At 42.5% G+C, this 59,504-nt stretch overlaps 3 protein-coding genes across 3 annotated transcripts; 1 reads left to right on the top strand and 2 right to left on the bottom strand.

The window, feature by feature from the left end:
- Nucleotides 1-1,180: 1,180 nt before the first annotated feature.
- On the bottom strand, nt 1,181-20,713 carry LOC139472313 (all-trans-retinol 13,14-reductase-like). The gene is made up of 12 exons (XM_071254759.1): nt 20,419-20,713; nt 17,155-17,337; nt 14,630-14,739; nt 12,753-12,884; nt 10,178-10,382; nt 9,367-9,564; nt 7,787-7,909; nt 7,060-7,180; nt 5,999-6,129; nt 5,679-5,845; nt 4,596-4,755; nt 1,181-1,986 (listed from the first exon to the last, which is right to left on the bottom strand). Exons 1-12 carry the CDS (start codon nt 20,630-20,632, stop codon nt 1,841-1,843), a joined length of 1,890 nt encoding a protein of 629 aa, XP_071110860.1. The 5' UTR covers nt 20,633-20,713; the 3' UTR covers nt 1,181-1,840.
- Nucleotides 20,714-20,841: 128 nt separating this feature from the next.
- LOC139472312 (F-box/WD repeat-containing protein 8-like) lies at nt 20,842-38,009 on the top strand. The gene is made up of 11 exons (XM_071254758.1): nt 20,842-21,433; nt 23,102-23,206; nt 24,532-24,696; nt 27,191-27,279; nt 28,145-28,317; nt 29,451-29,653; nt 31,194-31,418; nt 31,801-31,928; nt 33,194-33,370; nt 34,809-34,916; nt 36,723-38,009. Exons 1-11 carry the CDS (start codon nt 20,918-20,920, stop codon nt 36,862-36,864), a joined length of 2,031 nt encoding a protein of 676 aa, XP_071110859.1. The 5' UTR covers nt 20,842-20,917; the 3' UTR covers nt 36,865-38,009.
- Nucleotides 38,010-43,935: 5,926 nt separating this feature from the next.
- LOC139472273 (NADH-ubiquinone oxidoreductase subunit 8-like) lies at nt 43,936-51,284 on the bottom strand. Its single transcript, XM_071254684.1, has 6 exons — nt 51,236-51,284; nt 49,927-49,989; nt 49,504-49,593; nt 48,954-49,126; nt 48,367-48,495; nt 43,936-44,528 (listed from the first exon to the last, which is right to left on the bottom strand). Exons 1-6 carry the CDS (start codon nt 51,270-51,272, stop codon nt 44,397-44,399), a joined length of 624 nt encoding a protein of 207 aa, XP_071110785.1. The 5' UTR covers nt 51,273-51,284; the 3' UTR covers nt 43,936-44,396.
- Between the last annotated feature and the right edge of the window lie 8,220 nt (nt 51,285-59,504).

Raw genomic sequence — 59,504 nt, forward strand, 5'->3', positions numbered from 1 at the left:
ACATAATAAAAAAATATATTTTTATGTTTAATTTATTTCTTTTCCACCTGCTTTTTAGTAGGTGCAGCGGCCGTGAAACGAAACATAAAAAAGGTATGGCCTTACGGGACTAAGTAGGGCTTTCCAATCTTTAAAAGGGGAAGTGAATGGCAGCGTCTCGCATCACCGAACAGTCTTTCAGTACATTGAAACCCGCAGTGATGCAGGTCGTATACATTTACCAGTTTGGTAAAATCACAAGCACATCTGTGGGCAGATCAAGATTCATAATCAGGGGGAAATACAGGACAGAAACCAACTAAGGGAGACAACTCTGCAACTAAATTTGGGGGAAATATGCCATCCTTATGAAGAAACTAAATTGTATGGATGGAATGTGAAACACAATTCATACTGACCTGTACAACGTCCCAACACTGCTGACATCGTAGCCTGGTGTTATGGGCAGACAACTCTTGGTGGGTTCATGGACACCAATGGACACGCTACTACTATGTCTTAACACAATTTTATGAATTGCAGCGTTCGAAGTTAAGGGGGGCCTAGAATGCTTGGGGGAATTTGAATCCAGTTTAATCTTAAATTTTAACATCCGAGGGAGACAGGGAAACTAGACTTTCCTGCCTGACTTCCAACACTGAAATGGATCCTTCATCAATTCACGGCAGGTTCATTGGAACACAGATGCTTGATTCATTACGTCACAGAAACATCTGGGATTCCTATGAAGTGCATGGCTAGATCTAGACACAGTGGGAATTGTTGTTTTTTAATTGAAAAATGGGATACGGTATTTAATTTTTTTTAATTATCTAAAAGTGTTTATTTAAACATTGTATCTTAACACTGCATTAAGTGCAATAATGTTAAACCAAACATCAATGCTTCTTCCTCCATAGCAGTCCTGTTACTGTAAACCACGGTTATAACGAACACGCTTATAACGAACTGACGGATATAACGAACTTACTTTTTAATTCCGGACTATTTGCTGTAGTTATGCTTTGTATATGTTTATAACGAACTACTGTTATAACAAACTAAAATTACAAGATTGACACAATTTTATGGATAACAACTTCTTTAATACTGTAAAAAGCGACGTTTCGGTATAGATCCTTATACCGTTGTCAAGCAAGACTTCGTTATAAGGATCTATACCGAAACGTTGCTTTTTACAGTATTAAAGAAGTTGTTATCCATAAAATTGTGTCAATCTTGTCATCCGCCAACTTCTAAGTAATGCCTATCAAACAAGTTAAACTACAATTAGTAGTCCGTTTGAGTTATAACCGTAGTTTACTGTATTAGTGAAACACAAGTCACCTCAACCAAGTCATCACATTAGTCATAACCATGTTAACATGAATTCGGAATATTAACAGAAAATTTAAGAATGCAGCAAAAGCTAAAAACACTAAATTTAAATATAGATCAATTATTACTTATAATGTTGCATATGCAATATAAAAGGATGAATTAATATGCACATTTTGATGTTGCAATGTCTGCTCGGTATTTCTGACAAAGAAACACTGCTATTTGTAACACCTCAAAATAAATCTTAAACAAACTCATTATTACATTAATGAGCTATTAAAAAACATTATTAGGATTCACATGTTTCCCAAGTCTGTAAAAAAATTGAAAAAGGCTAACAGTGTTCGTTAATCATAGTTCATTGTCCAAACCATTGTGTAGAATTGTCATGTAAATCCCTGAAAGTTTTATACAACAAATGCGTCAATCATCCATAAGACAACACTTGTTCCTGAGGCCGATTCGTCTCACAATGGATAAAATCACAGGAAAGACACTGGGGTGAAACATTGGCCATGACCTAATTCACTTTCTTCTGAGGCTGCTTGTTGAGAGTCTTGCGCAGACGCTCAATGTCGTTGATGATGTTGCGGTTGAGGATGGATCCTGCACACAACATTCCCCCGAGGATGGCACTGACGAAGCCGCACATGTACACATCTTGGCCTGGACAAGAAACAAATTTGTCAATTTTACATTCAGTTGTATATTTTATTTATTGTATATTATACTTATCCAATTTCACACTATGCATTTCTTCGTTCTTTCAAACCTTATGTGGAAACATGCTTGAACAAAGTTTCCAGAATCTAAAAAAACATTTCGCCCGGACACATCCCAGCATCACCATGGCCACCACCCCAACAAATGAGTTACACACTGTAATCCTGTGCGTTGGGATCTTACACAATATGACTACCACTGCCACATCATTTTCTTTCTTAGAGGTGACAGGCTAGAGAGGCTGTGATGCAGGGATGGTTGGCAGGCATATTGCGTGTGATTCGTAAATTTTACAGTAAATTGTATTTTTATATACTTATCCTATTCAAGTAAAAATTACAAATATTTAAACTTATCTTATCTCACACTTTGCATTTATCCCACGGTTGGAAGGTGAGGTGCAGATACCCGTGCCTGTTGAGACTACAATCGTGAGACCGACACGAGGAGTGAGTGAGTGAGTATGGTTTTACGCTGCTTTTAGCAATATTCCAGCAATATCACGGTGGGGGACACCAGAAATGGGCTTCACACATTGTACCCATGTCGGGAATCAAACCCGGGTCTTCGGCATGACGAGCTAATGCTTTAACCACTAGGCTACCCGACCGCCCCCCCCGACCGCCCCCCGACCGCCCCCCGACACGAGGAAGCAGGTAAACAGTGATACAAATAAAAGATAACAATAAAACTTGGTGTACCACTTATAACCTATCTAGCGTTGGTCTCCAGCCAATCAGTTCTACAAGACAGACAACACCACTATCTCGGACAGACAACACCACTATCTCGGACAGACAACACCACTATCTCGGACAGACAACACCACTATCTCGGACAGACAACACCACTATCTCGGACAGACAATAGTGTGTGCCAGCTTGGAATCTCTTTTAATGCTTCGTCAAAGCTGTCAATCACGCCTGAGAAATTGAAGCAAGCTAAGACGAGAAGAGGAACAATCAACAACATCCACAAGGGGACCATCAAACCAGTACCAAGACAGCACATGCCTAAAGCGGGACACTGCCAAAACAATCATGCCTTGTGGCACCTACGATGTTGAAGACGGGTGGGGGGGATATCGATTCCAGCTGTGTGGACAATCGTCATAGTGGTGATCCCGAGACGAAAGCAGACGGGTGGGGGGGGGTGGGGGGGGTGGGGGGGGGGGGGGGGTATCGATTCCATCTGTGTGGACAATCGTCATAGTGGTGACGAAAGCAGCAAGTCATGTTGCAAGTCAAGTCACGATGCCGACGATCCGAGTAACTTGGGGAAGAAGAGCGATACCGAGACGATGATTGAATAGAGGTAACATAGGAATCCTCCTCCCAATGTCGGTGATCATCATGTCGAACAGGAGAGATCCGTGTAAATCTGCAGCACAATCAGGAGGTCTATCAGTAGAACGTCGATCCCGAGCAGGTCAATCCCCAGACGTCGATTGTGAAAGTCTCGATCCTCAGAGTGTTGATCCCTTGACCTGGAATGTCGATCTTCCGATGAGTGATTCCTTGAATGGCAAATCGGCAAGGAAGCATGGCGATCCTTGTCGGAAGCACAAGACTGATCCCGGCTGTGCTGCTTCTCAGTTGAAGTAGAGGGTGAACTCACACGATCAGACCTAGGCGATCGATTTGGCAGCGACTGTGTCCTGAGACGAAGCGGTACAGCACAAACTGGAACATCGCCTGGGGGAGCGGACGACAACAAGAGATTGGCAGCTGACAGTCAGGGAGCGCAAGGAAGGAAGGTAAAGACAGTCAAGGCTGGCTGGGACAATCCATCTTTAGAGAGCACGATATGGTTGTCTGAGTCTGCAGACTGCTCCAATGTCGCCTTGGACACGGGCACTTGAACATCGTCAGAAGAAAGAAGAAATGTAGAGTGTGAGGTTGGCTAAGTTAAAAAAATTCACTATTACCCAATCAGTTGGAATGAAGCCTCGATGCTGATTGGCTTATTACAAAGTTCACCTGACACGACATCCTATGGAGCATTTGTCACAATTTCGCACAGAGAATTTGTTCTAAGCAGATGTTCTTCTCATATCCTTTCTGCAAATGTAGGAGTGTTGTATGTATCTAGTTTGACCGTAAACATCTGTGTGAAATTAAGTTTACATCTACGTGACCTTGAGTCTACATGACATTGCATCTACATCTACATGATATTAAGTCTACATGACCTTGAGTCTACGTGACCTTCAGTCTACATGACATCTAGTCTACATCTACATGACCTTGAGTCTATGTGACCTTGTGTCTATGTGACATTGCTTCTACATCTACGTGACCTTGAGTCTACGTGACATCTAGTCTACATCTACATGACCTTGAGTCTACGTGACCTTGTGTCTATGTGACATTACATCAACATTTACATGGCCTTGAATCTACGTGACATCTAGTCTACATCTACATGACCTTGAGTCTACGTGACCTTGTGTCTATGTGACATTACATCAACATTTACATGGCCTTGAGTCTACGTGACATCTAGTTTACATCTACATGACCTTGAGTCTACGTGACATGAGTGCTGTGTACCTGTCATGTAGAGCCCTGGTATTCCGGTCGCCGGCCGCATGTTGATGGACGTCTCGGCAGAGAGTCGCTTCAGACCATGGTTCATGCCATACATCTCCCCCAGGGGCGCTCCCAGGTAGTGCTTGTTGGTCACCGGCGTCCCCACCTCCATGTACTCCAGCTGCACATGCACAGAGAGGCAGAAGTAGTGGAATAAAACCAAACATCCAAGGTTTGGACATCACAGGTATTATGAAAAACTATTTAACACCATTTTTTTAACAATGTTTCACATTATTATAGTTTGTTTGTTAAAGGGAGCAAAGTGACTGTTACCATAATAAGCACCTATGGCACTCTCAAAATTAGTGCGTGAGTTTAAGTTAATGCCGCTTTTAACAGTATTCCAGTTATATCGCGGTTTGTCAGCTTAAGGTGGGAGGAAAACCCCCAAATGATGCAAGTCTTAGACGTTTACCACTTCTGTGAAACCCATGAACACAGGTATGGTGCTGATAAACCTAGAAACATAATCAGGGCAAACCGGGATTCGAACCCACAATCATAGGTTCCTGGCATGCCCAAGGGACGCATTTTTGCACAGCGAATCGTGGCGCCTTAGACAACTGGGCCACCCGTGCCAAATCTCAAAATTAGAAAAGGGAGGCGCTTATTAGAATGCAATCTGGGTTAAAAAACAGGATCTGTGTTCGTATTTTACCCCTTGGAGATATATGTCTCTTACAAATAATACTATGTGCATGCTTAGCAAATACCGCCGTGGGTGCTTATTAGAGCGGGGCGCTAATTACGTCGAATACAGTAACCTTCTAACACCATCAGCTTGGAATGCATACTCCCCAAGTATGAATGAAAAGTCGAGTGCACCATTGACTGTGGTTTTATACTCCACAGGGAGCTGAGAATGAAAAATCACAGGCACCCTGATCCATTGACTGTGGTTGTATACTCCTCAGGGAGCTGAGAATGAAAAATCACAGGCACCCTGATCCTTTGACCAGGGTAATAATAAGGTGGCACTTTGAGCCTACATTGCATATGGAGTCCTGAGATTTACAAGTGGACTATCATAGACCTTCTTACCTGTCCGTCCAGTTGAGGGAAGAGAGACACAGTTTGCTTCCACATCTGTCGGCCAATGGCCATCTTCAGCTCCTCGTAGCGCTCGCCACGGTGACGGTCACGCCCCTCCTTCCACTCCGAGAACCACTCCCACTTGGCGATAGTGATCAGCAGAACCACGCTCTTACCTGAACAAACATCATCACAAGATTAATTCCACAACAACAAAATGATGTATAGGATCATCAGACAATTATGGATAAATTACAGCACATTCTGTGCCTAGAAAATTGTTAACCTGGAATGTCAGAGGAGGGAGGGAGGGAGGGGGGGCTACTCACCTGGAAAGCGGGTATCCCAAGACGGGTCTTTAGCTGCAGGGAATGAGATGTAGATTAGGGGCACTTCAGAATTTGCAGCATCTTCGACGCTTTGATTCATGAAGTCTCCGACCGAGCCGTCAATGTCAGTGCTGTGACAACATGAATATAGCTATGTTAGTATCTGCTGGGAGATAGGCCTATACATGAGTGAGTGAGTGAGTTGGGTTTAACGCCGCTTTATACAGTAATCCAGTTCTATCACGGCGTGTCAGCGTAATGTGGGAGGAAAGCCCGAAGTGAAGCATGATGTTCTTCACTTTGGTGAAACCCATAAGCACTGAGTTCTCGGTTCACAGGTAACCCAGCTCCCCACTGACAACACAGTATGTTTATCTCCAAATTATACTAGGTACTATAATCTTATTGTCAAATCTGGGCTTCCAAAACACACCGGCTTGTAATTGATGCCAGGTCAAACATGCTGTGGGACACCAGGAACCCGTTCCGCAAGCTATCTTAGTGCTAAGTTGGTTGTAACTCCCATACTTTATCATAGGCTTGCGATCAGCATAGCGTTAAGATCATTCATGGAACAGGGCCTGGGTCTCTAGTGCTGTGGTTCATAATGGCTGCTACCTGCACTTTGTGTAACTGTAGAATTCAGGATTAAGTAGGGTCGTGAGTTGGAACAAGGTACCCTAATGACAGAAGCTTGTGTGAGATCTTTAAGGTACGTCAGTCCCAGGCCTCGTGTTAACGTATAGGGCTTACAGTGGTAGCACTAAGAAGGTTTTATGAAATGCAGCCCCAGAACGAAAGGAGAGTCACTTTCATGGAGGGGTTTCCAGCAGAGCAAAGGGAGCTAACTCCTCAGAAATGTCAACACCATTTACACTTGATTCATTAATTTTTAAAACTTGCAGTGTTTGAATTTAAGAGGTTCTATCTTAGCTCTAAAATTTGGGGTGTCCAGATTCAAATACCATTCAAATATCAGTTCTCAAGGACACCAGACCCCTTCAATTTCAAACACTGCATTGATACAAGTGTGACCTGGGAGTTCAAGGACAGTGGCTGACCTTGTGTACGCCCAGTAGTTGCTGGCCTTCATGTTGAGGTCGGACGGGCTGCCGGACAGGCCGCAGAAGGCCGTCATGCAGGACACCCCCGGCCCGAGCTGGTCCACCAGATTGTAGTAACCTGCAGACACACATTGCTCAGTCAGTTCTGTTTGTTTGTTTGTTTGTTTGTTATGTTTAATGCCGAAATCAGCAATATTCCAGCTATATGACAACGGTCTGTAATTAATCGAGTCTGGACCAGACAATCCTGCGATTGACATTATGAGCATCGATCAATGCAATTGGGGCACAATGACATGCATCAACCAAGTCAGCTTGCCTGACCACCCGATCCCGTTAGACGCCTCTTATGACAAACATTGGTGCATGAAGACAATCTTAACCCGATACATATAATACATATCTCTATGATATGGTGACAATATGATACAATATCCCAATGACTTGACACTTGACATGAACAGTAACCCAATTAAACAAGATTGAGTAGAGTCATTTGTCTAAAACTGTGGCTGAAGGCCTTTAGTGAATACTAGTCAGAAATAGTACCGGTACATTAAAAGTTATGTTAATAGCAATTTACATGTATTGTCTTGTATCGATACACGCTTACCATACATATACTTGTATTGTTTTGTATTGATACAAGACTCTCTTCATTTTGACACAGTTGACTTTCATCAGTATTAATACTATTCCTAGTAGTTATGCCTTTGTAACTCACAAGATTTCTCTGCAATCTCCTTCGGGATCAGCGTCTTGAAGGTGTTGCGCGCTCCCGCATCAGAGATCACCTGTTTGGCAAATACGTCCACCTCCCCCGAAGCACTGCTGGTGACACGGACACCTTCGCACAAAGAAACGAGTGAGTAAAGGAGTGAAAGTCCGCAAGGTTAATGTTCGAGGTTTTCAGGAATCATTCTTCAAATACTGGAACATGAAGAACTGTTTCACCAACGCTGATATCCTCACAAATCAGTACAAACTTATTGATGTCATTTTCGATCTAGGACTTGCTCAAAGGTAAATGTTCCCTTGAAGTTTGACAATACAGCCTTTTCTGCTAATTGTAGCCATACTTATGTATTTTATCAAGCTTTGCGCAACAGGTGCAAGAAAGATAAAGGCTACCTGTGGGTAATGTCAATATGCCTGATAGGCTCCGTACCAGCATCGTATTGTATTGCCTTCCATAAGTTGGTAGGAAAACATTACCAGTGGGCCAAATTCATGATTATCCACCCATTATCTGTACCCTACAAACCCACAGGTTCTGAAAGGACTTGTGAGATCATTGATCATCTTAGGGAAACAACTCTCACATGGGGAGCCACACTAACACAGGTTATGTACCCCCTGAACCTCATGGATCATCTAAGGGAAACAACTCTCACATGGGGAGCCACACTAACACAGGTTATGTACCCCCTGAACCTCATGGATCATCTAAGGGAAACAACTCTCACATGGGGAGCCACACTAACACAGGTTATGTACCCCCTGAACCTCATGGATCATCTAAGGGAAACAACTCTCACATGGGGAGCCACACTAACACAGGTTATGTACCCTCTGAACCTCATGGATCATCTAAGGGAAACAACTCTCACATGGGGAGCCACACTAACACAGGTTATGTACCCCCTGAACCTCATGGATCATCTAAGGGAAACAACTCTCACATGGGGAGCCACACTAACACAGGTTATGTACCCTCTGAACCTCATGGATCAACTTAGGGAAACAACTCTCACATGGGGAGCCACACTAACACAGGTTATGTACCCCCTGAACCTCATGGATCATCTAAGGGAAACAACTCTCACAAGGGGAGCCACACTAACACAGGTTATGTACCCTACGAACCTCATGGATCATCTAAGGGAAACAACTCTCACAAGGGGAGCCACACTAACACAGGTTATGTACCCTCTGAACCTCATGGATCATCTAAGGGAAACAATTCTCACATGGGGAGCCACACTAACACAGGTTATGTACCCTTCAAACCCATGTGTTCTGAATGGAGCTGTAAGATTACAGATCATCTAAGGGAAACAACTCTCACAAGGGGGGGCCACCCTAACATAGCTTTTAGGACCCATAAACCCACGTTTTCTGAATGGAGCTGTAAGATCACAGATCATCTAAGGGTAACAACTCTGCACACACCACACCACCAATGTCCCTAACACAGGTTCTAAGCCCTATAAACCAAATTACTCTTTCAGACTGACCCCTTGTCAATTATTATCACCTTTTTCCAAAGAAAATCTGTAAATACAAACAAATAAGTCATCTCACCTATAGCTTTGCCTTTGTCATTGAAGAGGATGCTTGTGACAGGAGCGTTGACCAAAACCTTGCTGCCGTACTTCTCAATTGCTCGGACCAGGTGCAACGTGATCTCGCTGGTGCCGCCCTCGGGGTAGTACGCCCCCTTGCGGTAATGGTCCACAAGCATGGAGTGCATCGCGAAGGGAGCCTCGCTCGGCAGGAGCCCTGCACACCGGGACAAATCGGTAATTTATCTTATCTTTTTTTTTCTTTTTTTTATTCTGCACTGAGCAATATATAAATATAAATAATCAAGTTTAGACCAGACAATCCAGTGATCAATATCAAGCATTGATCCATGTGTTGGGGTATGATTACATGCAATCAACCCAAATCATTGTCGCCTCTTTAGACCAGCATTGTTGATCTGTTCTAACCCAGACTCCTCAGATTGGGATGATACGATGACATGCATCCACCAAGTCAGCGAGTCTGACCACCCAATCCCGTCAGTCTCTTCTGGCAAGCATGGGTTGCTGTTGACCTATTCTACCCTGGATCTTCTTCGAAGTCAACAGTGAATGTTAAGATTTATGTTCAGATTTAGACTCAGACTTGTATATTTCAAGAAATTTCTTTCAATTTCTTATGCAGATATCAATAAGAAGAAGAAGAAGCAATTTTTTCTTATGACTGAATAATGATCATCCTACAAGAAATTGACAAATCCAAGATAAAAATGTTTTCCTATCCTCGTAGTCGCCCTAGTCACAAATTATGACAAAAATACCTCCCAAATAATTCTACACAAGCCAGGAGACGACAGGGAAGACATTACCGTAGTCGCCGAGGATGTAGGACAGGACTGCCCGCAGTTCCTTGTTAGACGTCACACCATCGAGGACGCTCTTCAGGGATGTGTTGGCGTACTTGAAGAAGCCACCAAAGAACAAATTGAACAGGCCCGTTGCCACTAGCAACCTAGCAAGCCACTTTGGCAGCATTTTCAGGACCACTGGGCCGGCATTCCCTTTCTGTGCAGTCTGGCGAAACAACCAATTAGTGACATTCTTCACAACCAGCTAATGAGATTCTTCACAACCAGTTAATGACTTTCTTCACACCCAGTTAATGACATTCTTCACAACCAATTAACATGATTCTTCACAACCAATTAACATGATTCTTCACAACCAATAAATGAGATTCTTCATAACCAATCAATGACATTCTTCACAACCAGTTAATGACATTTTTTACAACCAGTTAATGACATTCTTCACAATCAATTAACATGATTGTCCACAACCAATTAACGAGGATCTTTACAACCATTACACATGATTCTTCACAACCAATCAATGACATTCTTTACAACCAATTAATGAGATTCTTCACAACCAATTAATGACATTCTTCACAACCAATTTACATGATTCTTCACAACCAATTAACGAGATTCTTCACAACCAATCAATTACATTCTTCACAACCAATTAATGACATTCTTCACAACCAATTAATGCGATTCTTTACGACCATTAAATGAGATTCTTCAGAGACAATTAATGACATTCTTCACAACCAATTAATGAGATTCTTCACAACCTATTCATGAGATTCTTTACGACCATTAAATGAGATTCTTCACAACCAATTAATGAGATTCTTCACAAACAAATCAATAAATTCTTCACAACCAATCAATCACATTCTTCACAACCAATTAATGAGATTCTTTACGACCATTAAATGAGATTCTTCAGAGCCAATTAATGACATTCTTCACAACCAATTAATGAGTTTCTTCACAACCAATTAATGACATTCTTCACAATCAATTAATGACACTCTTCACAACCAATTAATGCGATTCTTTACAACCATTAAATGAGATTCTTCAGAGCCAATTAATGACATTCTTCACAACCAATTAATGACATTCTTCACAACCAATTAATGACATTCTTCACAACCAATTAATGACAATCTTCACAACCAATTAATGACATTCTTCACAACCAATCAATGCGATTCTTTACGACCATTAAATGAGATTCTTCACAACCAATTAATGACATTCTTCACAACCAATTAATGCGATTCTTTACGACCATTAAATGAGATTCTTCAGAACCAATTAATGAGATTCTTCACAAACAATCAAAGAGATTCTTCACAACCAATCAATGACATTCTTCACAACCAATCAATGACATTCTTCACAACCAATTAATGCGATTCTTTAAGACCATTAAATGAGATTCTTCACAACCATTAAATGAGATTCTTCACAAACAATCAATGACATTCTTTACAACCAATCAATGGCATTCTTCACAACCAATTAATGCGATTCTTTACCACCATTAAATGAGATTCTTAACAACCAATTAATGACATTCTTCACAACCAATCAATGACATTCTTCACAACCAATCAATGACATTCTTCACAACCAATTAATGCGATTCTTTACGACCATTAAATGAGATTCTTCACAACCAATCATTGACATTCTTCATAACCAATCAATGACATTCTTCACAACCAATTAATAACTTTCAGTTTTGTACAGTGTCATACAGTTCATTACCTTCACGACTGCCCTGTACACTGTCATACAGTATCATACAGTATCATACAGTGTCATACAGTTCATTACCTTTACGGCTGCCCTGTACACTGTCATACAGTATCATATGGTATATACAGTGTCATACAGTGACATACAGTTCATTACCTTTACGGCTGCCCTGTACACTGTCATACAGTATCATATGGTTTCATACAGCGTCATACAGTGTCATACAGTTCATTACCTTCACGACTGCCCTGTACACTGTCATACAGTATCATATGGTTTCATACAGCATCATACAGTTCATTACCTTCACGACTGCCTTGTACACTGTCATACAGTATCATATGGTTTCATACAGCATCATACAGTTCATTACCTTCACGACTGCCCTGTACACTGTCATACAGTATCATACAGCATCATACAGTGTCATACAGTGTCATACAGTTCATTACCTTCACGACTGCCCTGTACACTGTCATACAGTATCATATGGTTTCATACAGCGTCATACAACGTCATACAGTTCATTACCTTCACGACAGCCCTGTACACTGTCATACAGTATCATATGGTTTCATACAGCGTCATACAGCGTCATACAGTTCATTACCTCCACGGCTGCCCTGTACAGTGTCATACAGTATCATATGGTTTCATACAGCGTCATACAGTTCATTACCTTTACGGCTGCCCTGTACAGTGTCATACAGTATCTTATGGTTTCATACAGCGTCATACAGTTCATTACCTTCACAACTGCCCTGTACACTGTCATACAGTATCATATGGTATATACAGCGTCATACAGTGTCATACAGTTCATTACCTTCACGACTGCCCTGTACTTGTTAATGGCCTCCGTCTCCCCGGGGAACATAGAGTGTAGGTTTTCATAGTACTGCTCGCGCCCTGACTTCATTGGGTACAGCTTGGCCTTCTCGGGGGGACCCAGCGCCACCTGTTCACAGAACATGTAACTACAGCTAAAAACACAACAGTACTGCTCGCCCTGTCTTCATCCTTACTTGGTACTCCAACTTTTAAATGGCTATCAAAACAGTTGAAATCTTCTGGGTATGTTGTCAATTCTACCGGAGCTGGTCGTTACCATGGTTACTGGCGTTGTATTGTCCATGGCATTTTTCTTTGGACTTCTAAACGATGCAGGTCATGTTAACGATGCAGGTCATGTTAACGATGCAGGTCATGTTAACGATGCAGGTCATGTTAACCTACTGAGCACAGGTGAGGACAAACCAAGAATTATAATCAGGGCAACTGGGATTCAAACCCACAATCAAAGAATTCTGGCAGGTATTCAGTGAGTGTGTGAGTTGGGTTTAACGCCGCTTTTAACAGTATTCCAGTTATATCACGGCGCGTCAGCTTAATGTGGGAGGAAAGCCCGAAGTGATGCAGGTCTAAGACGTTTACCACTTCGGTGAAACCCATGAGCACGGTAATGGTGCTGACAAACCTAGAAACATAAATGGGGCGAACCGGGATTCGAACCCACAATCATAGGTTTCTGGTATGCCCAAGTGACGCAACTCTGCACAGCGAATCGCGGCGCCTTAGACGACTGGGCCACCCGTGCCCCCTGGCAGGTATTCAACTCTGCACAACACATTGCAGTTGTTCATAACCCCAAACAAGCGTGTTATATTTAAGAGAGCCCAGGTAAATTCAACAAGATAAGTTATGTCAATTTTTGTTTGTTTGTTTGTTTAACGCCACACTCAGCAATATTCCAGCTATTCGACGGCAGTCTGTAAATAGTCAAGTCGGGACCAGACAATTCCAATGATTGACATCATGTGCATCAATCCACCCAATTGGGATACGATGACATACATTAACCACGTCAGTGAGCCTGACCACTTGATCCTGTTAATCACGACAAATCTTACGACAAACATAGTCGCCTTTTATGGCAAGCATGGGTTGCTGAGGACCTATTCAACCCAGGATCTTCATGGGTCCAATATTTGCGCTGGAACCTGTAGAAAATGTTCAAGGATATTTTGATGCAATAAATCAACACTTGATCAGCAATCAAGCCTGCGTCTTCAGCGTGACAAGCAAACGCTATAACCACTAGGTTACCCGACCTCCCCTAATATGGGATGAAAGCCCAAAGTGGTGCAGGTATCAGACTTTTAGCACTTTGGTGAAACCCTCAAGCACGGGCATGGTGCTGGCAGGACTTGTAACAATCAGAGGAAGCAGTACTCAAACCCACGACCAATGGTTTCTGGCAAACCCAAGCAATGCAAATCTGCACAGCGAACTGACGGGTTGGCAATTGGGGCGCCTGTACCCCCAAGGCTCTGGATGAGATGATACTCACTTAGACCACCTGACCACTTGATCTCCACTTGATCCCCATGGTAGCCATATCTTATGACAATCCCATTTGGGATCTGGGGCGGTCGGGTAACCTAGTGGTTAAAGCGTTCGCTCGTCACACCGAAAACCTGGGTTCGACTCTCGACATGGGTACAACATGTGAAGCCCATGTCTGGAATCCCCTGCCTTGATATTACTTGCATATTGCTACAAGCAGCATAAAATCAAACCCGTATTTCGGATCTATCTCACTAGGAATCCTTGCAGAAGTCTCAGAGACTACCAATAACTATCTGGAATCCCAGTTAACAGACATCCCTGGCCCATGGCTCGTATCGTCCTTGTCAAACTTACCACATCAAAAGCATCATCCAGCGGCACCCACTGCAGCTGGCCCTCGGTCAGCTGGTCAACAGCTGTGGACAGCATGCTCCGGCCATCCATGTCCCCAACGTAGTGGATACCTGGACACACAAGGTGACATCACAACCTGATACAGCATGACATGCTTTCTAAGTTCATGACATCACCCACAAGAAAAAAGGTAACAACTACAAACTGCAGTTTAAATATTGTAGAGAATGAGGTATTTATTATTAGTGAGTGAGTGAGTTGGGATTAATGCTGCCTTGAATTCCATTTATTTTTGTTTGTTTGTTTTAGCCTGTCGACACACAGGAGGAGGTAATATTCGTTTGTTTTGTTTTGTTTGTTTGTTGATTAATGCCGCACTCAGCAATATTCCAGCTATATAATATCGAGTCTTGACCAGACAATCCAGTGATTGGCATCATGAGCATCGATCCACGCAATTGGGATATGATGACATGCATCAACCAAGTCAACGAGCCTAACCACTCGATCGCATTAGTTGCCTCCTACAACAAGCATAGTTGCCTTTTACGGCAGGCATGGGTTACAGAAGACCCATTCAAACCCGGAATTTACACAAGAAGCACCAGTCAGTACGTATGACTAGCCAACGACCATTACAGCGGCCTTGAAAGGACAAGATAGATGACTTCTGAACAATGTATCATCACCTGCAAGGATGGACTGAATCAACCGTCAATGGGACGACCATCCATGTCATATTCTGGGAGGACGCTGCATTTTTGCTTTCAGAAATATTTTGTTCTTGAAAAAACTGGAAAATGTTCCCCCAGTGCTGACACGCTGCTTTTGGCAGAGATTTCTTATGAATATGGAAAGGGTTTTGTCACTTTTATATATAATGAACAAATGTTTAAGGTACAGAAAGACGTTTGGTAGCAGTGACCAAAAATATATATTGTGTCTCGAACAAAAAGATCCCCTCCTAAACCCCTAGGGACACCAGAAATGATCTTCACAAATTGTGCCCATGTCAGGAATCAAACCCGGGTCTTCGGAATGACTGGCTAACGCTTTAAGCACTTGGCTACCTGACCGCCCCTTATGGGTAATGAAGATGAAGACCATTTGGGTTATTACATTTTTCATTAAATAACCAATACTTTTTCACACAAAGTAGTGAACATTTTAAGATTTAAAAAAAATTGAAATAATGTTTTAGATGTATATAAATGTTAAAAATAAATAGGCTTGACTCGGGAAGTAAATAAGCTCAAAATTGTGTTTCGGAAATTAGCTCCTTTGTACAAATGCTGAAAAAACTTCAATGGGTATTTACGCGTGTTGATTTATACATTTGATTTTTTCATTTAATGCATGCACTTCTGTATGCAAGTTAATTGGAAGTAATTGGGTTTTGAATATTTAGGGGGGGGGGGGGGGGGGGGGGGGGTTTACAAAAATATGCTTGTTATCTGTAGCTCTGCTATAAGAGCTGAGGGAGGGTAGCTGCACTCACGGACACGGTTATGTAAACCATAAGTCCAAAGTCCAGTTGGATTTCAGAGGCCATTTACCTCCACCCCAACCTTGAGCAGACAAGGTCCAAAGTCCAAACACACATTCCACTGTCGCCAACATTATCATGCTGAGACTGCTGACTCAACAATCAATTCTTTGTACTTATTTGTACCTATTTGTATCTACAGTTTCCATAACATATAAAAGGTCAGCAAAAGGTTTTAACCTTTTTAGGCCTAACCTAAATTACTGATTCATATCTAAAATGCTGACTAATAAAACATATAAATCTGCCTCTGTCTGTTATTTTTAAATAGTTTGGAAGGTGAATTCAAACATCCTTTTCATAACATTGGGTTGTGTTGACCGACATGATTTTCAGTGTACACTGACAGCCCTTGCTACACATATGTAGACACAAAAATAAACATGTCTGCTACTAATTGTACTCGCAAATATTTCCTCCTAAATTAAACAATGAACCGAAATGCATAAATATTAATGCAATTAGTATTTTATTTTAGTTGATAGTTTATTGGATAAGCAAGGATATACCTATATAATCTAGTAACATAAATTGCATCATTTTTCGAGTCACAAAAAAACAAAACTCAAAAACAGTTTCCACTAATATATAATTCCAAGACTAGTGCTCTGACTTGTATGTATAATAGTTATTAGATAAAAGATAATTTCAAATACTTTTGGCTAACTACAATAATGGCTTGACTTCTTGATTTTACCTCTGCCTACGTGGAAAACAATACTTGTAGCCATATGGCTACTTGGTCAAAATTTAAACTTTGAGCCCTGCCTTGGGATTGTTGCGCAGTGAGTTGTGTCAGACCCAACGACCTCCCCTTTCAAATCCCTCCTCCCTGCATGTGTGGCACACCCCTCCCACCCCACACATACCCCTCCCACCCCACACATACCCCTCCACCCCACACATACCCCTCCACCCCACACATACCCATCCCACCCAATACACACACCCCTCCCAACCCACCCACATGTCAACCGACCTGTATCGAACTCGAATCCCTTCTCCCTGAAGGTGTGACAACATCCCCCGGCCTGGTCATGCTGCTCCAGGACCAAAACCCGCTTCCCCGCCTTCACCAACAGCACCGCCGCTGACAACCCCCCTGCCCCGCTGCCAATGATCACCGCATCCAACTTCTCTGGTACTTTAGTCTTCTTGAATCCTAAAACAGACATTGTAATTCAACAATGTAACTCAACATAGTATCACTTTATTTGCATCATTCAACATCAGAACTCAATCACAACATTGTAACATTGTAACTGAACCATGTGAACACTGTATCTCAGTGTAACAATCGCCCAATCCAACATCCACTATAACACAGTAGTTCAGACAAATCACATCACTGTTAATATGTCTGAGTATTAAAAAGACAAATCAATATACACATTACACAGAAAAAAGAATGTTTCACCCTAGTTGTGTGTGGAAAATCAGATGGTTTAGATACAATGGTTTAGATACAATGTCTGTTTCATGTCAAGTGTATTTGCTATTCCCAGCTAGTATACAACAGATTTATCAAGGATTCTAAACTAAGTTCTCCTGGCAAATAGGGAAAAATCTTTATTTTCTTCAATATTGGCATATCATTTTAAGCCCATATTTTCTTATATGCAGAGATATTTTAACATTGTATTTTGAGATTGCATTCAATGCAAAATAACACAAAGCATTGAAACCTCTTCCTATTTATTGGTCTTGTTATAAGATGATGATGTTTGTTATTTAACGCTGCACTCAGCAGTACTCCAGTTATACGACAGAGGTCTGTAAAAAATCAAGTCTGGACCAGACAAACCAGTGATTGACTTCATGAGCATCAATCCACGTATTTGAGATACAATGACATGCATCCACCAAGACAGCGAGCCTGACCACCTGATTCAATTAGTCACCTCTTACGACAAGCATAGTCGCCTTTTACGGCAATCATGGGTTAATGAAGAACTATTCTACACCGGATCTTCACCGGTCGTCCTGTTATAAGCATAGTCAGAGCATTTCTGGTTACTTCTACAAAGCCACAACATTGGTTATTAGTTATATATCATGATGCATATTAACATGAATTTGGAAATTTGGATGTTTACTGACATTTGCTACAGATTTAGGGCAAAATATTGGCAGGTCTAGACAAATCCCTGAGCAGGTCTTGACAAATATGGGTACAAGAGTCACCACGTAATACACACTGTGAAAAAATGATGCAACATCCATGAACACCACCTCAGTATTATATAATCATCATGATGGACATAATGAATTACTGAATTAATAAACTGGCATTGGTTCAAAATAACATTATACAGCATTACATCAACCACAGGTTGGGATTTGGGTACTGGAGCCTGAGTGATGTTATGTAACTGACACTCACATTACAGCTTCAAACACAATTCATCTTGACCCCCTCCCCCACCCGGCTTGACCCCCCACCTCACCCGGCTTCACCTGCCTGCCCGACCCAGCATGACCTCGCCATGCTGCTGTCACTATCAGACTCACACTACAGCAGCAGGGCAGTACTGATAACCTTCACCCCCCCCCCCCGGCCTGACACAGATGACCCAGTGCAATAAAGATACACTGCGATACACTTTGAGTGGGAGGAGAAACTAGTTGGAACAAGACTCACTTGTCACCTGCCACCGACATGACCAGAGGCCACAATAAATTAATTATCAGATACTTAACCATTTTCTTTCAAAAATGGGACGATGATGAGGTCGGGGGCAATATATTTATAAAATCATCTTAAATTTAAGTTGAAAATGGGGCTTTAACATCGCGTTTAACATTATTGTGATGTGTATGCACACATGTGTGTGACTGCTTGTACTAGTCCGGATTGATGCCAGTTATATAGTGCTAGCCCACTGAGATACATATTGCAGTTTAACATGAAAACCTCTACTCAGACATAGTATACTGACTCCGAGCTGACCAGTCCTTGTTTTAAGATCTTTATGCAGCTCCCAATGAAGGGTAACAACAAGTAGCATCTTTTAAAGTCTTTTAGTAAGACACAGCCAGGGATTCAAACCAGAGACCTTCCACTCTCAGGACAGACACTGTATCCACTTGACCAGAGGCATTCGAAATTTTATTTATTGATTGACATGAGCATCAATCCATGCAATTGGGATATGATGACATGCATCAACCAAGTCCTGACCACCCGATCCCGTTAGTCGCCTCTTACCATAAGCACAGTCGCATTTTATAGCAAGCATGGGCTGCTGAAGACCTATTCTAACCCGGATCTTCACAGGTGCATTTGGTAGTGAAGCAGAAAAGGATGAAAACCTAATTGTTAATTTTTTTATGGCCTAACCTAAAGACTCTGGATGATACTCTATCAAGTGCATATGCATGTACACAATTCTGAAGTATGGTGTATGGTTTCAGGAAGCTATGATGGAAGCAGTTTAGAGTAACACATATCCATATATGCTCTTAACCTCATTTATTCTAGTTAGAGTATTAATAGATCTCTCATGAGTAATTCTGCCTCTGACAACCATGATAACAATGCAGATAGAATATCGTAATTTCATTGTGATAACACTTGTCATCAGTCAGAATAGAACTGGGCTAAATAACATCGAATTGAAACGAAGGGGTTAGCTCTACAAAAGATGAATGTAATCATGCTAATAGCAATAGTATTATACTAATAGCGATCAGTTCTGATCAAAGTTGCAAGACTACTGTACGTCCCCCAAACACCCCACCCTCAAAAAAAGATATCTACTGGGAATGAGCACCTATTAAACTAGTAATCTATAATTAAAATAGGCACCGTTAGAAATTGGAAATAGTCCTTTAGTCCTTGCCAAACTGCCCAGTATCATAAGGACTGGTAGAAATTTGCCCTTCTAATGGTTTTGCTATATATATTATCATCATAAGGACTAGTGGACTGTTAGTTTCTATCACTGACAGTGCTACATATCTTTCTAATTTGTGGTAATTAATCATATTTTCATTCATAAATCATATATTTATTATGATTAATCATACTTATCATTGTTTTTTTCATAATATTTATTGATCATATATATTGACCTGCATTTCATAATGCATGTATGACTAGCCATTAAGAACACTGAGAGGGGTAACAGCTTATTGAAGATGAAAGGGGTACAATAACAATGAGAACATTGTTCTAATACACAGATAAAAAATGTGGAGACGAGCACACGGGTCTGTACAACGAACACCTGCTTCAACTTACTCTGTTTCAGCACGGCGTCTCGCACTTTGTGCTCCAAGACCAGAGGCTCGCGGGGTCGCCGGGCATCACAAGCGACGGGATTTCTTCCTGGTCTGGCACCACCGAACAACACCGATAAAGTATATATGAAGATATATATCAAAAACAGCCACAGCACAATGGAGGGATTTTTAAAAAGGTAGTCAACAAGAACATCAAGAGAAAATATATTCATCTTGATTCTTGTCCACAGAGAGCAACTAGACCTTTGGCTTATCTGAAATAAACGATATGAGGTCGCATGTCGTTACATTCCGTTAGAGTTATCTCCCCGGAAGCACTCTTTAGAATAGAATGTCAGCTCTAAGCATCGCTTAACTTCGTACTCAGTGATAACAATATGACATAGAACAATCTACATCACTGCATGGAGTAAGGCCTAAGTTGCCAAACGTTTTGTTGATGTTTGTAAGATGTTACTTCCAAACGAGTATCTGTGATGTCCTAATCACGAAGAGCCATGGCAGATGACAACGAATTAGACAAATTTAGGAATGAATGGAAAAATGAATTGTCACATTCAAGTTTACCTGGAGAATCTAATAAGAAAGATGTGACACCGGGACACTCTCATTCTCAATCTGAGAAAGCTAACGCACCGCAAACGTCTGCTGGAATATTGTTGCAGAAGTCAAAACCACTTGTGTATGAACCAACAGAAGAGCCCCCTAAGCAAGCAGAAGGTCCAGTCCACCAAGAAACTGAAGAACAAACATACTATCCGTTTAGAATTTTGGGGAAGTTATTAAATGAAGGTTCTAACCCAACGGAGGATGTGGGTAAATCTCAATGCAAAAGAAAATATTTTGCGGAAGAAGCACCAGGGGACAGAAATATGACCTTGAAGAAGAGACATTGTGACCTGACCAATTCTGTTGGTCTGAAAGGTCCTCCCATACCAAATGTTTCCCAGTCTCAGGATAAAACGCGTGTGAAAACAAGCGAACGATTTTTGGACTTATTTATAGCAGACCTGGTAAATAAACACATCTAGTCTAATGTTCTATGTAGTGACTTTATATGTAGATCTAATGGGTCATTATCTATGAATATAACTGGAATACTGTTAAAAGCGACGTTAAACCAAACTCACTCACTCACTCATTATCTATGATCGGGAGTGGGTAGCCTTGCGGTTCCATTCCCCATATCATGCAAATGGTTACAAGGTGTGAAGCCTGTTTCTGGTGTCTTCCCTCACTTCACATACAATTGATGACCTCACTCAATCTGATTAAAATCAGATCCTATTACTCGCTATCGCTAAACAAAGATCTGAGGACATCCCAGTACGGGTCATGTCAGAATGACCTTTCATCCGACCAATCAGAGTGTCGCTTACCAGATCATGAAAGTGACAGTCGGAATGTGTTTCTAATCATGCAACCTCAAAAACGGCAACACTGTGTATTCCGAACGACAGTTACGACCCGTATGACTGATTCATCAAAATTATCGTCTATCTCTCGCTTCAGTGGGATAAACATTTGAACGGAGAAGGCGTTGAACAGTATATGGGAAGCATTGCTGTACAATATCAACCATATATTAGACATTCCGGAATGTTCGTTTGTTCAGGTTTCAAAATTTTAATCGAGAACTGTGTCAACATATTTTTCAAGCGTAATCTGAAATGGAAGTCGCCAGGTTGAAACCACTGCCGTAAAGCTCGAGAAAGCTGCTTTCTAATTGGCTGATGTCATCTTCTTGTTGGTCATTTTCGTGGTTGGTCAAAGTTCGCAAAAGACGTTCTGACGTGACCCGTATTGGAATGTCCTCAGATCTTTGTTAAGCGGCAGCGAGAACTCAGATCTGATTTTAATGAGATTGTGATCTCACTGCGATTGCCACAATTACATCAAAGGGAGGATCAACATGTCAATATCCATTCAAGCCTAATTAATAGGTAGCCTTTCATCAAATGTGCAAGCTGATTACTGTTTACACATTAGCATCAAGAGAGTTCGACACAACAAAGTTTGACTGTGTTTAATAAAATTGCAGCTTGCAAACAAATAAAGTGGCATTTGAAGCAAGAAAATCAAACTTGCTGGGACTGCCAGTTAGCCTGAGTGTAGCCCCCCTTTAAGGAGGCAGGGATTTATCTGGATCCATCTTTTCAGGTCCAGGTGACTCACTAATACATTGTGGGAGTCCAAGGCTGGGTGTGCTTCACTTCAACTGAGGTCACATCATTGTACATGCTCAGTAGCCTTAAGCCTATTATTGACGGTGATTTCAGTGTTAGGCTGACGATGATCAGCCACTGACACGCTGAGCTTTTGGTTACCTGTAACATGCAATGCAATCTATAGTTTTGATAACATTTTGACATCCTAAAGAAACTTGCAATGTAAGCTATTCGTGTCCATAATCAATTTGCCTGTGTAGCAAGGCATGATGTCTTCCCATGGATGACATCCATACCTTGTCAGCTTGCTCACAGGCTTAACCTCTTTGGTCATGTCGACAAGGCGTCTTGATTAGAAAGTCCATGGTTCGAATCCCATCACTAGGGTTGGAAATGTTATGGTACTACACATGCATAAAGTGTTCAATATTTCCAACCCAGTAGAGGTATGTCGTGTTCATTGAATCTTCCACTGAATCACCCTCACTCACCTCATCTGTTTGTCTGTTTCAGGATGAGATAAATGAAATTCCTTTCTTCGATGTGTCATTACCACGAGAAGTGGCTGTACAGATATTCAAGCATTTGGCCATGGAAGACCTCTGTCATTGTGCACAGGTAACCATGGTAACTGTATTCTCACTTCACACACAATAGGATGCCATTGTGCCCAGGTAACCATGGTAACTGTACTCTTACTTCCCATACAATATGATGCCATTGTGCCCAGGTAACCATGGTAACTGTACTCTCACCTCCTGAAATTACCTTTACTTTCAATTTATGTGTAATATATTTATACAAGAGGTGAAACACTAATTCTTTACTGTAATATCAGTAATACCAGCCCCAGTCCTGTTGCTCTCGGTCCAGTTAGCTCAGCTAATTGTAGCAGGGCGTGGAGTCATCCCACAGATGACATCCTTACCTTGTCAGCTTGCTGACGGGGTTAACCTCTTTGGTCATGCGGATCAGAAGGTCCTCTTTTTAAGAAATCCAACAATATTCAATCCATTGAAAATGTTTACAAATGACATGTTTGGGCTGGTGGAGTCAATATCGTTTGGTACAGACAGTTTAATTTTCCCGAAGTGTTTGCTTGCATGCTGTTCATCATATGAGCATTCTCACTAACCTGGGTCCTTGGCCACAAAGACATCTTACCGCTAAGATGATTGTAACTCCCATAATTTAGCACAGACTTACGACAATTGCAATCATACGACTATGTGGAATGCAGCCCTGTATCCTGCAATAAGACATAATCTGCTGCCTCGCAGAGTGAAGTGCATCCTGTTATCATGGTTATTGCCTCTCTCACCCCGGGGATGGACTCCTGCAATGGCTGACACTGTGTACGTGTCTGCAGCACTAATTAGATTACTTGTAGAATGTGAAATATATTTCTTTCTGAAATGTCCTCAGCATCTGTAATCTGTGAAAAGTCATCTTGATGCCAACCTGTTGAGGTCTACAGATGTAGCAGGCTAAGGCACATCATTTCACTATGCAGTTGCTTCCCTTGGCTGTGTTAGGATCCAGTACCCATCCTTGTGTGTTCATTGAAGAGGGCTTCACTGCCAGCAGTCTAAGGCACAGCAATTCACTGCAGTTGCTTCCCTTGGCTGTGTCCACCAGCTTTTACTCACTCACTCACTCACTCACTCACTCACTCACTCACTCACTCACTCACTCACTCATGATCAGGGGCGGTCAGGTAGCCTAGTGGTTAAAGCATTCGCTTGTCACGCCAAAGACCTGGGTTCAATTCCCGACATGGGTACAATGTGTGAAGCCCATTTCTGGTCTCCCCCACCGTGATATTACTGGAATATTGCTAAAAGCGGTGCAAAATCACCCACTCACTCATGGTTTAAATGTGGGATAAACATCCGACGGATATGTCGCTCTCCTCACTCTCTGATTGTCCACGGTTGTTCCAGGTGAGCAAGAGTTGGCGCAGTCTGGCTGATGATGAGCTACTGTGGTGCCAGGTCTGCCACCAGCTGGGGTACGACCAGGATGTGTTTACCCTGGAGAAGACCAACTGGAAGAATGTGGTGCGGCATCACATCCAACAGCGCCGGACCCTCATCACAAACTGGAAAGTAAGTTCAGTTATCAAATGTTTTTGAACCTTCGTCACCTACCCTCCTCTATGAAGTGATTAGTTACCAACCATGCGGTTGTGAAACATAGAATAAGACCAACTTTGTGTAGATTATCAAAATTGAATGGCTAGTGTTATTGATGGGATAAACCAATCCAATAAATTCGGCATCACGATCTGATAAACATGCAGATGAGTGTTTCCTGATCTGTGTGTATTTTGATCTCTGATCTCTGTAGACAAACATGGCTACTTACCATTGGAGCATGTGGCTTGTTTTTTCGAGAAGACAACAAGATCGTTTTTGGTTTTCAAAACACTGGTTTGTTTTTTTCAAGAGAACGGCCAGCCTGGGATTAAACGTAAAACATTTTCACCAGGGTTTTTTTCCTGTTTGTATTTACGTAATGATTTCTCTATCATGGCATTCTAGACACCCTGTATCAGACTATTCAAACTGGATAAAATATGCCTTTCCCAGGACTAATGACACAAGGTTCTCCCTTATTTTCATATATAACAAAAGCAAAAGATTACTCGTCCTTGGGGATCGTGTGAACTAGGAAATTGTGTGAAGGAATGTTGTTCTGAATGTCTCCCGTTTACACATTCGAATATGATCATTGTTGATTGGTTCAAATCAGAAATTGTGCACATCATTCCCTGTGAGAAGGACTGGAAGGTTGTGCCAGATGGCTAGTGTGGTGATTTGACAGGGGAATCAGGAGGACAATATATGTATAATTTACAGCATGTGACAGATATATTATAGGCCATACAGACAAGTAGAATTATAATTTTGTTAGCCCAAGGTTATTTTTACTAACCTCGGGCACACAGGTGAGCATTCATGTCATTCCCTGCTCGAAAGCGAAAGGGTTCCTATGTTTTGACAGATCATAGCTCATAACAATTATGGGGTGGTTGGGTAGCCTAGTGGTTAAAGCGTTCGCTCGTCACGTCGAAGACCCGGGTTCGATTCCCAACATGGATACAATGTGTGAAGCCCATTTCTGGTGTCCCCCGCCGTGATATTGCTAGAATATTGCTAAAAGCGGCGTAATGCCATACTCACTGACTCACTCATAACAATTATTCCCGGATTGGTTGTTCTCCCGACAAAAGCACACCAGCATTTTGAAACCCTAAAATCCTTACGTTTCAATACGTTTTTGCCATGGAAAAGGTATATATATATACTGAACCAAAAAGTTAGGAAAATGTACAGAATGAGCACGTAAATCAGGTGTAAATGTGGTCCTCTATTTTCGAAATGATCTTAGCCCTAAATCTATCTCAAAGTTATTGTATGGAAAACGTAGACTGTTGAAGCCAAAACTATCGTAGCCCTAGGATATCATAAGAATGTTGCAAATTTAAGATAGCTCGTAAGTTTTGGATTTTTTCATCCAAGATGGTGGCATACTTTGACATTTAAACCCCAGTACAGACACATGTCATTTCACCAAAGAAGGGTTGACACTCAAATATCATGGTAGTGTTTGAAGGCAGCATGAAGCCAAGGAACCCTGTTGATCTCTGGATTGACAATGTTGTGCCACTCATGGCTAAGGGCTCATTCATGGTCATGTACATTGCCAAAAGTGGATGACTTTTCTTACTCTCTGTGAAGGATATCCCATGTGTGCTCCCGGCTGAAACAAGCTCTGTGGGTTGGGAGTTGTCCTGTTTGAATCCAAATCACGGATGTTGCTGTATTGTTATTTTGGGCTTGTTGAATCTAACGTTATGCAATGGTCATGTTCTCTAATTGTTGGATAGGCATTACTGTTTGATATGTGCACTTAGAGAACATGACAAACTAGACACAATTTATGGATAACACGCACACTCACATTTTCGGAATAGATTCTTATACTGTTGTCAATTAACAGTATAAGGATCTATGCCGAAACATTGCTTTTTACAGTATTAAAGAAGTTGTTATCCATAAATTGTGTCTACTTTGTCATGTTCTCTAAGTGCACATACATTTCCTTCATCAAACAAGAGACACATGAAGATCCAGGGTAGAATAGGTTTTCAGCAAACCATGCTTGCCGTAAAATCCAACTATGCTTGTCGCAAGAGGCAACTAACGGAATCGGGTGGTCAGACTCGCTGACTTTGTTGATGCATGTCATCGATCCCAAAGGCGTGGATTGATGCTCATGATATTATTTCGATTATTTAGAGACCACCGTCATATAGCTGGAATATTGCTGAGTGCGTCCTTAAACAACAAACCAACCAACCAAATCATCAAACAAAAATGCATTTTTACATGAAGACATGAAACTTGGCTTCTTTCCCGTGAATCTCATTGGCTTCCACTATATTTTATCTTTGTACATTAACCCTACCTTGTGTAAATGTGCGTGTCTGTATGTGTGTGTGTGGTTTTCAGCTGATGAAGGAGCCTTCCTGAACGTCATTTTAGCCAATAAAGACGTTGTTATCCCCAAATGTTCATGCCCACTCTGTATTTGCAGGGTCGACTGGGCAAGTTGTTTCAACTTCAGCATCCGCAGGGAGGCGTGATGTGTGCCGCATCAACATCCGATCCCATCATTGCAGCAGGGTGAGATCAGCTGCGGTCGCTGGCTGTGTTCATGTATATTGTTCATATGTTATCCATTTGTTTATCTAATACGGAGCTTCAGATGTGAAGGAGACATCGGAGTAGTGTGGACACATGTATTCTAGGTACAGCAACATGGGGTGAAGATGTGGGAACTGTGTAAAGAGGGCACTTGTGTCATTGGGACATCTGAGTAGTGTGGACACATGTATTCTAGGTACAGCAACAGGGATGTGAAGATGTGGGAACTGTATAAAGAGGGCACTTGTGTCATTGGGACATCTGAGTAGTGTGGACACGTGTATTCTAGGTACAGCAACATGGGGTGAAGATGTGGGAACTGTGTAAAGGGGACACCTGTGTCATTGGGACATCTGAGTAATGTGGACACGTATTCTAGGTACAGCGACAGGGGGTGAAGATGTGGGAACTGTATAAAGGGGTCACCTGTGTCATTGGGACATCTGAGTAATGTGGACAGGTGTATTCTAGGTACAGCAACAGGGGGTGAAGATGTGGGAACTGTGTAAAGGGGACACCTGTGTCATTGGGACATCTGCATAATGTGGACACATGTGTTCTAGGTACAGCAACAGTGATATGAAGATGGAGTACCTTTGTAAAGGGGACACCTGTGTCATTGGAATGTCAGAGTAATGTGGACACATGTGTTCCAGGTACAGCAACAGGGATGTGAAGATGTAGTACCTGTATAAAGGGGACACCTGTGTCGTTGGGACATCTGAGTAATGTGGACACATGTGTTCCAGGTACAGCAACTGGGGCGTAAAGATGGAGTACCTGTGTAAAGGGGACACCTGTGTCATTGCAACATCTGAGTAATGTGCACACTGATGTATTCCAGGTACAGCAACGGAGACGTGAAGATGTGGGACCTGAATAATGGGGACACCTGTGTATTCCAACCCAGCAGCACAGCACTGAGAATCGATGAGAGAGAGGAGGAGGGCACCGTGCCTAATTACGTCCTCCACGTACAAACATCTCCACACTTTACAGTGGCCAGCTACAAACACCGTAAGTCAGCTTCACCTTCACCTTCATGTGCCTGCAAGTTGTGTAAAGCCACTCACTCATGTACTCGATGACCATGTGTAGAACTAGAAGGTAAAAATGATGGCAAAGTATTTTGTGCTACTAGGCTTTGATCTTTTAGACAGAATGAGGTTGGTTATTTGTGTGACACAGGGTTGGTGAATGTATGGCAGAAGAAGACATATACTCACCGCCAAATGAAATGCAAATACCATACATGTTGGTTAATATATGAAGAATTACTCATAACATGATCAGCATAAAGACTCATGTGGTAACACTTGACTGATTGTTTGTTTTGTCATCAAGTGTACACATTGGAAACAACTTTTCTTAACATACATACTTCTCTATACTTGTCTATGGTTTGCATTTATTTTGGCGAGTATATCTGTTATTTATCTTTCCGAGGGCTTGTAGATATATCTGTTATTTATCTGAGCTAGGGCTGGTGGAAATATCTATTGTTTATCTCACCCAGGGCTGGTGGATACCCTGTATATCTATTGTTTATCTCACCCGGGCTGGTGGAAATATCTATTGTTTATCTCACCCATGGCTGGTGGAAATATCTATTGTTTATCTCACCCAGGGCTGGTGGATACCCTGTATATCTATTGTTTATCTCACTCAGGGCTGGTGGATATATCTATTGTTTATCTCACCTAGGGCTGGTGCATATATTTATCTGAGCTAAGCTGGTAGATATATCTGTTATTTATCTGACCCAGGGGTGGTGGATATATCTATTGTCTATCTCACATATCTGTTGTTTATCTGACCCAGGGCTGGTGCATATATCTATTGTTTATCTCACCCAGGGCTGGTGGATATATCTATTGTTTATCTCACCTAGGGCTGGTGGATACCCGGTATATCTATTGTTTGTCTCACCCAGGGCTGGTGGATATATCTATTGTTTATCTCACCCAGGGCTCTTGGATATATCTATTGTTTATCTCACCCAGGGCTGGTGGATATATCTATTGTTTATCTCACCTAGGGCTGGTGGATACCCGGTATATCTATTGTTTGTCTCACTCAGGGCTGGTGGATATATCTATTGTTTATCTCACCCAGGGCTGGTGGATATATCTATTGTTTATCTCACCCAGGGCTGGTGGATGTGTGGCAAAATGACCAAGGCGTGAGTCCTGTCAGCTCCTTCCAGTGTGAAGGAGGATGGGACATATCGGCGCTGAAACTGGCACAGTTGTCTCCCCTGTTTGCACTGGCCCAGGGCTACTATGTGCGTGTGTACAGAGCTGAAAGCAGCCCAGAATTCTCAATGATTGATAAACTGGACCTCAATAAGATGGTAAGTAGTAAAGGTAGGGTTTAACATTACGGAGAAATGTGCATCCAGTACGCAGAAATATGTAAAATGGACGAAAAAAACAAATTATGATGCATCCCTCATGATGTACAGTAGTATTCATTTTACCAAATTCTTGACAGTAAACACAAATGCCCTGTAATGAAGGTTATTATCAAATCTTACAGTACACTACACGACACCTTACTTTACAGGACCCTCTTATTTCCTGTGAGGAAGCTTTAAATTAACTAAGGGGCTCTAATCTGTGGCTTCTTCCCAGCTGTCTAGCACTGCACTCAGGGGCTCACGAGTTGCTCAGCAACATAACTGAGTGTGACAAGGGACTGCAATCAGCTGTTCACACCTGTTCTCCCTTATGTATGGGGGATTTTGTGTAAAAAGTACTTTATGTCATGGCCAATATCATAACTGAAAAGAAATTTCAATACAGTGATAGGAAGACTGAAGGCTTTGTATCTGTAACGACTAAAGTTTGTTTCAAGACAAGTTCATGGTGAGTTGATGTGATATGCCAATCAGTTCATACATCAGGTTTCCGAAATTAATGTAAACAAAATTGAATGAAATCTTGGATTTGTCCAGATTTTGTACGGATTTGTTGACATGCTACTACCGATGTTGTGTGCTCACAATAACATCTTAACGTTGTGAAATAAAATCAAAGGTCAATATATGCGTTTATTATGCCTCAATGTGAGATTGAACTCATGAAGATCCGGGGTAGAATAGATCTTCAGCAACTCATGCTTGCCCAATATTTTTCTGCTGACTTAATATACGGCAAAACACCATAACTAATAGTATTCCTCCCTAGGTGTATCGAATCACTCCGTATTATTTAAAACTCAATCTCATTGAAATCAGATCTCAGTTCTTGCTGCCGCTAAACAAAGATCTGAGGACATCCCATTATGGGTCACGTCGGACCGACCTTTCGCGAACTCTGACCGATCAATGGAATTACTGACAAGAAGTCGACATTAGCCAATCAGAAGGCAGCTTTCTCGTGCTTTATGGCACTAATTGCAAATCAGCGACTACGCTTCGAAACATATTTTGACAAATTCTCACATAAAAATTTGAAACCTGACCAAAAGAACATTCTCGAATGGCTAACATGTGGTCTAGATTGTATAGATTCAGATGTTAAGCCCGTAACTATCGTTCGAAGTTGCATGATTAGAAATCACATTCCGACTGTCACTTTCATGATCTGGTAAGCCGCGCTCTGATTGGTCGGATGAAAGGTCGTTCTGACGTGACCCCTAAGGGATGTCCTCAGATCTTTGTTTAGCGGTAGCGAGAACTAAGATCTGATTTTAATGAGATTGTTTAAAACTATGAGCCTGAATTTTTTTTAAATTATGTTTTTGAAGAATTTTTGGGACAAAATGTTTTTCCCAGAAATATGAAATAGTCCGTCCCTAAACATCAAAGACATACTTCACTCCTGGCGTTCCTCCCACATTAAGATTACCGAAATACTCTTGAAACACTCACTCACTCACTCTCTCCTCAGGTGTGTCACATCCAGTGGCTGGAGCCACCCTCCCCGCAGTACAACCCAGACTACGCCCTGGCCATCGCTACCCACAACATCGTCAGCCTGTACAGACCAGGGATGGAGCATCGCAGTGAGATTCACAACATGATTGACAGCCCTATCTCCTGCTTGGACATGCGCAGTGACCAGGGGCAGATGGGTGTTGGGTGTGGCATGTATGGGCCCACTGAGGGATATAGGGTAAGCCTGATGTTATGGGGTCTCCCCTCAGTGGTAAACAAAACAAATATCTGAAACTAAATTATCATAATCTCACCTAACATTAAAATACTAGCTTCTGATTGGTTCCGGAGCAGGACATTTTGTTCCGTGTTACCCACTACTGTAGCCTGCTTTGGAATCAATCGGAACATACCTTAGGGTACTTGCTTATCTCACATAAGTAGGTTCACCTGTCTTACCTGTGTGGTGTAATCAGTCCTCCTGTTGTAGGTTCACCTGTCTAACCTGTGTGGTGTAATTAGTCCTGTTGTAGGTTCACCTGTCTTACCTGTGTGGTGTAATCAGCCCTCCTGTTGTAGGTTCACCTGTCTTACCTGTGTAATCAGCCCTCCTGTTGTAGGTTCACCTGTATGATCTTGCGACAGCACGGCTCCTGACCTCCCTGCAGGGACACACATGGATGGTCACATGTCTCAACATGGCCAACAGCCCCGCCCACAACCTGATCACGGGCTGCGGAGACCGCAAGTGAGTGGAAACTCAGTTAGAGATGAGACAGCAACAAGCACTGCATAGAAACATAATGTTAATAGCTAATGATGCTGTGTTTATCAAGACAAGGACAAATAACTGGTTTCATTTAGTGATCCACTTTCCCTTTCACATCTCAGGGGTGGTCAGGTAGTCTTGTGGTCAAAGCATTCACCCGTGACGCCGAAGATCTGGCTTCGATTCCCATCATGGGTACAATGTGTGAAACCCATTTCTGGTGTCCCCAGCTGTGTTATTGCTGGAATATATCTAAAAAGCAGCATAAAACCGTACTCACTCTCTCACTCACTTTAGATCTCTGTTCTAATTGGGGAAGAACTTGAAACAGATTCACTGCATCCAGCAATATTTATCAAAATTCTGTCTGTCAGGTTTTGCTTCTGCAGGTTTTGAAATGAAATGCTGCATCAAAAATAAATGGTATCTGAACACCTCACCTCATACACCGTCCCTGTGGACATTCCAGGTGGACCGGGTGGTGATGTGGCCTAGTTTTTAAAGCGTTCACACGCCCGCCAAAAACCCACTTTTGTTTTCCCCTGTTGATATGAAGAGTTGACCCTTTTTCTGGTGTCCCCGGCCGTAATATTGCTGGGATATTGCTAAAAGTGGTGTTTGACCATAATCAGTCTAGGTGAAAACAGCTACCTCTCATCCCATGCTTGTCATAAGAGCCAGCTGAGTAATTTGACTGGTTGCGTGTTGAGCACACTGTCACTGGTGTGTCTGGGCCAGAGTTGATCATTCACTGGCTATTGTGATATACCGTATTCGACGTAATAAGCGCTTAGGGCACACTCAAAATTAGAAATAGGGGGTTCTTATTAGAATATTATTTGGGGGAAAAAGAAATTTGAAAGTTGAAAGATAAATTTCGTGGTTTATGAAGAGAGCCTGAAATGTTTATGTACGACAGATATAATTTTCTAGAATTTAATTGCCGCTAAAAAAGGGTGCATATAACACAAGAGTGCATATTGTACGCGAATAAATAAGTCTTGTGAACATTGATCAATCGGAAGGGGTGCTAATTGGGATTGTTCACTAGCCAATATATTAGCAAATACCGACGTGGGCGCTTATTAGAGCGGGGCGCTTATTACATCGAATACGGTACCTGAAATATTGCTGACTGCAGTGTTAAACAACATTCCCCCCTCTTTCACACATGATGAGTGATGTTTATGATGTTGATCTAAGTTATATAAGGTAGTTCCACTGAACTGTCTCCCCTACTTCAGAGTCCGTGTTTACGACACTAGACAGTCTACATGGCCAGCGATGACGCTACTGGGGCATTCTGGGAAAATAACTTGTGTGCAGATGGACGAGTGGAAGGTGGTGTCGGGGGACGAGGGCGGCTTTGTGAGGGTCTGGGACCAGAGGATGAGCAAGAAACTCTGGGAGTGGCACAACAGGTAGGTCGGTGTGACACAACAGTTGGGTCAGTGTGACACAGCAGGTAGGTCAGTGTGACAGCAGGTAGGTCAGTGTGACACAACAGGTAGGTCAGTGTGACACAACAGGTGGGTCAGTGTGACGCAATAGGTAGGTCAGTGTGACACAACAGGTGGGTCAGTGTGACACAATAGCTAGGTAAGTGTGACACAGCAGCTAGGTCAGTGTGACACAACAGGTGGGTCAGTGTGACACAATAGCTAGGTAAGTGTGACACAGCAGCTAGGTCAGTGTGACACAACAGGTAGGTCAGTGTGACACAATAGCTAGGTAAGTGTGACACAGCAGCTAGGTCAGTGTGACACAACAGGTGGGTCAGTGTGACACAACATGTAGGTCAGTGTGACATTGACAACAGGTAGGTCAGTGTGACACAGCAGGTAGGTCAGTGTGACACAACAGGTAGGTCAGTGTGACACAACATGTAGGTCAGTGTGACATTGACAACAGGTAGGTCAGTGTGACACAGCAGCTAGGTCAGTGTAACACAATAGGTTGGTCAGTGTGACACAATAGCTAGGTAAGTGTGACACAGTAGGTAGGTCAGTGCTGTGGTCCTACACAGTGTGAATACATCAGATTGATATTTCACTTTGTGTTCTCATGCACTGTGATGAAGTGAATATTTTTGTCTGGGAAGAATGTGCTACCCAAATTTAGCAGCTGTATACATATTTTTATCCCCAGGTATGTAATGCGCGGGAATATGATAATCATCTTGTCTGTCCATCTCTCCATCAGTTGTCATTATTTTTCTGGATCATATCTCTAAAAATATTAGGTGTTCTTTCATGAAACTTTGCAAACATAAAGATCATGCAGGTAGTCAACTGGTACTTTTGACTATTTAGGGATTTTGAGGGTGTTTTAGTTTTTAGTTTTTCTGTTTCCATGGCAACAAGTTTGATTTTGACTGTTTATAGTGGTGTGCTTGTCTGTAACCATATGTCGGTATTCTGTCATGAAACTGTGACCACACAAAGGCCAGATTGTTATCTATATTTCTATTAAGCTGCAATATATAGGGTTTCATAAGTTTAATGTGAAAGGTGAGCTTCAGTTACTATTGATAACTACAGTTGGTAATGCTACAGATTACAGAATAAGCCATGTACCAATTGTGTGACATCCACTAACTTATATCTTTACAAAAAGGACCGGTTATACAAATACAAGGGTCCAAATCCAAATTCCATGATATTGTTTTGATTACAAAATTACAGAAAAATAAAAACTTCCAGATTTCAGGATATTGCTTTAAAATTTATTTTGATTAGAACACCCGTGGAGATTCCAGAGTTGAACACTAGTAGGTATTTGAAATACATGATATTTATTGAAGGTGTCTTGTGATTGATAATGCGGCACGCTGCTGTCACCAGTGTGGGTCTGTTCCAGGAACCCTGTCTCCTATGTACACTTCAGTGAGGGCCACCTCATCGTGGGCAATGTGCCCTACGACAAGTTCCCTGTGGTGGACCACCTGGACAGAATTCCCCATCCGAGGTATGTAGTTCCCACGCTGCTTGTGAAGTCTGTTGTGTGTCATCTTCCCGAGGCAAGTGAGTTAACTGACTATAAAAGCCCAGTTTCCACCCTTGCCGAACTAGGCTGGTATTATCGAGTTCGATTTTGGCTGGACTAACGAGTCTATGCATAGTCCAATCAAAATCGCGCACCGAAATCAAAATCCGGTTTGTAAAGTGTCATGCAGATTTCGGTCGACTGCAGGATTTGCAAAGCATGTGCTCTGCTAGCTCCTTGTCAACAGATATTTTCTAAATCTTTTCATGTTTTTAATCAAGGTGCTCAAGTGATTTGATGCACTTCGCAATGTAAGACCTGTTTTGTCACAATATAGATCTTGATTATCGATCAGATCGTCTTGACTGGGCGCCACCGTTTTGTTTGAAGCAAATGCAAGTGATACGAGAGGTGGAATCTGATTGGTCCATAGGAGAGGTATAGAAGGAACATAACTCGTAATAGCCACTGGTGGCGCTACGATCGGGCCTAGGAATTCCAGCCTAGTTCAGCAAGGGGGGAAACTGGACTTTTAAAGTGGGTTAACTCCCTTGCCTCGGGAAGATGGTTGTATGTAGTCTTTGAACTATTATATATCTGTGGGTATTCCAGGGAAGAAAGTAGTTCCCCAGCAACGTCTGCTTGGCATATGAGGCAAGTAATGCTTCAGGTGGTCAAATCCCAATGACCTGAACCAAAACTTTATACCATTTGTATCAATGAAATGGAGATGAATTCTGTTTACTCCGCCATCGTTTTCTGCCTCCAAAATGTGTGGGACCTAACCAAGTCTACTTCCACAGTTAGCAAGTAATTCTTATTTTATACTAAGCAGTATTTTGTAGTCGCTTTTTGTTCGCCTTTTTGTCATTATTGCAGTAAAACTTAGACCAATCTAAACCTTGTCATAGTGTTTAGATTCGTTTGACACATGACAGAAAATAAAGGGGACTGTTTGACACGGACGTGGTGTGTCCAGACAGGAACCTGTGAGGACAGTTTGACACAGACTTGGTGTTTCCAGACAGGAACCTGTGAGGACAGTTTGACACAGACTTGGTGTAACCGGACAAGAACCTGTGAGGACTGTTTGACACTGACTTGGTGTGTCCAGACAGGAACCTGTGAGGACAATTTGACACTGACTTGGTGTTTCTAGACAGGAACTTGTGAGGACAGTTTGACACTGACTTGGTGTTACAAGACAGGAACCTGTGAGGACAGTTTGACACAGACTTGGTGTTACCGGACAAGAACCTGTGAGGACTGTTTGACACTGACTTGGTGTTACCGGACAGGAACCTATGAGGACTGTTTGACACTGACTTGGTGTTTCCAGACAGGAACCTGTGAGGACTGTTTGACACTGACTTGGTGTTTCCAGACAGGAACCTATGAGGACTGTTTGACACTGACTTGGTGTTACAAGACAGGAACCTGTGAGGACTGTTTGACACTGACTTGGTGTTTCCAGACAGGAACCTGTGAGGACAGTTTGACACAGACTTGGTGTTTCCAGACAGGAACCTGTGAGGACAGTTTGACACTGACTTGGTGTTACCAGACAGGAACCTGTGAGGACAGTTTGACACTGACTTGGTGTTTCTAGACAGGAACCTGTGAGGACAGTTGACACAGACTTGGTGTTTCCGGACAGGAACCTGTGAGGACTGTTTGATACTGACTTGGTGTTTCTAGACAGGAACCTGTCAGGACTGTTTGACACTGACAAGGTGTTTCCAGACAGGAACCTGTGAGGACTGTTTGACACTGACTTGGTGTTTCTAGGTCCCGAGGATCACTGCAGGTGTACGACTTCTCCGCTGACCAGACAACTAAGGGACTGCCCGAGATCTGCCATTCCTCCTATGACCAGCCCGACACCTACAACTACAACATCCGCCTTGCCGTGCCGTATGACACAATATGAACTGCTGTGTGTATCTATCAACCATTCGACAATTACAACATCTGCCTTGCAGTGCCATATGACTTGAAACGAGCTACTGTGTGCGTGTATGTGTGTATCAACCATATCGACAACTACAACATCCACCTTGATATGCCATACAACTTGAAACGAACTATTGACCAGATCGACAAGTTTGGCATAAGTCTTGCTGTTTCATACAACTCAATATAAACTACTGCGTGTGTGTCAACCAGGCCGACACTTACATCCACAGTATATACCTGGCTGTTTCATACAACTCAATATGAACTACTGCGTGTGTGTCATCCAGGCCGACACTTACATCCACAGCATAAGTCTTGCTGTTTCATACGACTCAATATGAACTACTGCGTGTGTGTCATCCAGGCCGACACTTACATCCACAGCATAAGTCTTGCTGTTTCATACGACTCAATATGAACTACTGCGTGTGTGTCATCCAGGCCGACACTTACATCCACAGCATAAGTCTTGCTGTTTCATACGACTCAATATGAACTACTGCGTGTGTGTCATCCAGGCCGACACTTACATCCACAGCATAAGTCTTGCTGTTTCATACGACTCAATATGAACTACTGCGTGTGTGTCATCCAGGCCGACACTTACATCCACAGTATATACCTGGCTGTTTCATACGAGTTGAACTTCTGTTTGTGTCCATGCATATGTGTGTATACAGAATACTGTTCCTCCACTGTAAAAAATAAGAGATTCTTTGTCTCTTTTTATTCTCTTAAATGATTTTTTGGTCATTGTTATTACTGAACTCAGATCATGAGTTACTGAACCTTCCCCTGGAGAGCTCTAGTACTGGCCCAGTGCTGACCAATCACTGCTATCATGTCACTAGATTACACCATCATACTCTAGGATGTATACATTCACACAAACACGCCTGAAGACTTCGGTTTTAAAAGAGATTTTAGCAATAATAAGTATTTGGTTTTATTATGTCCAAGATTTTAATGTGTATGTGTAAATCACAGTAGACAACCGAACTGGGATTAGCAGTGTCTGTAATTGTGTGTAGTACTGTGTACATCAGTGCATTAAACCAGGGAACCTTCAGTTTTACATGGACATACTGACAAATCATAGCATTTACTTGAGACAACTTTACGACGTACATGTTGCTGTTGAAACTGTATCATACTGTACAATAAATGTGTACATTTGTCAACTAATGCTTGTTTGTGATATATAAAGAACCTTCTGTGGGGCATACTTGGTTGCACTGACTTCACTTTCTGGCTGTGCGGAGGCCGCGATCCGCAGGTCACGTGATCCAGTCCCAAGTATGGTCCTCGGTCTGTCTGCACTAGATGATGGGACAACCAAGTGTTTTATGTATTTGATCTTTTCTCTCACATGAAGTGGACGTGTTGAACAGCAGATTTTGATGAAGCAGCTGTAAAGTGCAAGTATCATGATAAATAGTGATAGATTTGTCTTACATGGTTATGTAGCAAGTGTGATGTTCAATGCCATGGCTGGGTAGAGAAGTTTGAAAGCGTACACATAGCGTAGTTAAGCTTAATGAAAAGTTTGTATGTAGAGGTCTGTCTTTGTAACAACCCAAACAAATCTCATCTCCTGCTGCTTCATTTCACCAAGATGGCAGACATCTACTGCTTGCTTCCTGCTGGACTTCCCTCCACAGCTGAAACATACGGAAATACTGTTTACTCACTCACTCTCTCCCACTCGCTCGCTCACTCACTCACGCACCCACTGACTCACTCACTCACTCACTCTCTAACCCATCCACCCACAATCACACCCACTTGGTCGGTCACTCATTCACTCACTCACTCGCCCACTCGCCCACCCACTCACTCACAAGGTCATTCACTTGGTCGTTCACTTGGTCACTAACTCACTCACTCTCTCACTCACTCAAAAATCACCCACCCACCCACTCACTCACTCTCTAACCCATCCACCCACAATCACACCCACTTGGTCGGTCACTCACTCACTCACTCACTCGCCCACTCACCCACCCACTCACTCACTCACTCACTCTCTAACCCATCCACCCACAATCACACCCACTTGGTCGGTCACTCACTCACTCACTCGCCCACTCACCCACCCACTCACTCTCAAGGTCATTCACTTGGTCGTTCACTCACTCACTCAAACCCACTCACTCACTGACTCACTCAGGTCATTCACTTGGTCACTAACTCACTCACTCTCTCACTCACCCAAAAATGACCCACCAACCCAACCATCCACCCACTCACTCACTCACAAGGTCATTCACTCGGTCAGTCACTCACTCATTCACTCATCCACCCACCCATCCACTCACCCACCCACGCATTCAGTCACTCACTCACTCACTCACTCACTCAAACTCACATCCACCCACTCATTCAGTCATTCACTCACCCATCCACCCACTCACTCACCCACCAACGCATTCAGTCACTCACTCACTCATCCACCCACTCACTCACCCACCCACGCATTCACTAACTCACTCACTCATCCACCCACTCACTCACCCACCCACGCATTCAGTCATTCACTCACTCATCCACCCACTCACCCACCCACCCACGCATTCAGTCACTCACTCACTCAACAACTCACCCACTCTCGAATGAACCATGTTGTACCCACTTTCACTGTTACTTCCTTCTCAAAATCGGCCACAAGCATAGTCGACCGGTGAAGATCCAGGTAAGAATAGGTCTTCAGCAACCAATGCTTCCTGTAAGTCCACTATGCTTGTTGTAAGAGGCCACTAACGTAATCGGGTGGTCAAGCTCACTGACTTGGTTAATGCATGTCACCGTATCCCAATTGCGTAGATCGATGCTCATGATATCAATCACGAGACTGTCTGGTCCAGACTCGATTGTGGTGGTGAGTGCGGCGTTAAACAACAAACATACAAAACTTTAACAAGGGTTTGTCGTATTAACGCTAAGATCGCTTTGTGAAACGGGGCCAAGGTCGTACATAATCAGCACAAAATCCCTGCCTCAATCGGCTCTTACAAGCATGGGTACTGGGGACATGTTCCGTCCCAGAATCTCAATGATTCCTTGTTTTCCGTATGAAATATGAAACATATCGGTGCTTTGGAATGACACACTTATCACACTACAAAAATTCAATGTGGAGTCAGCCTGCCGTCATATTGCTGGAATAGTGCTCAAAGCGCCGTAAAACCATACTTCCATTAAGAGAAATTGTACAAGTGCCTTGGACCTTTAAAGAGCAAATTCTCAATGTTACGAAAACCGTCAGCCTACAGTTGGTGTATTTAGCATTATCAAACACCGTGCCAATTAAAGTAGATTGGACATTGTGGAGGACTTTGGGAATGTGTGAAGCGCCCCGTCGGTTCATTGCAGTGCAAACTGTGGCCGCCATACAGTCGCCTCTGAACGCTGAAAACTCTCCCCTTGTCTCTCTTAGCCATCAGATAGGGATCGCTTCATCGACTGGCATCGATCTGCACACACTCGGACAAGACGCTGCATTGAGCTCCTTAATTCGAGTGGGGGGGGGGGGGGGGCGCATATTGCGCAATACTCAAATATCTTAATTTTGTTTCAAACGGCACATCGGCAGTATTTCTGCCATATCGTGACTAGAATAATATATGCCTTAGATTCCAACATGGCTGGGTTACCAGCAAAGACGATGTCATGACCCAGATCATTATACAAGCGGATGTCCACGTGAATGATCTTAATTGCCCTGAGACACGACAGTGAACCTGAAATATCACAAAATGTTTACGTTCAGACTGATTCTTGACATATCTGAGAGCTGTCAAAAATTCTTTAATTCTGCTGTAAAACTTGAACTGTTTTCTGGTAGTCGTGGTGGCATTATTCTGGACCCATGGCGTTGGCAACTCCGTCACCCGTGAGAAGGTTGTGTGTGTCATGTGTTCTAGTTTTGTTACAGTTGTCGAGGTTTATGTTTTGTCTCCCTTTAGAGTGAGTGAAGATCCGGCCTAGAATAGTCTTCAGCAACCCATGCTTGCCGTAAGAGGCGACTATGCTTGTCGTAAAAGGCGACTAACGGGATCGGCTTTTCAAGCTGAATTTAATTAATTAATTATTACAACATACTTCCACCAGTTTCACCGGTTGCTCTATGTCGATATTGATAAACTGTTTGACCACGAGAGACCCTGTGGAGAACAGCTTTAACGCGCTCCCTTAAACATAAAACCCGGCCCCTTCCCGTGTCATCACTGCCGACTCATCAGAACATCAGATAGAATTACCAGGTGGCCTCTCCGTCTCCGCTCAGCGTAATCTCCCCGCCTGGCAGAATGAGGAGGGGCACTCGAGACCACATGGCGCCGGGGAGCTAGCTTCAGTCGGAAACAAGAAACAAAACGTCTCAAAGTTTGAATATTCAGCACAGTGTTGTACACGTGAAAAGACCTGCACTGTTCTTCCTTCCTACCATACCTGGTGCCAGTGTCACCAGAGGAGACTGGTTCACGGAGAGAATTGGTTTACATGGAATCCTGCATAGATTCTACACGGACATCTATAACAGCAAACAAGGACAGCTGCATGGCCTCGGCGTGGCCATTGTCGGGGGACACGTGCTTTCAAGCTCAGCTCCATCGTCTTGTGGTAGGTGCTCTCCAGTTTGGCTCCCTCATCTTAGGGAAGGCTCTCTCTAGTTTGGCTCCATTGTCAGGTGGCAAGTGCTTTCAAGATCAGCTCCATCGTCTGGTGTCAGGTGCTCTCCAGTTCGGCTCCCTCATCTTATGAAAAGGGCTCTCTAGTTTGGCTCCATTGTCAGGTGGCAAGTGCTTTCAAGATCAGCTCCATCGTCTGGTGTCAGGTGCTGTCAAGATCGGATCCATCGTCTGATGACAGGCGCTCTTTAAATGGGCTACATCGCCGGAAGACAAGTGCTCTCAAGATAGTCTCCACGCTCTGGTGGCAGGTGCTGTCAAAAGCAGCTCCATAATGAATTGACAGGTGCTCTCCAGATCGGCTCCAGACATACCCACGGCTCCATGGACATGCAACAGGTGCGAGCTGTCGCCAGGAGACTCAAATACATCGGCGACAGGTTGACAATGGCGGAACCCGACCCGGAGAGACAGAACGGAAGCATTCATATATCAGTTGAATTCAAAACGGATATTCAGATATACTTGTGTGACATTTTGGCAGCCATTCCTGCAATGATGATCGTGGCGGTACTTTGGAAGTTGTGAGTATCTTGGAGGAAGTTCAGTGACATCCATCGTGTGGAACCATCTGACGCTATCTCGGTTTTTTCACAAAGCCAGTGATCGACTGATTGATATTTTACATCGTTGTGGTTCTATGAGATAGTTAAGCTCGATCAGTAGATGAGACAGATTATGGAGTCTACAGGTGTAGTCTGAATATCTCATATACTGAGGTCAGACATGTGTAGATTGTGATCTATCAGTGCTTGTTCTCGTGGTAATGATAAATATTCCTGATAATTATCATTATAATTATTTTGTTTTTGATTTTCATCGCCTCAAACTGTGAAGTATGTTGTCAGAGTGTTCAATATGTAGAAGTATTAACTGATTGTAATATACATGCATTTTTATGTAAATGAGTTTACTTCTGTTATATTTTAATAGGCAATATCCAAAAAGCCTACATATTCTTGCAATAACATTTGTCACGTGACTGTTATATGCATCTGTTCAAGTATAGGTGGCCTAGTGGTTAAATCTTTCCTTCGTCACGCCGAAGACCCGGGTTCCGTTCCCGACATAGGTACAATGTTTGAAGTCCATTTCTGGTGTGCCCCGTCGTTATATAGCTGGAATATTGCTAAAAGCGGCGAAACACCATACTCACTCACTCACTCACTCAACTATGCTGGTCGATCAGGCGATCAGAGTCGGTGACTTCCTTGACAGTGTGTCATCGAATCCTGACGGCATCGATCGTTGCTCACAGTATCGATCACTGGGTTGCTTGATCCAGACTCGATTTTGTACAGGTCGCAGTTATATAGCTGCAATATTGTTGAGTGGCGTTAAATAACACGCACGCACGCACGCACGCACGCACGCACGCACGCACGCACGCACGCATGCACATACACACACCTTAGTCAGAATGTCGCGTTAACGCATTGTCGCGTTTTGGTTGATTTGACACTTTTTACTTTTCTGTATCCTTCTAGGATTCCATAGTCTAGTATTTCTTCACATAAACCAAGGTGTGTATGTACGTGCGTGTTGTTTAACGCCACTCAACAATTTGCAACTATATGACGACGGCCTGTACAAAATCGAGTCTGATCTAGACAATCCAGTAGGCGAAACGCCTTTTTTTACACATTTTTGATAGGGCGACATATTTCGACAATACGAGAAACAGTCAAAAACATATCGCGTTGTCGCCTTGTGGTTAATTTCAGATCATCAGACAGTCACCTATTTTTTCACTTGGGACTTGCTATTGTAGAGAATTCTTCAGAATGGTGTTGTGAATGCTATTGTAGAGAATTCTTCAGAATGGTATGGTGAATGCTATTGTTGAGAATTCTTCAGAATGGTATGGTGAATGCTATTGTAGAGAATTCTTCAGAATGGTGTGGTGAATGCTTTTGTAGAGAATTCTTCAGAATGGTGTGGTGAATGCTATTGTAGAGAATTCTTCAGAATGGTGTGGTGAATGCTAGTGTTGAGAATTCTTCAGAATGGTGTGGTGAATGCCATTGTAGAGAATTCTTCAGAATGGTGTGGAGAATGCTATGGTTGAGAGTTATTCAGAATGGTGTGGTGCATGCTATTGTAGAGAATTCTTCAGAATGGTGTGGAGAATGCTATGGTTGAGAATTCTTCAGAATGGTGTGGTGAATGCTTTCGTTGAGAATTCTTCAGAATGTTGTGGTGAATGCCATTGTAGAGAATTCTTCAGAATGGTGTGGTGCACGCTATTGTTGAGAGTTCTACACAATAGCATTGTGTCAGCCACCATGGAACGGCAATAATAACCAACTACAATATCAAAGATAAACCCTTTTTGTGCTGTAAAAAAAAGGGAGACATTCTGAACATAATACATTTTATTTGTGTTTCTCAAGTCATTTTACACAGGCGTTTCCACCACAGTTTTAGGTACAACTGCAGGTTTTATGTACAATCAGACAGACACACTACAGCATCAGGCGACACAATCAAGGAAATCTTCAACATGAACAAGCTCACTACAACTGTGCACACTGAGCTCCAAGATGGCAAAGTCTCTCATTCGTTCTTCTTTTCACCATGGCAACCAGCAAATTCCGAACGAGGAGGCTTAGGACAACAACAAAAAAACCACAAAAATGTACTGCTAGGAGCCAGGGACATTGTAGTGAATTAAAATACTTTTTCAAAGATATGTCATAAGTGTTTATCTCAATACATGTTTGACAGATGTAAGAGAACCATGTTGTCTTGAGCCTCCAGGTATGTGATGTCAGCTGGTTGGCATCGTGAAGAATGTCACTGTAACTCAGCCATGCATCTATCGATACAAGTAGTCGGCCTGTAGATTGGCCGCTATCTCTGCCTCCCACTTGTCGCCGTTGTTAAGCAGCTTCTCCTTGTTGTACAGCAGCTCTTCCCGAGTCTCGGTGGAGTATTCAAAGTTGGGACCCTGCAAGAAGAGTGAGTCAGTCAGTAAGTGAGTCAGTCAGTCAGTCAGTGAATTTAACGCCACTTTTAACAGTATTCTCGTTATATCACGGCATGTCAGCTTAATGTGGGAGGAAAGCCCGAAGTGATGCAGGTCTCAGACGTTTACCACTTTGGTAAAACCCCGAGCACGGGGGCTGAAAAACCTAGAAACATAATCGGGGCGAATCGGGATTCGAACCCACAATCATAGGTTTCTGGCATGCCCAAGAGACGCAGCTCTGCACAGCAAATCCCGGCACCTTAGACATCTAGGCCATCCGTGCCCCCGACCTTGCAATAGAAACTGAGTATCCTAGGCTTGATGTCCACATGAATCATTCACAGCCAAGTGGGTTGGGTTCAGCACCACTTCCAACAGTATTTCAGTTACACAGCTTAGTGTGGGAAAAAGATCACAGTCTCGCGGGTCTTACATATTTACGACCCCTGAACACGGTTAAGATACGAGATAGAATAGATCTTCAGCAACTCATTCTTGCCGTAGAAGGCGACGATGCTTGTAGTAAGAGGCGACTAATGCATGTCATTGTATTCCAATTTCATGGATCAATGCTCATGATGTCTATCACTGGATTGTCTGGTTCAGACTAGATTATTTACAGACTGCCGTCACATAGCTGGAATATTGCTGAGTGCAGCATTAAACAACAAACAAACATATTTACCACTTTGCTGAAACCCACCTTGCCATGGGTATTAGGGCATGGATGAGGCCAAATTTACTACCCGGGTACCCAACCCTACCTGGGTCCGAAATATCTGATTGCAAATGATTTTACAAGAGTACTGGCAAAACCTCTTTATATGCACCTATAAAACAATATGATCCTGCATACACGGAAGTTGACTGAAGCTTTCTTTTATTCATTTATCTTTATCTAAAAGTTAGAATGAATGTGTGCATAGTCAGAAAGAACTGCGAACGACTTGTCATGTAAGAACAACTTGTCATGTAACCATGGAGTGTATTGTTGTTGTCATTAAACAACATATCACTTGACCAACAGGTCCGACCAGTCCTGTGGGTACCTGGGTCCTACTCGGGACCCATCCTTCTCAGGACCCACCCAACCCGAGGACACTAGTTACCCGTCCCAGCCCTAGTACCAGGTAGTCCTTTGGGTACCCAACCCGAGTACCCGTGTTTCTTGTCCCAGCCCTTATGGTGCTGACAGAGGATGATAATCCGACTGAATCTTGGATCTGAACTCAGGATCATACGTATCTGCCTTAACACCTCGGACCACTTGGCCGCCATGTCTTTAATTCCAGGGAAATTGTTATACTTAGCTAATCAGATACAGACACACTGTAGTTCTAACTGACCACCCACTGTCATAATCTCAGGGCACTGGACACCCAATACAGACACACTATAGTTCTAACTGACCACCCACTGACATAATCTCAGGGCACTGGACACCCAATACAGACACACTGTAGTTCTAACTGACCACCCACTGTCATAATCTCAGGGCACTGGACACCCAATACAGACACACTATAGTTCTAACTGACCACCCACTGTCATAATCTCAGGGCACTGGACACCCAATACAGACACACTGTAGTTCTAACTGACCACCCACTGACATAATCTCAGGGCACGGGACACCCAATACAGACACACTGTAGTTCTAACTGACCACCCACTGTCATAATCTCAGGGCATTGGACACCCAATACAGACACACTGTAGTTCTAACTGACCACCCACTGACATAATCTCAGGGCACTGGACACCCAATACAGACACACTGTAGTTCTAACTGACCACCCACTGACATAATCTCAGGGCACTGGACACCCAATACAGACACACTGTAGTTCTAACTGACCACCCACTGACATAATCTCAGGGCATTGGACACCCAATACAGACACACTGTAGTTCTAACTGACCACCCACTGTCATAATCTCAGGGCACTGGACACCCAATACAGACACACTGTAGGTCTAACTGACCACCCACTGTCATAATCTCAGGGCACTGGACACCCAATACAGACACACTGTAGTTCTAACTGACCACCCACTGACATAATCTCAGGGCACGGGACACCCAATACAGACACACTATAGTTCTAACTGACCACCCACTGTCATAATCTCAGGGCACTGGACACCCAATACAGACACACTGTAGTTCTAACTGACCACCCACTGTCATAATCTCAGGGCATTGGACACCCAATACAGACACACTGTAGTTCTAACTGACCACCCACTGACATAATCTCAGGGCACTGGACACCCAATACAGACACACTATAGTTCTAACTGACCACCCACTGTCATAATCTCAGGGCATTGGACACCCAATACAGACACACTGTAGTTCTAACTGACCACCCACTGACATAATCTCAGGGCACGGGACACCCAATACAGACACACTATAGTTCTAACTGACCACCCACTGTCATAATCTCAGGGCATTGGACACCCAATACAGACACACTGTAGGTCTAACTGACCACCCACTGTCATAATCTCAGGGCATTGGACACCCAATACAGACACACTGTAGTTCTAACTGACCACCCACTGTCATAATCTCAGGGCATTGGACACCCAATACAGACACACTATAGTTCTAACTGACCACCCACTGTCATAATCTCAGGGCATTGGACACCCAATACAGACACACTGTAGTTCTAACTGACCACCCACTATCATAATCTCAGGGCATTGGACACCCAATACAGACACACTGTAGTTCTAACTGACCACCCACTGTCATAATCTCAGGGCACGGGACACCTAATACAGACACACTATAGTTCTAACTGACCACCCACTGTCATAATCTCAGGGCACTGGACACCCAATACAGACACACTGTAGTTCTAACTGACCACCCACTGACATAATCTCAGGGCACGGGACACCCAATACAGACACACTGTAGTTCTAACTGACCACCCACTGTCATAATCTCAGGGCACTGGACCCCTAATACAGACACACTGTAGTTCTAACTGACCACCCACTGACATAATCTCAGGGCACTGGACACCCAATACAGACACACTGTAGTTCTAACTGACCACCCACTGACATAATCTCAGGGCACTGGACACCCAATACAGACACACTGTAGTTCTAACTGACCACCCACTGTCATAATCTCAGGGCACTGGACACCTAATACAGACACACTGTAGTTCTAACTGACCACCCACTGTCATAATCTCAGGGCATTGGACACCCAATACAGACACACTGTAGTTCTAACTGACCACCCACTGACATAATCTCAGGGCATTGGACACCCAATACAGACACACTGTAGTTCTAACTGACCACCCACTGACATAATCTCAGGGCACTGGACACCCAATACAGACACACTGTAGTTCTAACTGACCACCCACTGTCATAATCTCAGGGCACTGGACACCCAATACAGACACACTGTAGTTCTAACTGACCACCCACTGACATAATCTCAGGGCATTGGACACCCAATACAGACACACTATAGTTTTAACTGACCACCCACTGTCATAATCTCAGGCCACTGGACACCCAATACAGACACACTGTAGTTCCAACTGACCACCCACTGACATAATCTCAGGGCACTGGACACCCAATACAGACACACTGTAGGTCTAACTGACCACCCACTGTCATAATCTCAGGGCACTGGACACCCAATACAGACACACTATAGTTCCAGCTGACCAACTATCACATGATAAGGATACTGTTACAAACTCCATGCATCCTGGTGGCTATAGTTTGTAGCATGACCACAGCATGGCTCCCTGCAGGGGAGAGCACTCACCTCAACAATGGCGTCCACAGGACAAGCCTCCTGGCAGAAGCCGCAGTAGATGCATTTTGTCATGTCAATGTCGTATCTCGTCGTACGCCGGCTGCCATCAGACCGTGCCTCTGCCTCTATTGTGATGGCCTGGAACCCAACATGCCAGGCTGTTAGTAAATTTTACTTACATCTAATCATGCTTTCATCAGAACATTTCAACCTACAAACATATACCTTAAAAATATGTGTGATATGTAAATATGAACAAATGAATTTATGAACTCATCTTTTAAGAACTGAGACCTACATTTCTAGAATAATTCTACCTGATGAAATCCATTGCAAATAGCAATAGTGAAATATATGTGTATAAGCAGCCTAATGCTAACAAGCATGGTCTAATCACTGAGATCATACCAATATATATACAACACAACTGGATAACCAACCTTGTCCTGTAGTATTATTTGCCATATTTACAGTAGATTTTGTGTCCTGAGTATTTATAAATATAAGTTGAGGTTACAAGACTACTCACAAAGGACAGTAGTACTAATTTGGACAATCCTGTAGGAACCAAGGTAGAAGACAATGGTTCAGATTACCTGTGCAGGACAAATAGCTTCACAGAGTTTGCAGGCGATGCATCTCTCCTCACCGGAGGGGTAGCGCCGCAGAGCATGCTCCCCACGAAACCTGGGACTGAGGGGACCCTTCTCAAAGGGGTAGTTGATGGTGGCTGGCTCCTTGAAGATCATTCCCAGAGTCACTCCAAAACCTGGTCAGTTGAACAATCACGTTCAGCAAATTTGTGTGCATCTTTCTTATTGCAATCTAAAGTTACTAACTGTGTGAACATTACTAATGGACGGCTATTCTAAATAATTTGGACTAACCATTGATTTCTTTCATCATAATTCTTTTTTTTTAACAAAATGAACAATTTACAACTTTATTAGTTACAAAATGGTTAGGATCATTCAGCTTCAATCTACAACCATGATGATTGATGACAGGAAAACCTAGCAATCATGGTAATAATAGTTTATTTTTTCTCTAGAACAGAACAATGAGTGTGTCCGCCTTATAACATGTAAACGTAAAAATAGCGTAATAATGATGACAATGTTCCTGTCTGTTTTAAAAACAACAAACCTTTCACAAGCTCGGTCCAGAAGGCAGAGGCAGCAGCTCTGTCTGTTGTAGCTTTCCAATCCATCCCAGGCTCCGGCGGACTGACATCCTCTAGCAACAGATATGTAACATGCTAAATACCTTCAATAAGGTGTATGTTCAGTGGACAAGTAACGTCAAAGTTGTGGATTGACAACCTCTAGTAGAAAATGAGTAAAGAATTACAACACTGTCATGAACACGATGATCATGATGACAGGTAATACAGCTCTCCTCATCAGATACAGAAACAAAGTGATCCACCCTATGATTCTGCAATTTCAATGACAGAAAAATATATTCAACAAGCTGAACTAGGAAACATGGTTAACAGATAAATAATTCGTTCAAATATTTTAATATGGGTAACAATGGTTAAGTTCAAATTTGTCAAACTGTACTTACTCCAGTGTGATCTGTTCTGTCCCACACAGGTCGGTTTCAGTGCATGACGGATCAGACTTTGGGCTAAACAAGAAATCATCACAACTGTCAGTCCACATGTGAATATAGTGTAATCTAAATTATTATAGCTTGGGGACCACTTTCACGGATTTCAATTAGCGCTGCACATAGGATTGATCTCGCATTGCCAGCTTTTAATTAGCCAACATTTTACCCTAGGACTACAGGCACTATCACAAATAATTACCGTATTCGACGTAATAAGCGCCCCGCTCTAATAAGCGCCCACGGCGATATTCACTAATATATTGGCTAGTGAACAATCCCAATTAGCACCCCTTCTGATTGATCAACGTACAAAAGACTATTTTATTCGCGTATAATACGCACTCGTGTGTTATATACACCCTTGATTATGGGCAATTAGATTCTGGAAAATGTATCTGTCGCATATAAACGTTTCAGGCTGTCAGCATAAACCACGAAATTTATCTTTCAACTCTCTTTGTTTCACCAAAATAATATTCTAATAAGAGCCTCCTATTTCTAATTTTGAGAGCGCCCTGGGCGCTTATTACGTCGAATACGGTAGTTCTCGTTTACCAAGTCTTACAGATTTCCTCAGATCATATCTGATTCATTCTTAAAAGAGGTGAGCCAGCTAACCAATTTCCTAACTCTCAATTAACCCAAAGGATCATAAGGGGAAGTCTAACCTAAGGGATCGTAAAGACGTGTTTGACCAGAATGGGGTATCTAACCTAATGATCATAATGGGGTGGTTCCTAAGGCCTAAGGACAGAGTTGGGATAACCTACCCTAACACAAATAACCTTGAGCCGATATCAGTGAAGTGAAAGCAACAGCAGCAGTAAGAGCAAAGTTGCGCACGCTAAACTGCAGTCTTGCAATTGAGAAATTACCGTGTTTCGTTCGCTGTCAATAACTTCAGTTTCTAATACACATTCAATTGTATCAGGATAAGGGAAGTGGGGGTTTATTAATATGATATCCAGTTTGCCCTAGACAAGGACGAGAGGATCTGAATATATTTATAAACATAGGGAGTTCATCATACATGTCACTAGCCCTATTGCACTTCGCAGATGCTTGTGTGCGAAAACTGAAGATATTACGATGTTCAAAATGGTAAGGTCAAACGAGGTTACATAAAATGTAACATCTACGGCGTCCATAGAAAATCTGTATGCATTCGAGCATATGCATTGTGTCAAATGTTATCTGAAATTACAAGCTAATGTTGCCATTATAAATACAGATGAAAGTGGTAAGCAAATACACTTTATACCATTCCGACTCGCTGAGAAAAGTTTCACTGTCGCCATCTTGGAAATACAAAGGGGAAGTAACTCTAAATATTATTATCAGTGTATTCTTTATCCACTATCAATTAAACTAGGTTCGAATGTCACATTGCTTAATTTGTTTCATCATTAGCATTTCATTTTACAAAAAAAAATATGAATATGACAATAATATCATATTCTGAAGACCAAACACCAAAAAAATAATTGCCATAGAAGGAATTTGTCTGGAAGAGTTACAACAAAAACGGATTTTACAAGTTGGCCACACTTTGACAGAGTAGAGGGACAGAAATGAAACAACTTGTGCCCTATGTAACTCCCCAATATTTCCCGAGGAATTCCGAGCTGGGGACGTGTTTTAAACCAAACACAAATATTTACTGCAAAACAAAAATATGTTAACTTGCTGAACAGATAAAATCTTTCAATGTACTTTTCAAAAGAAATTGCTTTTGAAGCATAATACGTATAATTCAAGGATGCACTAATGAAGGATGCGCTGATATATTGTCCCAGGGCAGCGAAGGGGGTGGGACTGTACTGACTGACTGACTGATATAGAAGATTTAACGTGCGCTTTCCGACTGTAGCGTATTTCGCACACGGGCCTGGCCAGACCATTTAGTGTATTCCGAAAAGGGTGAAAGTGGTGTGTGCAACCCAAGAGGGGGCTTTTGGGGGTTACTTAATTATATTGAATTTATGGATTTTTTAAATTTGGAATAAATGCCGAGGTGGGTGGAGGAGGGAACTAAGGGAGCCGGGTGAGGTGGGTGTTTGTATGTTTATTGGATTTTGGATTGGTAGATTAATTAGTTTTTAGATGCGCTTAATTAGGTCTGTTTTGATTAGGAATACGCCTAGGGCCTTGAAGTATTCTAGTTTATTTTGAGGGTATAGTATTTCATCTAGAGTAGGAACCTTATTTAGATTGAGTGTGGTTTGTAGTGTGGTTCTGTGTGTTTTGTAGTGGGTGCAGTGGATGAGTGCGTGTTCTGTGGTTTCGGGTTGTTTGCAGTGGGGGCAGTTGCCTGTGGTGTGCCTTTTAAGTTTTTTTAGGTGGTTATTTAGGTTAGTGTGTCCTGTTTGGAGTTTTGTAATTGATCTGTCAATTTTTTTTGAGGGGTGTAGGATTTTAGGTTTGGCTAGTGGTTTTCTGAGCACTTTTTTGGTTTGGCTATTTGTGTTTTGCTATTTATTATGCCATTTTTGGGTTATTTTTTGTTTGTTAACACTTTTAATTTCTGATTTTGAGATGGGTAGGTTTAGGCTTATTTCTGGTATTTTGAGAGATAATTTAGCTGCTTTATCGGCGCTTTCGTTGCCGTAAATTCCTACGTGGGCGGGGATCCACAAGAAGGTTATTTGTTTGCCTGCTTTTGTTAGGTCGTTTGGTTTATTAATTTAGGTCGTTTTTTGGTATTTTTGTTTTGGAGGGCTTGTAGTCCACTAAGGGAGTCGGTGAGAATTAGGATTTTATTGTTGTTTTTAGATTGTTGGTTATGCAGGGCTGAGGCCATGCCCATAAGTTCGGCCGTGAATATAGATTTGTTGTTAGGGAGTCGGTAAGATGTAAGTTTAGTGGTGAAGATATTTGATTTTTTGCAGTTTTGTTTAAGATTTTGAGTTTGGTGTTCATTGAGGTAGTTAGTTATTCTTTGGGATATTGGGGTGAGTAAGGGGTGTTTGCGAGCAAGAGCTTGGTTTCTTGGGCTAATGTTTTGGTAAATTAAGTTTTGGATGAGAGGGTTTGTTTGGGACGCGGCCCAGAAATTAAGGCTTAGCTGTTCCCTGCGTAGATTTAGTGGCATTTCCCCTGTAAGTGCCTGAAGTGAGGTGTAGGAGGTGCCATATTGGGTGCGTGTAATTAGTTTAAGGGCTTGGTATTGTATTGAGTCAAGTGTTTTAGATAGAGAGTTGTTTAGGGTATTGTATATGGCGCAGACGTAGTCTAGTTTTGATCTAATTAGTGCTGTATAGAGTGAGAGGAGGGTATCTTTGGAGGCTCCCCAGTTAGAGCCGGTGAGACATCTTAGTGTGTTAAGGTCTTTGCTGCATTTAGTTTTTAGGTTTTGGACATGAGCCTCCCAGGTGAGGTGTTGATCGAAAATGAGTCCTAAGAATTTGGTTTGTTTTTGGAATTTGATTTTTGGTTGTTTAGCTGGAGGATTGGGTAGGCAGGTTTCATGTTTTTATGTTTAAATGCTACTCCTGTTATTTTATCTGAGTTAAGGGAGAAGCCCAATTTGTCTGCCCATTGTTGTATTTTATTTAGAGATTTTTGGATTAAGTTTTCTGCCATTTTAATGCTTTCAGTGCGGATCCATAGGGCTCCGTCATCCGCGAATTTTGAAGTGTTTAGTTAAGGGGATAGGCCCTCGAATAGATCGTTTATCATTATATTGAAGAGGGTTGGGCTGAGGATGCTGCCCTGGGGAGTGCCATTTTCTAGGGGACACTGGTCCCATAGCGTGTGGTCTATACCCACGGTTATTTTGCGATTGTTTAGGAAATCTTGGATGAAGTTTATTATTTGACCTTTTAGTCCAATTTTTTTAAGTTTTTGTATTAGCCCGTGGTGCCATACCATATCGAAAGCTTTAGAGAAGTCGAGGAATATGCCTATGGTGTATTGCTTGTTTAGCTGTCCTGTTTTTATATCCTGTTCTAGTCGGTTATCGAGAGTTGATCGGCCAGGAGTGAAGCCGCTTTGGTCGGGGTTTATGATGTTGTTTTGGTCTAGGTAGTGCTGTAGCCTATTTTTAGTCATAAGTTCCATTATTTTGCAGAGATTTGAGGTTAGGGAGATGGGCCTATAGGAGTTAGCCTGATCTGCTGGTTTATTTGGTTTAGGTATTGGGATTACTAGAGCTTCCTTCCATGAGGATGGGACCTGTCCGTTTAGGTAGACTAGGTTGTATAGTTTAAGTAAAGTTTGGAGTAGTTTGGTAGGTAAGTGATTATTTGGTAAGAGGTGAGGTCTAAGCCAGGGGCTGTTCCTTTTTTTTCTATTGTTTAGTACGTGATTTAGTTCTTCTAGGGTGTAAGGCTGGTTTATTTCTAGGTTGTCTTGTCTGTTTTCTTTGGAGAATTTGGTTTCTTTTTTTAGTTTATCTTGGAATTTCTTGCTGAAGTTACTGTTGCTACTAACTTTAGAGATGTGTTTGGCTAGGTTGTTTGCCTTTTGGGTGGGGTTAGTTGAGTTGTTTATATTGGGGCTGTTTTTGTGCCGTTTGATGCCTCTGATGGCGTGAATTTTGCGCCACACCTTCCTAGCGTCGGTGTGGTGGTTTAGCTCCTCACAGAATTTTTTCCAGTTTTTGGTTTTAGCAGTTTTAACTAGGTTTTGGACTTGGTGGTTAAGTTCATGGCCTGTTTTGAGATGAGAGGGGTCTCGTTTAGCTTTGTTGAAGGCCGATTTGCGTTTTAGTCTAGTTAGCTCTATTTCCTCATTCCACCAAGGGACGGTGTTTTTTTCTGGGTTGGATGATTTGAAGGGGATTGCGGATTTGAAGTTAGTTAGGTTTTGACAGAATGTTTCGGGGTCTTTTGTTTCTAAATCGTTTAGATTAGCTTGGTTGCATAATTCTTGGAATTTGTCCCAGTTGGCGTTTTTGTACTGAAATTTAGGTTCCCGTTTAGGGATATTTATGGGAAAGTGGTCGCTGCCTAGAGGTACTGGGTGGACGTCCCACATCAGACTTTGTGCTAAGTCTGGCGTACATATTGTTAAGTCGATAGCCGACATGGTGTGGTGGATTTTGTCGTATCTAGTTGGTTGGTTATTGTTTAATAGTATTAGGTCATTTTTTTCGATCCACTCTGATATTAGTTGTCCATGGTTGTCTAGTTTATCTGCAATGCCCCAGGTAGGGCATTGAAGTCTCCTAGGAAGATGGTTGATTTATTTCCTAATTGGTAAAGGATGTCTAGGTCTGTATCTTTAATTGGTTTTAGTGTTGAGTGATAGATGTTAATGATTTTTATTTTTTGGTTATTGATGGTGACTTGGATTCCATTAGCTTCTAGATTAGGAGTGTTTACTTTAACTTCCTCGTAGTTAATATCCTCTCTAACGTAGATGATTAGACCTCCTCCTGTTCTGCCTGGGATGGTTTTTGACCTGTCGGTTCTTACTGCGTTATAATTTGATAGGTTGAATTTAGTTTTATGTGAGAATTTGGTTTCTTGAATACATGCTACATGGGGACCTTTGTCTATTTTGAATTTAGCTTTAAGTTCAGAACCATGGCCGGTGAGGCCATTGGCATTCCATTGAAAAATGTTTAGGCCTTCCAGGGACTGTACAGGTATTCAATCAAGATGTAGTAAGTCGGCGTAATCAGGTTAGCCCATTCCGTGGTCAAGTTTGGGCAACATCAACGCTTGGGATGACATAGAGCGGCGTGACGGTCAGTTCGCTGCTATATAGTTACAGATAACTCCCACAATTGATGGGCAATATGCCTCGAGGACGGTAGTTTTTCTTTGTTGTCTGGCATGATTGGTAGATAAGAATATACTTACACATAACTGACTTCAGTTCGACTGTAGTTACAGAGATGGCTGCTGTCCTTATAAATGCATTGTGTTCATCAGCTTAATGTTTCACAAATACAAATTGACTTTTGAATTTAAATTTACATTTTTTCTTTGATGTTTAAAGATCGAGAGTAAGTGAACGCACATGATCCAGTGTGTAACTCTGCCAACTAGTTTTGTTGGAAACAATATTTAGACATTTCGGATACAAGAGATATACGAGGGGCGTTCAATAAGTTTTGCAACTTGGGAATTTGTGTTTACACAAACAATGCCAACTTGTGGCAGGTGTGACACTAGTCATAGCATTAGGTCATAACAATAATAAGTTAGATGTGCTGGCTGCATTGACCTAAGGGTGGTCACAATCATGCATTCTCTCTAACATGAACGACGCGCTGTAATAAAGTTCCTTACCAAGGAGGGATGCAAAGCAAAAGAAATCCATGATCACATGTGTAAATTGATGCTCTTGACTATTCCACAGTTTGCCGTTGGTCTCTACAGTTTAAAAGGGTGAGGGAGTCCATAGACGATGACCCAAGGTCAGGCAGGCCTTCAGAAGCCGCCCACCAAAAACCATTGCTGCTTTAGAAAGAAGAATTTTGTCTGACCGACGAGTGGAAGTATCTGAACTTTCTAGGGAATTCCAAATATATGTTGGAACTGTTGTAACCATTATTCATAAGCATCTTGGAATGTCTAAAAACCTCATAGCTCAAGATCGCCATCAGAGAACTGAAAGTTGTCGAGACCTCCTGGATCTCTGTACTGCTGATGAAGCTGGATTTCTTTTGAGGCCGGATTTCTAGTGACAGGTGATGAAACATGGATCCACAGCTGGGACCCAGAAACTAAATTGGAATCCATGCAATGGAAGCACCCTAATTCTCCGCCTCCGAGGAAGTTTCGCACTCAACCATTTGTTGGCAAAGGTAATGACACCATATTTTGGGATGCTAGAGGCAAATTACTGATTGATTACATGCCACCAAAAACTACAATCAATGGACAGTATTATGCTAATGTAATGAAGGGATTGCGAAAATCTATTCGCCAGAAACACCGTGGGATGTTAACACGTGGCGTTCTACTTTTGCATGACAACGCTCCGGTTCACTAGTCGAGAATTGCACAGGCCACCATATGTGAATGTGGATTCGAACAGTTAAATCACCCACCCTACAACCCAGACCTAGCCCCCAGTGACTATTTCCTGTTCCGGCAAATGAAATCTGCCCTACGTGGAAGACGCTTCCAGGATGACGAGGGCATAAAGGCTGCCACAGAGGCGTGGTTAGAGGGCCAATCTGCAGATTTCTATAAAAGTGGTATTAAAAGCTTGAATGAGAAATGGAATAAGTGTATTGAGGTGAATGGAAATTATACTGAAAATTGAAAGTGCAAAAGATATTCTTGGTCTTATATTGAAGTTGCAAAACTTATTGAACGCCCCTTCGTAACATTAATTTATTCTCAATTCTTTCTTCAGGCAAGAGATCATTTTATACTTTTATAAGTCTGGCCCATTTTTGTTTTTTTGTTTCGTGATTTGCTTGCATTTTCATCAAGGTCTTTTTATTTTGAATCAAATGTTTTCAAATATACATCATAAGAAATATTTTCGATACCTTGTAGGCCTTCGTGGATTGAAACGAAGGCCGTGCCTGACTCTTTTTATACATACTACTAATTTAGTCCTCTGGTACTGTAAATAGTACGCCAAAATAATTACAGGGCGTTATATATACATATATACAAATATACGCGCAACCGTCTGATAAGGGCGGCCCTTTCTAAGGGCTGAAGGGTAGCCTAGTGGTTTATAGCGTTCGCGCGTCAAGGCGAAGCCCCGGGTTCGATTCCTCTCATGGGTACAATGTGTGAAGCCCATTTCTGGTGTCCCCCGCCGTGATATTGCTGGAATATTGCTAAAAGCGGCGTAAAACCAAACTCACTCACTCACTCACTCTGGTGTCCCCCGCCGTGATATTGCTGGAATATTGCTAAAAACGGTGTAAAACCAAACTCACTTACTCACTCACTCTGGTGTCCCCCGCCGTGATATTGCTGGAATATTGCTAAAAGCGGCGTAAAACCAAACTCACTCACTCACTCACTCTGGTGTCCCCCGCCGTGATATTGCTGGAATATTGCTAAAAACGGTGTAAAACCAAACTCACTTACTCACTCACTCTGGTGTCCCCCGCCGTGATATTGCTGGAATATTGCTAAAAGCGGCGTAAAACCATACTCACTTACTCACTCACTCTGGTGTCCTGCGCCGTGATATTGCTGGAATATTGCTAAAAGCGGCGTAAAACCAAACTCACTCACTTACTCACTCACTCTGGTGTCCCCCGCCGTGATATTGCTGGAATATTGCTAAAAGCGGTGTATAACCATACTCACTTACTCACTCACTCTGGTGTCCCCCGCCGTGATATTGCTGGAATATTGCTAAAAACGGCGTAAAACCAAACTCACTCACTTACTCACTCTGGTGTCCCCCGCCGTGATATTGCTGGAATATTGCTAAAAGCGGCGTAAAACCATACTCACTTACTCACTCACTCTGGTGTCCCCCGCCGTGATATTGCTGGAATATTGCTAAAAGCGGCGTAAAACCAAACTCACTCACTTACTCACTCACTCTGGTGTCCTGCGCCGTGATATTGCTGGAATATTGCTAAAAGCGGTGTATAACCATACTCACTTACTCACTCACTCTGGTGTCCCCCGCCGTGATATTGCTGGAATATTGCTAAAAACGGCGTAAAACCAAACTCACTCACTTACTCACTCTGGTGTCCCCCGCCGTGATATTGCTGGAATATTGCTAAAAGCGGCGTAAAACCATACTCACTTACTCACTCACTCTGGTGTCCCCCGCCTTGATATTGCTGGAATATTGCTAAAAGCGGTGTAAAACCAAACTCACTTACTCACTCACTCTGGTGTCCCCCGCCGTGATATTGCTGGAATATTGCTAAAAGCGGCGTAAAACCAAACTCACTCACTTACTCACTCACTCTGGTGTCCCCCGCCGTGATATTGCTGGAATATTGCTAAAAGCGGTGTATAACCATACTCACTTACTCACTCACTCTGGTGTCCCCCGCCGTGATATTGCTGGAATATTGCTAAAAGCGGTGTAAAACCATACTCGCTCACTCCTTTTCTATATAGATAATAATGTTTGCGGTTCAACACAGTCAGTTCATAGACTTATTTGTTTGTATTAGTTAAGTCAACTGTTTGATGTTTGAACTCCAAAACTTGTAATAAATACTAACGAAAAATGACAGCGCATATGTCATTACCTATCCAAGGTGTCAAGGCTACACTGCCATTCATTAGAACAAAGACATACATTTCTTTGATATTATCATTAAATTTCCATGGCATGGTAACTGTAATATCTAGTAATAAGACACAATTTAACAGCTGGTGGCTTTAACTCAGTTGTCATATGTCGCAAATGATGCACGACATTAGAATCACGTACGGCATAAACAATGTCACGTGACACATATTTGCTGGGAGAAGCGCTAATGGTGAATATTTGCGTGTGCCGACACGAATTCGAGGAAGAAATTGTGGTAAGCTGTTGATTAAAACATCACGCCGATGTAAGGGGATGTATTATGTATGTCTCAAGTTCTGTCTTGTTTCCAGGGCGCTACAATTTTTTTATTTTCTTTGTTA

Source organism: Haliotis cracherodii, unplaced genomic scaffold, assembly GCF_022045235.1.
Source record: "Haliotis cracherodii isolate W230 unplaced genomic scaffold, xgHalCrac1.p SCAF_24, whole genome shotgun sequence".
Classification (NCBI taxonomy): Eukaryota; Metazoa; Mollusca; class Gastropoda; order Lepetellida; family Haliotidae; genus Haliotis; species Haliotis cracherodii.

Excerpts from the sequence above, each read along its gene's own strand:
- LOC139472313 (XM_071254759.1), bottom strand. The coding sequence starts at position 20,632 with ATGAATATATTTTCTCTTGATGTTCTTGTTGACTACCTTTTTAAAAAT. Across the intron at positions 4,756-5,678 it reads TCCCTCAACTGGACGGACAG|CTGGAGTACATGGAGGTGGG; the intron begins GTAAGAAGGTCT and ends GTGCATGTGCAG. Across the intron at positions 1,987-4,595 it reads ACCAGGGCTCTACATGACAG|GCCAAGATGTGTACATGTGC; the intron begins GTACACAGCACT and ends TTTCTTGTCCAG.
- LOC139472312 (XM_071254758.1), top strand. The coding sequence starts at position 20,918 with ATGGCAGATGACAACGAATTAGACAAATTTAGGAATGAATGGAAAAAT. Across the intron at positions 27,280-28,144 it reads GATCCCATCATTGCAGCAGG|GTACAGCAACGGAGACGTGA; the intron begins GTGAGATCAGCT and ends GATGTATTCCAG. Across the intron at positions 31,929-33,193 it reads ACGGGCTGCGGAGACCGCAA|AGTCCGTGTTTACGACACTA; the intron begins GTGAGTGGAAAC and ends CCCCTACTTCAG.
- LOC139472273 (XM_071254684.1), bottom strand. The coding sequence starts at position 51,272 with ATGGCGACAGTGAAACTTTTCTCAGCGAGTCGGAATG. Across the intron at positions 49,990-51,235 it reads TTTCTCAGCGAGTCGGAATG|CCCAAAGTCTGATCCGTCAT; the intron begins GTATAAAGTGTA and ends TTTCTTGTTTAG. Across the intron at positions 48,496-48,953 it reads AAGCTATTTGTCCTGCACAG|GCCATCACAATAGAGGCAGA; the intron begins GTAATCTGAACC and ends GTTGGGTTCCAG.